Source organism: Mustela nivalis (assembly GCF_964662115.1).
Source record: "Mustela nivalis genome assembly, chromosome: 2".
NCBI lineage: Eukaryota > Metazoa > Chordata > Mammalia > Carnivora > Mustelidae > Mustela > Mustela nivalis.
In genome coordinates this window covers 130957656-131015510 of record NC_139021.1, presented here as the reverse complement: position 1 = coordinate 131015510, position 57855 = coordinate 130957656, and the positions used below count along the sequence as shown (strand labels likewise).

General features: G+C 41.3%; 2 protein-coding genes across 2 annotated transcripts; both read right to left on the bottom strand.

Moving 5' to 3' along the window:
• Positions 1–12649: 12649 nt before the first annotated feature.
• KIFBP (kinesin family binding protein) lies at positions 12650–18306 on the bottom strand. The gene is made up of 2 exons (XM_082719265.1): positions 17794–18306; positions 12650–12795 (listed from the first exon to the last, which is right to left on the bottom strand). The coding sequence occupies exons 1-2, from the start codon at positions 18217–18219 to the stop codon at positions 12658–12660; spliced, it is 564 nt and encodes a 187-aa protein (XP_082575391.1). The 5' UTR covers positions 18220–18306; the 3' UTR covers positions 12650–12657.
• A 6009-nt stretch (positions 18307–24315) lies between these two features.
• On the bottom strand, positions 24316–51138 carry DDX21 (DExD-box helicase 21). Its single transcript, XM_082714786.1, has 15 exons — positions 50955–51138; positions 47253–47702; positions 44356–44431; positions 42839–43017; positions 41316–41433; positions 39792–39977; positions 38561–38706; positions 37298–37447; positions 36743–36904; positions 35488–35607; positions 33865–33938; positions 31139–31298; positions 30233–30367; positions 27797–27841; positions 24316–26946 (listed from the first exon to the last, which is right to left on the bottom strand). Exons 1-15 carry the CDS (start codon positions 51030–51032, stop codon positions 26650–26652), a joined length of 2376 nt encoding a protein of 791 aa, XP_082570912.1. The 5' UTR covers positions 51033–51138; the 3' UTR covers positions 24316–26649.
• Between the last annotated feature and the right edge of the window lie 6717 nt (positions 51139–57855).

Genomic DNA, 57855 nt, shown 5'->3' with positions numbered 1-57855 from the left:
GGTTAATGTTTTTGAGACTCATGCTGTGTGGATAACCTTGAGAGCCTGGTTGATTGAAATATATTATCTGACCTCCAGATCAGAATTGGTCCTTCTGTTCTGTTTTGTTCTATAAATCTTGTCTTACATCCCCTCCTGCTCCAGGCTGGGCTGGCTCCCTGGAATAGAACCTGGGAGGGAGGCAGACATACAGAGCCCCAGCTCCTTGAAAATATAAAAACATGATAACACAGAAATGCAGCTCACTCCAAGCTGCATGTAAGCAAACAATGTTTAACTTTAAACCCCATCATTTACTCTATAAATATGGCCCTTATGGGGACAGTCAGTTCGAAGTCTCACCTAAGGGGAGGACACTCCACCCAGGCCTCTCCATCGGGACCCCACCTGGCTGTTTCCCCCAGGCTTCCCCAGCTAAGGAGGTTGGATGTTCTAAGCACCCAGTGTGATGTAATCTTCCTTTATTCTCACTTATTGCCTATTACCCTCATCTATGTTGAGATTCCTTTCCTCTTCTGTTTCTATTAGGTTTTTATAGTAATTAATAAAGCTCTCTTTACTTTTCAAAACCTAAACATGCCTGTTGTGAATCTTTTGTTCAGATTTGTGGTGCTCTGCTCCTCTTAGTTCATTAGGAGGAAAGTTAAAACACCAAGAAGAAGCACCATGACTTTTAAAATGTACAATCCAGGGACGCCTGGGTGGCTCAGATGGCTGAGGGTTTGCCTTAGCTCAGGTCGTGATTCCAGGCTCCTGGGATGGAGTCCCACATCAGGCTCCTTGCTCAGCAGGGCCTGCTTCTTCCTCTGCCTGCTGCTCCCCCTGCCTCTGTACTTTCTAACAAATAAATAAAACCTTTTTTTTTTTTTTTTTAATGTATATTCTAAAATTCCTTGACAGGGAGCGGGGGTGGCAGAGAGGGAGGGTGCCTGAGTGGCTCAGTCAGTTAAGTGTCTGCCTTTGACTCAGGTCATGATCTCAGGGTTCTGGGATGGAGCCCTGTGTTGGGCTTCCCGCTCAGGGGAGTGTGCTTCATCCTCTCCCTCTGCCCCTCCCACCCCACCCCACCCCCTCTCCTGTTCTCTATCTCAAATAAATAATTTTTATTAAAAAATTCCTTAATGGGCGCCTGGGTGGCTCAGTGGGTTAAGCCTCTGCCTTCGGCTCAGGTCATGATCTCAGGGTCCTGGGATCGAGTACTGCATCGGGCTCTCTGCTCAGCAAGGAGCCTGCTTCTCCCTCTCTCTCTCTCTGACTCTCTGCCTGCCTTTCTGCCTACTTGTGATCTCTCTGTGTCAAAAAAATAAATAAAATATTAAAAAAAAAATTCCTTGGGGGTATAATTAACATGCTGATTTGCTCCAATCTTTATCCTCTAGGGGTAGCTTGTTATTTTTAGGGAACACATTTTATTCCTTCCTATTTGATTCCCTAGCATTCTGCACAGTATCTGTCACATAATAAAAACAATACATGTCTAGTGAATTAAACTGATGAAGCAAACAGAAATGTTCCATCTGTGCATTCTGCTCACAGCACATTCCTTTTACTTGTTATCGTTTTGGTATAGATATAGAAGTCCTCTCTATACTACACAGTTTGGGTTGTTTTTTTTTTTTTTTTTAAGATTTTATTTAGTTATTTGTCAGAGAGAGAGAGAGAGCACAAGCATGGGAGAGTGGCAGGCAGAGGGAGAAGCAGACTCCCAATGAGCAAGTAGCATGATGTGGGACTTGATACCAGGACTCTGGATCATGGCCTGGGCTGAAGGCAGATGCTTAACTGACTGAGTCATCCACGCATCCCCTTCTTTTCTTTTCTTTTTTTTTTAACATTTAAAAAATTTATGTATTTGAGACAGAGAGATACAAGAGAAAGGGAGCACGAGCAGGGGGAGAGACAAATGGAGAGGGAGAAGAAGACTCCCTGCTGAGCAAGGAGCCAAATGCGGGGCTCGATCCCAGGACCCAGAGATCTGACCTGAGCCGAGGGCAGACACTTCACGAGAGCCACCCAGGTGCCCCTACCCTACACAGTTCTTCTTCTTCTTCTTTTTTTTTTTTTAATTTTTTATTTGACAGAGATAACAAGTAGGCAGAGAGGCAGGCAGAGAGAGGGGGGGAAGCAGGCTCCCTGCTGAGCAGAGAGCCTGATGTGGGGCTCGATCCCAGGACCCTGAGATCATGACCTGAGCTGAAGGCAGAGGCTTTAACCCACTGAGCCACTCAGGCACCCCACACTACACAGTTCTTAAAGGAGCACCTCAAACTTGTATTTGAGACTATGTCCAACTACTGAGACAATGGAGTACAGTGATTAAAAGTATGGATTCTGGAATCAGATCATGTGGGTCAGAACCCCAAGCTTCACCAATTACTAGTGTGTGGCCTTGGGTGAGTCACAATCTAGTGTGCTTCTTTTTCCTCATTTATATAATAGGAATAATAAAAGTATCTACCTTATGAGTTGTCATGAGGATTAAGTGAGTTAAAATTGGTAAATCATTTATAACAGTGCCTGAAGGTACTGTAAGTGTTATAAATGTTTGTTAAACAAGTAAAATATGAACAGTGGGAAAATAACAAATAAAAAGCTTCTAAACAACAAAGGAACCCAACAACAAAATGAAAAGGCAACCTACCAGATAGGAGAAAGTTTCTGCAAATCCTGTATTGAGAAGGGGTTAATATTCAAAATATATAAAGAATTCATGAAACTTAGCACCAAAAAAACCCAAACAACCCAATTCAAAAACGGGCAGAGGACCTAAACAGACAGTATTCAAAGGAAGACATTCAGATGGCCAACAAATACAAGAGAAGATGCTCAGCATCACCAATCATCAGGGAGATGCAAATGGAAACTATAATGAGAAACGACCTCACACCTGTCAGAATGGCTATTACCAAAAAAGACAAGAAATAACAAGTGTTGGCAAAGTTAGAGAAAAGGGAACCCCTGTGCACTGCTGGTAGAAATGTAAATTAGGCAGCCTCTATGGAAAACAGCATGGAGATTTCTCAAAAAATTAAAAATAAAACTACCATAAGACTAGCAATTCCACTTCTGGGTATTTAGCCAAAGGAAAAAAACCACTAACTCGAAAAGATAAAAGCACCCCCATGTTCACTGGAGAACTATTTACAACAGCCAAGACATGGAAACAACCTAGGTGTCCATCAGGGGATAAACGGATAAAAAAAAAAATACGCACACACACAGGAAATTACTTAGCCATTAAAAAAAAAAAAAAGAAAATCCTGCCACTTGTAATATGGATGGACTTTGAGGACATTATGGTAAATGAGGTAAGTCAGAGAAAGACAAATACCATATGGGATCACTTATATGTGGAATTGTAAAAAGAAAAAAAAAGGCAAAAACGCACAAGAAAAAAGAATGCCTAGAAGTAGAGAGCAAACTAGTTGTTTCCAGAGGTGGAGATAGTGGAGAAAAGGCTGAAGGTGGTCAAAAGACAAAAACTTCACATTACAAAACAAATAAATCCTGGGGATGTACTATATAGCATGGTGCCTTCAGTTACTACTATTGTACTGTAAATCTGAATTTTGCTAAAAGAATAGATCTTAAAAGATCTCACCACAAGAAAAAAACTGTAAATGTATGTGGTGACAGACATTAACTAGACTCGTGATGACCACTTCACAATATATACATATATTGAAACATTACATGGTATATCCTATACTAACATAATGTAATATTTCAATATCTCAGTTTAAAATAAAAATTTAATATAAATGAGCAAACAAATCAGCCAGAAAACACAAACTTAAATAAATATACGTAAAAAGGCATGAAGTAAATGCTTTCAAAAGAAAAGATAAAAATAGAATATAAACACTTAAAAATAATCAAAGAAATTCAAGTTAAAACGAGACCATTTTGCCTACAATAACAGTACAGATTTTTTTAAAAGCTATGAAAGATAAGTTCTGAAGGAGATAAGAACTCTCATATACTAGTGAAATAAGAGTACATTGCTAGTGGGGCGCCTGGGTGGCTCAGTGGGTTAAAGCCTCTGCCTTGGGCTCAGGTCATGATCTCAGGGTCCTGAGATTGAGCCCGAGCCCCCATGCCAGGCCCTCTGCTCAGCGGGGAGCCTGCTTCCCTTCCTCTCTCTCTGCCTGCCTCTCTGCCTACTTGTGATCTCTGTCAGATAAATAAAATCTTTAGGGCGCCTGGGTGGCTCAGTGGGTTAAGCCGCTGCCTTCGGCTCAGGTCATGATCTCAGGGTGCTGGGATCAAGTCCCGCATCGGGCTCTCTGCTCAGCAGGGAGCCTGCTTCCCTTCCTCTCTCTCTGCCTGCCTCTCTGCCTACTTGTGATCTCTCTCTGTCAAATAAATAAATAAAATCTTTATAAAAAAAAAATAAATAAATAAAATAAAATCTTAAAAAAAAAAAAAAAGAGAGTACATTGCTAGTGTTTTTATGAAAAGCAATTTTATAACATGTCAAATGCTTTAAAATGGCCATTATCCAAATAGTGAATGGTACAACTTATACGTAGCATCTTAAATTTAAAAAACAAAAAAACTTAACTCCTAAAAATAGAGTAGAACAGTGGGTGCCAGGGACTGAGAGAGGGAAAAATGAGAAGCTGGGCAACAGGCACAACTTCCAGTTAAAAGATAAGTTCTGAAGATCTAATAAGCAGCACAGTGACTATAGTTAACATACTGTACTATATACTTGAAAGTTGCTTAGAAAGTAAATTGTACATGATCTCATCACCCCCCTCCAAAAAAGGTAATTATGTAAGGTGATGGAGATATTAACTACTCCTACTGTGGTAATCATCTGCAATATATCCACCCATCAAATTATCACATTGCACACCCTAAATTTATACAATGTTATATGTTAATTATATCAATAAAGCTGGGGGGCGCCTGACTGGCTCAGTAGGTAGAGCAAGCAACTCTTGATCTTGGAGTTGTGAGTCCGAGCCCCATCCTAAGTGTAGAGACTACTTAAAAAATAAAATCTTAAAAAATAAGGGGGCACCTGGGTGGCTCAGTGGGTTAAAGCCTCTGCCTTGGGATCAGTTCATGATCCCAAGGTCCTGGGATCGAGGCCCACATCAGGCTCTCTGCTTGGCAGGGAGCCTGCTTCCCTTCCTCTCTGTCTGCCTCCCTTTCTGCCTACTTATGATCTCTTCTGTCAAATAAATAAAATAAAAATCTTTTAAAAACATAAAAAGCTGAGAAAATTTAAATAAGTAAGTTAAATATACCTCTGTCTGATTTTTTTTACTTTTTTTTTAAAGTAATCTCTACATCCAAAGTGGGGTTCAACTCATAACCCCAAGATCAAAAGTCACATGCCCCACCAAATGAGTTAGGTTCCCCAGTATTTGGTCTCTTAACCTCACACAAAACCTACTAATAAATATACTCTTTGTAAAAATAAAATATATTTTCTTTATTACTTATTCTATATCGGAACAATTTTATGGAGAAAAAGAATCCTTTTATCTTAATACAATAATTATTCAATAATATTACCTTGGAAGGCAGCATGGTACATGAGAAAGAACAAGAGTTTACCGTCTGAAAAACCATTTAAATCCTGACTCTGCCATACAGTCTATGCTAACCTCACTGAATCACACACTCACTATCTGTAAATGGGAGTAACAGTACTTCCTCCATAAAACAAGAACAACCACAAAACAGTACCTCCTTCAGAGTTGTTGTGAGAATAAAATACAATGTGCTTAAGCACACAATAAACATTAGTGCTTATTAGTTACAACTTTTTTTCCCCCTAAGATTTTATTTATTTGTCAGCAAGAGAGAGCACAAGCAGAGAAAATAGCAGGCAGAGCAGCCAGGGGGAGAAGCAAGTTCCCCAATGAGCAAAGAACCTGATTCGGGACTTGATCCCAGAACCCTGAGATCATGACCTGGGCTGGCAGCTGCCCAACTGATCGAGCAACCTAGGCATCTCTACAACTTCCAAAACTAAAATGATCATTTTTATTACTTATAACATCTAGCCCATCCTTACAGGGAAGATGAAAAGTATAATCAAGGTGCATGCATGTATTGTATACATTTTCCATGTATTCAAGATGCAGAGTTTATCATTTTAACAGTTGTATCATATTCTCTTTTATTAGTGTACCATCGTTTACTTAACCATTATGTGACTATTTCATAGAGTATGTTTCTGGAGACTCTGCATTAACTACTCTATTATCTGATCCCTACAACATTTCTGTATTGTTAAGATAGGAAAGTTATCTCCATCTTAGAGATGAGGAACAGGTGGCACAGAAAGTCTGAGTTCCTCCAGGTCAGTCAGTTACATCCACAAACCAAACTAGAATCCCCACTCTCCTACCTTCAAACTCAGTGATCTTCCCCTGCTGTGTTTAGATCTCTCCTTTACCTAGAACTCTTTCTAAATCTACAGATTTTTTAAAATGACATTCTAACATCTGCCACTGTTAGCTCAATAATTTATGAAATATTAAAAAATATTTTTATTCCGAATGACTATTGATACTAAGTAAGTACAAAATCATATAAGCAATTAAATTCTCCAACAAACTACTACTGTATATATATTTAAACTGAAACGTTCTGTTAAATTCATTCAAGCACTCACACAGTAGTAACATTCTGTTTTTGGTTGATGTGGATGGACAAAGTGGAATATCACTCATTAATTCAAGAAATAGGTACTGTTGGGAGCCTGGGTGGCTCAGTTTGTTGAGCAACTGCCTTCGGCTCAGGTCATAATCCTAGACTTCCAGGATCAAGTCCTGCATCAGGCTCCCAGCTCCTTGGGGAGTCTGCTTCTCCCCTCTGACCTTCTCCTCTCTCATACTCTCTTTCACTCATTCTCCCTCAAATAAATAAATGAAATCTTAAAAAAAAAAAAAGAAATAGATACTGTTCTAGATGCTGTGAAGACAGCAGTGAATACAATAAAAAAAAAATCCTTGTCATCAGGCAACTTACATTTTAGTACTGAAGATGGGTGATAAGTAAGATAAATCACTAAAATGGCCAATGGGTTAGACAATGTACATGTGAAGCAGGAAATAAAGCAGGCAAGGAGGACAGGAAGCATCAGAGGGTGGTCTGTAGTATTAGACGGAGTGGCCAGTGAGTGCTCACTGGATGGGAGACATCTGAGTCACAAGCGGGAGGGAATGAAGGAGTGAGCCAGGTCAGTGGCTAGGGGAAGAGCAGTCTCAGCAGCGGGAACAGTTAAGGGCAAAGACCCTGAGTCAGGAGCTTGTCTTGTATGTTTCAGGAGCAGCAAGAAGGTCAATGCAGCTACAGCACAATGAGACAGGAGAGAATAATAGCAGAAGATAAAATTAGAAAAGAGGCACCTCAGTGGTGCAGTCAGTTGAGCATCCAACTCCTGGTTTCCCCTCAGGTCACGATCTCAGAGTTGTGAGATTGAGCCCTGGGTCGGACTCTGTGCTCAACACTGAGTCTACTTAAGATTCTTACTGCCTCTCCCTCTGCCCCTCCCCACCTCAAATAAATAAAGAAGTCTTTTAAAAAATTACGGAAATAAGGATAGCCAAATAAGATACTGAACTTGTAGTCTTTATAAGGTCTTTGGGGTCTACTCTGAGTGCAGAGCCCCAGGGAAGCAGTGGCGTGACGTAATCTGCCTTTGAACAGGCTGTGAACAGGCCGAAGGGGGCATGAGAGCCAGAAGGCCAGCTCGGAGACTAAAGCACTAACCTCAGCAAGAGGGGGCGGCAGCCTGCACCAGGGGATAGCAGTGATCTGATTCTAGATATAAAGGTGAAGCCAACTGTAAGTAAGATACAGTGTGAGAAGCGGAGTCTCCAAGGCTTTAGGCCTCAGCAACTGAAGAAAGAAGTTGGTGTTTACCGTAAGGGAGGTGGGGAGAGGAAGGTTATCAGAAGCTCAGTGTTAGACAGTGGTTTTAGAGACACCTACTCCTTAAAAAGTGCAAATATCACATTTGCAGTGGGACAGACAGGTCTGGAATTTGAGAGCTACAGACCGGAGACATAGCTGGGAGCCATCACGAAGAGATGTTATTTAGAACAAGAGAATGAATGCAGATGGAAAAAGGAGACGCCCAGAGACCACTCTGGGTACTCCCGTGTTCAGAGGCTAGGGAACCACAGAAGGCACACCACAGAGAAGTGGGAGGTGGAAGCTAAGTTAAAGAAGTGTTTTAGGAAGAAAGACTAACAACTTGCCAAATGCTAATGAGAAGTCAAGTAAAATGAGGACTAAAAACTTACCAGTGATTTTAGCAACATATAAAACACTGGTGAACTTAGTAAGACATTGATTTTTTTCTTTTTCTTTTTTAAGATTTTTTTTCAGAAAACACACATTTATTTCTAGTTCCTAGGAGGTTAAAAAAAAATCAGATACCAATGCTTTATGCTCACTCAGGGCCAGCTTATAAATACTCCAAATTTGCATTGGTGAAAAGAAACTAGCAAAATCCACTTCTTGCCACTCAACTTGTCAGATGGTGAAGACCAAAACAGAATGTTCCATCAGTTTTAACTTTTTTTCCAAAGATTTTAGTTATTTATTTGAGAGAACAAGAACGAGCCTGCGCACATGGTGGGCGAGGGAGGGACAAAGAGAGAAGCAGACTTCCCACCTAGCAGGGAGCCCAACACGGCTGATCCCAGGACCCTGCGATCATGATCTAAACCAAAGGTAGATGCTTAACTGACTGAGCCACCCAGGCACCCTCAGTTTTAATTTTTAAATACTCCTGTCACATTGGAAAAATGAAATAAATACTGTACAAAGGCAAAATAGAGTAACAAAAAATACTTTACTAAGACATAAGATTACAGAAGTTTCCAGACAAGCCATACAAAATGGTCATTAGCTTTTCCTTTCTTTCTTTTTTTTTTTTTAAAGATTTTATTTATTTATTTGACAGAGAGAAATCACAAGTAGACGGAGAGGCAGGCAGAGAGAGAGAGAGGGAAACAGGCTCCCCACTGAGCACAGAGCCGGATGCGGGACTCGATCCCAACCCTGAGATCATGACCTGAGCCGAAGGCAGCGGCCCAACCCACTGAGCCACCCAGGCGCCCCTCATTAGCTTTTTCTTGAAGGAAGGATCCTACACTTGACAGCAAAGTCATAATGTTTATCAGTGAGGGCTGTGATGTTTGTTTAATGTTCCCACTTTGGTTCAATCAAGCTTGCCCATCCGTAACATCTAAATAAAGTTAGACTTGGCTAGAGAGCATATTCTAAAGAACTGGTGAGCTGCTGTTATCCAAGGCAATTAGGCCACCATAAAAGGGGGAAAGGAACCCATCAAATTAGAACTACTTCTCTGCCCCCTCCAAAAAGTGAAAACACCCATTTCCCTAGAGCTAATCCTGACAATTACCTTCATCCATAGTGCTTTACACTTAGACCATGATGGGGGAAATGAAAAAAAGCAGAGAGAGCTGCATTTAAACAATTCACAACAATTCAGATGGTATTTCTATCCTCTGTTCCTGCTTTACAACGGTGAATGAGGACAAGACATAGATCTGCTAATGTGCATTTAATCACCAAAGGACTGAAGATGTCCGGGCTTTTATTCTGTAAGGTCTCTAAGACTGTGTCCATTAAGTGCAAACAAAAAAGGAAGTCTTGGCAGAAAAGGAGAAGTGATGCACGCTTAACGATCAGATCGATTTGAAGAATTACTCATGGTATACAGCCTAGTGCATGCTCTAGCTGTTTCTACGGCGAGGGCTTCACTGGTCTTCTGCTGCTCCGCTTTGTCACCATGGGTCAAACTACACTCAGTAAAACCTGGATCGGTAGCAGAACTGTGCAGATCCACAGTGCTGGGGACCAACTGTCTTTCTAAACATCTAAACATATTCTTCCCAACATGTTTTGGGAAGAATATGTTTTCCCAAATATAATGATAAGTTTTGGCCTTGAAACATAGTTTAAGGGCTACCATCAAGTATTTTTCTGGAAGGAATAGTTCAAGCTTAAAAGTCCCTCCCTCAAAAAAAATATTAAAATCAAAATTAAGTAAAATAAAAAACTCCCTCCCTCAAGGGAATGACTACATGAAAATAATGCACACTGTTCTGATCTGGTTCTGCTTGGATGCCAGGAACTTCTGCCAGCAAATGCTGGGTTCACTTGATAATCCTGTGGGGCAGCCAAGCCATCATGTCTTGACTCTGGCTCTGCTTGGTTCACAAACGAGTGCTAAGATTTTGTTTTTAAGTAATCTCTTCACACAACGTGGGGCTTAAATACACAACCCTGAGATCAAGAGTCATGTATTCTACTGGCTGAGCTGGCCAGGTACCCCAGTAAGGCACTGCTTTTGAACTCTGCATGTAAGAAACCTCAAAATACCTGGTTATTTAAAGGAGTGCTACACATAGCCTCAGTACAGAATTAACTAAAATCCACTATAATTTTAGAAGACTGCCAACATTTAAAAGAAAGAAAAGTTAAGCTGACAATACAGAAATAGCTCTTATTCCCTCTTGCCTACACACATGGGTAATCTCCTATAAACTGCCAACTTTTAGTAAGTAAAATCTGTTAAGAAATGGATGGTGGGGCGCCTGGGTGGCTCAGTGGGTTAAAGTCTCTGCCTTTGGCGCAGGTCATGATCCCAGGATTCTAGGATCAAGCCCCATATCAGGCTCTCTGCTCAGCGGGGAGACTGTTTCCCTTTCTCTCTCCCTGCCTGCCTCTGCCTACTTGTGATCTCTCTCTGTCAAATAAATAAATAAAATCTTTAAAAAAAAATTTTTTTTTTAATTAAAAAAAAAATTAAGAAATGGATGGTAACACAGTGATTTGCCACCTTTGCAAGGTTGTGACCCTCTAAAGTACAAATTTTCGATCTAAGCTCCCTACAGCCCTAGAAAGATCTATGGCACCTCTTTTGTACTACCAAGGTGGGGTGGGAAGAAGGTGTCTAGAGGATTGGGCTGAGTGGATTCTGACCTGCTTAACCACAGTGGCTCAAACAGTTTTTTACAAACTATATTTCAAAGAGATTTCACAAGTGGAAAAAATAATCACTGAAAATCCTTTCTCTGAGGCAGTAGTTCCCAAAGTGTAGTACCTGGACAGGCAGCATCGACATCACCTGGAATCTTGTTAAAAAGGCAAATTCTCGGGCCCCAACCAAGACTTACTGAAAGGTCTGGGGTGAGCATTCTGTTGGTTTTTTGTTTTGTTTTTAAGATTTTATTTTATTTACTTATTTGACGGAGAGAAAGAAACAGCAAGAGAGGGAATACAAGCAGAGGGACTGGGAGAGGGAGAAGCAGGTTTCCCACTGAGCTCAATGTGCAGATCAACCCCAGCACCCTGGGATCACGACCTGAGCAAAAGGCAGAGGCTTAATGACTGAGCCACCCAGGTGCCCTGTGAGCATTCTGGGTTTATTTTTTTTTTAAGATTTTATTTATTTATTTGACAAAGAGAGACACAGCAAGAGAAGGAACACAAGCAGAGGGAGTTGGAGAGGGAGAAGCAGGCTTCCCGCTGAATAGGGAGCCCGATGCAGGACTCAATCCCAGGACCCTGGGACCAAGACCTGTTGCTTAACGACTGAGCCACCCAGGAGCCCTGAGCATTCTGTTTTAACAAGCTCCCCAGAGCCCTCCAGACTGATAATGCTGAAATATGAGAACCATGCCTCAAAGACATCAGATATTTTGCTAAAGCAGCTGTTTGCTTTCCTGTAAGCACTGCTATTCTCATGGAAATCAAAACAAAATTTTTATTTTTATTTATTTTTATAATAGAATTTTAATTTTAATTTTTTTAAAGATTTTATTTATTTACAAGAGAAAAAGAGAGAGCTCACACATGAGTAGGGGGGAGAGAGGGAGAGAGAGAAGGAGACTCCCCAAGGAGCAGAGAGCCCGATCCAGAGCTTGATCCCGGCACCCGGGAATCATCATCTGAGCCAAAGACAGATGCTTAACCAACTGAGGCACCCAGGCGTGCTCAAAATACAAATTTTAGAATATAAATGGAAATATGCCAATATCAGTATTTTAGGATAGTATCAGAATATTTCCTATACAATTATATTTGGACTAAGATTGCCCTTAGACCTCATCTGAGGATTATTTTTAAGAACCCTATTAGGTAAACACCTAGACAGCCCTATCGAGAGATTCCTTAGTATAACTAAAGAGTCATGTACTAACATTGTAAATGAGGAATAAGAGCCCTCATATCTTGACTTTTTTTTTTTAACATTTTATTTATTTTACAGAGAGAAGGAGAGTGCGCGTACATAAGCAGGGAAGGGGCAGAAGAAGGGAAGCAGGCTCCCCACTAAGCAGGGAGTCTGATGAGAGACTCAATTCCAGGACCCTGGGATTATGACCTGAGCCCAAGGCAGATGCTTAACCAACTGAGCTACCCAGGTACTTGACTCATTTCAATAAAAATTTAAAATCTGGGATGCCTGGGTGGCGCATCGAATAAGAATAAGCATCTGCCTTGGGCTCGGATCATGATCCCAGGGTCCTAGGATCAAGCCCTGTATCAGGCTCCTTGTTTAGTGGTGAGCCTGCTTTTCCCTCTCCCTCTGCCCTTCCCCCTGCTTGTGCACACACGCAGTCTCTCTCTTTCTCTGTAAAATAAATAAAATCTTCAAAAAAATTTTTTAAATGTATCTGACATCCAACATACCTCTTTCATATATTGGTTATACAGTGCTTCTGATGATTCTAGGTAAGCCTGTGCAGTTTCAATTTCTTCTCTTTCAGACCACAAGATGCCCAGGTTATTCTGGAAAATAAAGAAAAGAGAAATAAATAATGACAATATAAATCTTCCAGTGAAAGTAACTTTCAGGGGCGCCTCACTGGCTCGGTTGAGTATCCAACTCTTGATTTCATGATCTCAGGGTCATGGGATCAAACCCTGTTTCAGGCTCCAGGCCCAGCAGGGAGTCTGCTTGAGATTTCCTTTCCCTGTGCCACCCCTTAAATAAATAAATAAATCTTTTAAGCAAACATTTCGATAAACATCTACATTATTGGTTTCTTTTGTAATCCTTTACATTTTCTATTATACATTTAAAATAATCTTATTTTATAAAATACAGGCTGCAAAAAGGGGCACAGGCACAAAAATGTTTAGAAATCCTACAGTTTAAAGCTGACCAGATCATTCCTCTGGAACACAGACCTCTGGTCTTCCAGTTTCACATAATGTTTCTATCATTTTTTTTTTTTAAAGATTTCATTTATTTATTTGACAGAGATCACAAGTAGGCAGAGAGGCAGGCAGAGAGAGAGAGGAGGAAGCAGGCTCCCTGCTGAGCAGAGAGCCCGATTCGGGGCTCGATCCCAGGACCCTGAGATCATGACCTGAGCCGAAGGCAGAGACTGAACCCTCTGAGCCACCCAGGCGCCCCTCTATCTTTTTTTTAAGTTAAGTGATCAGTCCTCAGTAGGGACTGTAGGTCATAAGGATAATGTACAGAGATGGGACAGTTGTCTCCTTTTTAATTATGAGGGCTCTTTGCAGGACCCGGGGGAAACCCTGGGAAAATTTAAGGGGCTCTGGCCCATGACCAACTTACTGATTACTCTGCCCACCAGGCTCGAGGAATATAATCTCCTTTAATATTCATTTCCTGATCTTAGAAATGGATCCACAAGTCACCTCATCTCACTCTCTAGTTTAATTTATTTTTCCTGACAACAGTCCCTGAGAAGCTCCACTTAGCCATGACACCAATAAGCCCAACCCGAGAATACTGTATCTAGCCTACAGAGTCTAGAGATTTCCCTAGTACCAGGAACTGGTTGGCACATTTGCTCTACTTTGATGGTATGGTGATATATTTAACCTGCTAGATCCAGGGAAGCCTGTGCTACAGAAATCAACGACTGCAGTGCACGATAAATGTTAAACCAAGGAGAGAACCCTAAAGCATGTCTAGAAATGACTAACATTTTTCTTTTGAACCATAATCTATTGAGGTCTTAAAGGAAAGACTATGCAACAGATCTAGAATTCATTTGATTTTTAAAAATCAATGTTTTGTTTTTTAGTTTTGTAACTCTTTTTACTGAGATATAACTGACACATAATGTTACTGGTTTTTTAAAATGTTCACTCCACAAAGATAACTACTGATGACAATCTACATAAATTATGCTTAAATATAATATAAATCCTAAAATACACCAGAAACTATTATATCATTCACAGAGCATCATCACGTTCTTGTCCTCAGAAACCAGACTAGGTAGGGAAAAAATTAAATATAAAATAAAAACATCTGGGGCACCTGGGTGGCTCAGTCAGTTAAGCATCTGACTCTTGGTTTCAACTCAGGTCATGATTTCAGGGCCATGAGATCAAGCCCTGCATCAGGCTCCATGCTCAGCACAGAGTCTGCTTCAGATTCTCTATAATAAATAAATCTTTTTTTTTTTTAATTCATTTGACAGACAGAGATCACAAGTAGGCAGAGAGGCAGGCAGAGAAAGAGGGGAAGGAAGCTCCCCACTGAGCAGAGAGCCCAATGCGGGGCTCGATCCCAGGACCCTGGGATCATGACCTGAGCCGAAGGCAGAGGCTTTAACCCACTGAGCCACCCAGGCGCCCCAATAAATAAATCTTTTAAAAAGATTTTTTTAAATCTTTTTAAAAAGATTATTTATTTATTTAAGAGAGAGAGAACACAAGTGGAGGGGAAAGGCAGATGGAGAGGGAGAAGCAGGCTCCCCACCGAGCAGGGAGCCTGACACAGGGCTTGATCCCAAGACCCCAGGATCATGACCTGAGCCAAAGGCAGACGCTTAACCAACGAAGCTACCCAGGTGCCACAATAACTAAGTTTAAAAAAAAAAAATTAAAAAATAAAAAATAAAAACAGCAGGGCGCCTGGGTGGCTCAGTATGTTAAGCCTCTGACTTCAGCTCAGGTCATGATCTCAGGGTCCTAGAATCAAGCCCAGCACCGGGCTCTATGCTCAGCAGGGTGCCTGTGTCTCCCACCGCCCCCCACCGCTGCAGGCCTCTCTGCCTACTTGTGATCCCTTTCTCTCTGTCAAATAAATAAAATCTTTTGAAAAATAAAAAATAAAAACAGCTAAAAAGGTATTACTAGCAAATTCTACCAAATACATAAGAAATAATACCAACCCTGTATAACTTATTCCAGTAGAGGAAAGAAGGCTTTCCATCTCATTCTAAACCAAAGACAATAACAAGGAAATCATAGCCTAATACCCTTCATGAACACAGATATGAAAAAGATGTTAAAATTTTAGCAAGCTGAGTTCAACAATATATAGAAAAGGTAATACTTCACCCAAGTTTTTATGTGGTAAAAACACCAATTGTATTTTACCACAGGAAAGAAAGGTTGGTTTAACACTGGAAAAATCAATCAAGGTCATTCACTGTATTAACAGACTAAAAAAGAAAAAAAACATGAATGTCTCAAATGCAGCAATGAAATGATGATGCTGAGTGAAACAAGTCAGACCAAAATAAGAGATATACATTCCATTATACAATTCTAGAAAATGTGAAGGAGGGACTAAGAAGAAGGGAGAGAGAAAGGGAGGGAGCAAAGGACTACAGAGGAGCACAGGAAGCCTGTAGTGGTAATTAATGGATATGGTCAATACCTTGATTGGAGTGATTATTTCATGGGTATATAAATTCATCAAATCATGTACTTTAGACATACAGTTTATTGTATGCCAGTTATACCTCAATAAAGCTATAAAGACACACAAAAGCTACTCTTCATACATATATATCCCCCATACTGCTCATATCCAGCAATGGCCAGAACTTCTAATCAAGGTTTTGTTCCTGATTTTAGTAAGAATACCTAGAATAGGGGCGTCTGGGTGGCTCAGTGGGTTAAGCCGCTGCCTTCGGCTCAGGTCGTGACCTCAGGGTCCTGGGATCAAGTCCCGCATCGGGCTCTCTGCTTCCCTCTCTCTCTCTCTCTGCCTGCCTCTCCGTCTACTTGTCTTTTCTCTGTCAAATAAATAAATAAAATCTTTAAAAAAAAAAAAAATACCTAAAATAATTCACCGTTCAGAAAACGCTGGCTGCTTGAAATATTGTATTTCAAGATGTAAGATGTAAGATGTCCTATCTGTGAGTCAAAATTACTTTACCTATCACCAAGAAAACACTGCCAAGTAAATTATGACACAGCTATAAGATGCATCCTGATTTCAGAAATATTAAGATATGAAACAATAGGGGCGCCTGGGTGGCTCAGTGGGTTAATCCGCTGCCTTCGGCTCAGGTCATGATCTCAGGGTCCTGGGATCGAGTCCCGCATCGGGCTCTCTGCTCAGCAGGGAGCCTGCTTCCATCTCTCTCTCTCTCTCTGCCTGCCTCTCCACCTACTTGTGATCTCTTGCTATCAAATAAATAAATAAAATCTTAAAAAAAAAAAAAAGATATGAAACAATATGCACATTAAAATCAAAATACAGTAAATATTGGACATTCTATTTAGAGAGGTTTCTAACTCTATTCTTGAGATGTTGAAATTAAGATTTTAGGCAACCATATGGTTAAAGAAAATTTCAAGTAACTGAGGTTTTTTTTTTTTAAACTTCTTGCTTTTTTTAAAATATATTTTTTAATTTATTTGTCAGAGAGAGCGAGCGAGAGCAAGCACACGCAGACAGAGTGGCAGGCAGAGACAGAGAAAGAAGCAGGCTCCCCGCTGAGCAAGGAGCCCGATGTGGAACTCGATCCCAGGACGCTGGGATCATGACCTGTGCCGAAGACAGCCACTTAACCAACTGAGCCACCCAGGCGTCCCAAGTAACTGAGGTTTTGTTGGAGTTCAGCATCCTATGAATTTCATTAGACTATTCATCCACTGGACAAATATTTGGAATGGCCTAATATGCAGGAGGTATGGAGGTTATAAATAGTGTGCAAAAAGAGACATAGTTCCTGTTATTGTGTAGCTTTTAATTTTATTGGATCATGAGTTTAAAAAATGACCTATACAATTTTCTTTTTAGTTCTGAGGGGGTTTTTTTGAGGCCTACTTGTCATAGGATCAATTTTGATACTTGTTCCCTGGATCACATGTATTAAAAACTGGAACTACTGGATGTAAAGGTTTGTGAGCTTATGCCAAGTTCCTGGCCCATACAAGGAGTTCATACAAATCTGTATCTTGAAGTGTTATGTTCTGGAAGGGAATGTCAGATTTATTTCTTAATAAACCAAGGGCCCTATAAATGGGAAATAATAAGCACTATAAGAATTCAAAGATACAAGTTCGAAACAAAATGATCCAAAAAGAGTCACTAAAAGTATGAAGTTTGTTTTGAGACGAGTTTGAAGAATGAGCAGGAATTCCCCGGGGAGCAAACGGACACATACATATAGGGTAAAAACAGCAACTGAAGATTTGCAAACAACCTTGTTTTAAATTAAGCATGCACTCGGATCATCCTCCGTAATTTCCTCGAGACCTTAAATTTAGATTTAAATTACTGTGGGTTTCTTCTTAATGAAAGGAAAGGAGTTGGACTGGTGGAGAAGAGCTGGAAAAGGTATTTACGATGTTAACAGGGTGTCACGAACCCAACGCGTTGACCATGACCAAGAGAAACAGCAAGTGATGTTGTCGGAGTTGGCAAGCTGTTTCTTCCAAAGCTTCAAAAACACGGGGCCAAACTGTGCCTGACAACATCTGCCTTCGCCCTTGGCGAGAGTGGGGACCCTCTCCACCCCTCGCCTCTGGCCGACCCCCGTGGGCCGGGCTCGCTCTCACCTGCGCCTGGATGTAGAGGGAGACGCAGTCCTGCGACAGCCGGTACTTGCGCAGCAGCCTCAGGCATTTCACCAGATGCTCCTCCCCCGCCGACAGCTCCTCGGTGTCGATGTGGTTCACCCCGAGGTGGAACTCGATCACCGCCAGCCTCACTGCCCCCTGGGCGATGGGCCCCTCGGCCTCCACCACTTCGGCCGGGAGCCCCAGGGTGTGGTTCCCCGCGCCCAAGCCGTCCTCCGCCTGAGGCCGCTCATCCTCATCCTCAGGCGCGGGGCCCAGCAGCGCCTTGACCTCTTCCAGCAGTGCTCGGGCGCCATATTTGGACTTATAGGGTTCTTTCTCCGGGTTTTTATGCAATTCCACCCGTGACAGAGCCAGCGCGGCCTGGAATTTCTCACGAATCTCGGCCCACGGAGGATTCGCCATAACGGCGTCTACAGCCTGGGCGTCCTCAATGCTTGCAATCGGGACTCCCGCCTTCGTTCTGCTTTGCGACACTTCACTTACGGCCCCGGATAGATTTCCGACACGCAGAACCGTAACCAATGAGGTCCGCCAGAGGACCGGCACTGGGCTCGGCTGTAACCAATGGAAAGGCGTGGAAGGCGCCACAGCAACCGTTGTCGCGGAAACGAAGCTCTCCTTGAGGGTGGTCCCACCATCAGCCCCACCCTCTGCGGTGATTTATTGTTCTCTTGCGGGACCCGTAGAAGTTCTTTCTGCTTAGAAGTATCGGCTGCCTTTAACCGAGCACGTTAGGAACATACCTAACTACTCCGGTTAGTTGGTTTAACCGGAATGACAGAAGCCTGCTGATATCCGTATGTAACCTAGCACGTGACGGGATGAAAATGTAACAAGGATTCATTTATTATTAATATGTAGCTTCTTGAGTGAAAGCATTCACTACGTAAAAAGCACTGTGATCGACCGGTGTTTTCACTGAAATAGGTTGTAGGTATGCGTACAACTTCCCAAAGTAACACAGAAGTCCCAGGCCTGTGATAAGCCACTTCAGCCGTGGCTTTTTCCATTGCATAAGTTACGAAGTCAAATGCAAGTCAAATGTGGGTAGAAGGCGCGGGGCGGAGGTGTTAACCTTTAGGAGGTAGCGAGCTCGGGGTACGCTTGGAGATACACAGAAGAGCGCGGATTTTAGCAGTTCATACACATAGTTTGATTCTCAGCTCTGCTTCTAACTAACAAGATAACTTTTCTAACCTTCAGCTTTCTGACGGTAAAACTTAAGGGATACTATTACTCATCTCTACAGAATTAGCCTAAGGAAGAAGTGAAATCAAATATCTATCCTTTATGTTAATGTTCCACGGGAGTCCTTCCTAAACTTTGTCCCAGGGAGATCTTACGCATTTCCATGGCCTCTATTACAAAACTTGCATCTCCAGGCCTGATGATTCTCTGGAGCTCCAGACTGTAATGTCCATCTCCCTGCTGGAACCACCACACCTGAATGTTCCACTGTATATCAGTATGTTGAAACTGGAACTCATTCTCTTCCTCTTCACATGCCCCCTCTCCCTCCCACCCCACTTTAACTCTTATGTTCAGCATCTCTGAGAATGGCACTTCGGGTATCCAGCAGTTAAAAACAGACAAAAATCTCGCCCTCCTATAGGGAAAGACATTGAATATATTAAATAAACCATATAGCGAAGGCTCAAGGGTGGCTCAGTTGTTAGGTGTCTACCTTTGCTCAGGTCATGATCCCAGGGTCCTGGGATCCAGCCCCACATCTGGCTCCCTGCTCCCCAAGCCTGCTTCTCCCTCTCCCTCTGCCTGCTGCACCACCCCCCACCCCATGCTCGCTCTTTCTCTGTCAAATAAGTAAATACAATCTTAAAAAACAAAAACAAAACTTACACAGCAATGTCAGAAGATGAATGTCATGGAAACAAAAGAGAAAATAAGGAGTGTTAACAAGGTTGCTATTCTTAAACAGGAAAGGTCCTTTTGAGGAGTGTCTTCTGAGTAAAGGTCTGAAGGTAAGAGAGTGAGCCATGAAGACATTAAGGGAAGTATATCCCAGAAAGAGGAAGAGCAAACACAAAGGCTTTGACATAGGAATGTATCTGGTGTGTCCAAGGAACAGGAAGACTTCCAAAGAGCCTGGAGTAGAGAATGGAAAAGGCAGTAGGTGATGAAGTCAGAGAAGCAATGTGGGCCCAATCATGTAGGGCTCTTAAGGCCACTGTAGGGACTTTGGCTGTTCTGAGTGAGATGGGAGCCATTGGATGGTTTTGAAGGAGTGACAAAATCTGACATACAGGATTATTTTTAAAACAACTGGGGAATGGGGGACTGAGAAAGAGCAGGAAGACTGGTGAGGAAACCGCTGTAATAATCATAGTGTGCTTGGTATGTAGCTGTTCATGAATAGGAAAGCAACTGGCACAGTTTAATAATGGTCACTAATTACTTACCACGAGCCAAATAACATCCTATATATTAAAATCCTCTAATTCTCAAAACTAATATTCCACTCTACATTGACTAGCTAGAATGTAAATAAAAACTTGGGGAAAAAAAAATCATCTAATCCCCAGAACAACTTTGTGAGCAACTATTATTATTCCCCTTCTGCACATTGAGAAGTGAGGTCCATTGAGAGTAATAATTTACCAAGGTCATACGTAGGCAGTTTTGCTCTAGGGCCCACACTTTCGATCAGTATGTTATGCTGTCAGAGTAGGAGCTCAAAAAATAAACCTCCATGACCCATGGTGCTGACCTCCATGTATCTAACTGGAAGAACACCCAGATGAAAACTAAAATGAGGATTTTTGGAAAATCCTTACACAGACATAGTAAAAAACACAAAAACGTGAGAGTAGGAAATTTGCAATAGAACTCTGGCTGCCATAGAGAGAGTATGTTCCCTTTCCCGGTCTTCTTTGTACAGAGGTATTTTGAGAGCTGAGCATTCTTAGAGCCCCATGAAACATCTGAAAGCAATCTCTGTGAAAGGTGTGCAGTAGCTAGCAGAGCACAGCTCACCACAGAGCAGTGAGCTGAGCTCTGTCTCCCAGAAGATGACAACAGAGACAAAAAAGTGGAAGGCATCTGTAGTGAAAGGGACTTAACTTGCTTGGCCCAGCTGATGTCTACCAGTTACCTTCATTGTAGTAAAAGCTGCATACTAAAAGCACTAATTCTGGTGCACCTGGGGTACTCAGTCAGCTAAGCGTCCAGCTCTTGATTTCAGCTCAGGCTGTGATCTCAGGTTTGTAAGATCAAGCCCTGTGTCTGGCTCTGTGCTAGGCATGGAGTCTGCTTGAGATTCTCTCTCCCTCTCTCCCTGCCCCTCCACACTTCAGTAAACAAACAAAACAACAAAAACAAAAATCATGAATTCCTTTGTCTTTTACATCCGAAAGCCCGCTTAATGGAAAACTCCTTAATGAGACCAGTGTAACTATATCATCTTTAGTATATAACATTTATCTGAAAGTGTCAGAAAATACAGCAGACAAAAGAATGAAATAGGAGGTATAATGGCTGGGAAGGAGATGGGGAAATTATTATTTACAAATTAGGTATGATTGTCTTCCTGAAAAAGTGAAGTAAAACAGGTGAACACAGAAACTAAAGAAGTTCAGTAAGTAGGCCAGGCCACTCACCAATAAAAATCAACAACTTTTCATTGGGGGAAAGACAGTGAAGAAAAAGATCACTTGTAAAGGCTTATTTTGAGAGATAGAGTGCATGCACACACACATGCACACAGGGGGAAGGGGCAGGGGGAGACAGATATGTCAAGCTGACTGGCGCTGAGCTTGGAGCCTGAAGACTGACCCAGGGTTGGATCTCATGACCCCAAGATCAGGATGTGAGCCGAAACCAAGGGTCAGATGCTCAACCCACTGCAACACCCAGAAGCCCCCAGGATCACTTTTATAACAACAATGACAACAATAGGGAACAAACGTAAGCTATTTAATGAGTCAGATAAAAAAATAATAATATAGGACATAATGTAAGTCTCGGCTTCCAGATTGCAGGCCCTAAACTGAATTTCCTTTTTTTTTTTTTTTAAGATTATGTATGTATATATGTATGTATGTATGTTTTGAGAGACAGAGAGAGAAAGAGAGAGCACGGGAGTTTGGGGGGAGGTGAGGTGGGAGCAGAGAGGAACAAGCCGTCTTCCCTGAGCTCAGTGCTGAAGGCAGGGCTTAATCTCAAGACTCTGAGATTTTGACCTGCGCTAAAATCAAGAGTCCAACGTTTAACTGACTGAGCCACCCAGGGGCGCCAGTGTTTCCTATTACAAGGAAACACAATTCCTTGGAGGAAATGGTCATTCTGGTTCTGGGGCAGGATGCGTCCAGATATCTTGTCACACCAGAAATCAAGGAAACTACCAAAGACTACGAGGGTCAAGTCAAAAGGACTGAGAAGGTACCAGGTTAGAAAGAGGCTCTTGCTGGCCAAAAATTGGACAATTTGAACATCAGTAAAATATCTGCCATCAATTAAAGCATATCAAGTATGTTAAAATCCACCAAATTATCATAAATCAACACTAAAAATGCGGTATTTACTGGCCACCTTTGGAGAGAGCTAAGGAACCAATTATAATTTTTGAAAATTTGTATATAAATAAAGGGAAAGGGGGTGCCTGGGTGGCTTAGTCGGTTAAGTATCTGACTCTTTGATGTCAGCTCATGTCATCAAGCCCCGAGTCCAGTTCCTCACTCAGTGGGGAGTCTGCTTGAGGATTCTCTCTCTGCCCCTCACCCTGCTCTCTGCCTCATACATAAATAAATAAATAAATGGAAAGAAAAAAGCACTTAGCTGTCTTTTCTGTAGGAATAGTATTCCAGGTACCAAATGTTAAGATAAGTTTCCTTCTTTAGAGGTATTCCAGCTAATGAAAAAGAAATGAAAGTATAACCATTTGCAAGAATCCCAATGAAATTATACATGTAGGCAGAAATGATCTTTTGCAGCTAACATCAAAAAACAGAGCAACAAATAGACACTGTATACCCTTCTACAGCTGATTATCAGTTTACATTAAATACAGGGGCGGGAAAGGACCTTGTTAAATGATGGAGATGCATCAGCAAAATTCAGAATGTGGCAGAGCCTACAGAACAAATGGCCTGGCTTCTACACAAAATAAGTTGTAAGGTAGGAATCCCTCTAGAGGCAAATTTGCCAGTATATAATAAAACTACATATAAAATAAAAATTTAAAACTACATATGTACTTACCTTCTGGCCAGCCATCCCATTTCCAGGAATATACCTTGAAGATACATCTCCAACAGTATGAAAATACATATACGCAAGTTTCCCCACTGTAGCATTGTTTAACTGCAAAATACTGGAAACAATCTATGTGCCTGTATGTTAGTAAGAAGAAAAGGGTTGAATAAACTACAGTGTTCCACACAATGGAGTATGATGTGGTTATGAAACGAAAAGAGCTAAAATTTATATGAACTGACGTCATTTCCAGGATATGCCATTAAGGAAAAAACAGCAAGGTATGAAGAAGTGTCTATAGGATAACATCCTTCATGTTGATACCCTGGTTTTGATCCTTGTACTGTGTTTACATAAAATGTTACCATTGGGAAAACAGAATTATTCTAAGGAATCAATGAAATGAAAATGTCTGTCTTTCAAGTATTAATGTTCCTCAGGATTGCTTCCTAAGCTTTGTCCCAGGGAGGTCTTATGCATTTCCAGGTGATAGACAAGCAGGCAAAGATTTACACAAGGACATTCATTTTAGAGTTATTTATATATAATAGTGAGAAATTGTAAATAACTAACATGGTCATCTACAGTCCTATTTAAATAGTGGTGGGGCACCTGAGTGGCTCAGAGGGTTAAACCTCTGCCTTCAGCTCAGGTCACGATCTCAGGGTCCTGGGATCCAGCCCTGTCGGGCTCTCTGCTCAACAAGGAGCCTGCTTCCCCCACTCTCTCTGCCTTCCTCTATGCCTACTTGTGATTTCTGTCAAATAAATAAATAAAATCTTAAATAAATAGAAAGTGGCATACCCATACTATAGGATCCCATAGTAGCAGTCATCATAAATGTAATCAAAAATGTTTTAAGATCTGTACTTACTGAAAAGCATGCACATGTAGACAAGGAAAAAGCAATTCACAAAACTGAATGATTCAAATTTTTAAATGAATTCTTGGAAGAGATGCTCACAAAAAAGGTTAGATATGTAGTGACTATTAACTTTTTCTCCTGTTTGGATTTTTACACTCATAATTTAATTACCCTTAAGAATGTCAGGGGCACCTGGGTGGCTCAGTCATTAAGCATCTGCCTTCAGCTCATGTCATGTTCCCAGGGTCCTGGAATTGAGTCCTGTATCGGGCTCCCTGCTCAGTGGGAGGCCTGCTTCTCCCTTCCCCACTCCCAGTGCTTGTGTTCCCTCTCTGTCTCTTTGTCTGTCAAATAAATAAATAAAGTCATTAAAAAAATTTTCTTTCACAAAAGTCTCAATTTTAGGAAAAAAGCCACCAAAAGCATACTAGGAAATACTAATATCTTTATTCTGGCATAAAGCAGTATTTTATACATTAACTCAATTTTACAGAAAAAGCATTTTATGTACAATTGTAAAGAAACTGTTGCACAGATAGCTCCAATGTAAAAATGGATCGGATTTTAAAAGTTCATTGAGTTTGATACATTGGAAAATATTTTCTTTGTAGAAAATAGTAAAAACCGCACTTCCCAGGCTAGCCTAACAAGCCCATTAAAATCAAGTAATAGTGGGATTATAGATTTATAAGTATGGTGTGGATTCCAGGATCCAGGAGAAAGTTAAGCTTCACTTAATGAAACATCCATGTATTCTTTGTATGAAATGAAATTCTCATGAATCTTCCCCTTCCTCTCGATTTCTGCCTGAATATTTTTCTGTAGGCTAATCCATAATCTACATCAAGGTTTTAACTGCTCCTTCCTAAAAGACAGGTACCATACCTTATCTCCTTGATAAGGTATCCATTCCTATCCAAACTGAAATATTTTGGTTGTTATTAAAATATTCTCAGTACTTGAGCAAAACTGGAATCTAATAAATTATCATCTACAAAGCATGGGAGTGGTCAGTCATCAACTTCTCCTGAATCCTTGTGGCTTGATAGGAAGCCATGAGGAGTGGGAGGAAAAAGTGGTAAAATGGACAAGTTGATCAAGAAAATAAAGCCAAGAGAATTTCTGAAAACAGAGAAACATCCCAGGACCGAGGGACAAAACTGAAGTCCCGAGTAAGGACACGCCACCTCAAGCATCAGAGAGCTGAGCTGGCTATTGAATGCGTTACTGCAAAGGTCACATAGAGTTAGAGTTAGGTTTAAAAAAACCCGATCCAGGGAGAGAAACCAGGGCTTAAAAAGATTTCAATTGTTCAAATGTAATCAAATGAAAACAGGACCAGCCATGTATTTTAACTTCTCCTATCAGCTTATTCCCTGAGATTCTCAGTACAGAATTTCTAGGAATTAAGGCAAGAAAACAATGCCATTCTTGAGCTCCTGCACTGTGCAGAAGTTTGGAGGAAGTAGTATTTGAGAACTCGGAGTTACATGGCAAGTGGCTGTATTAAATTCTTCAGTTCCCTCAAAGCAACAACTTAAAATAACCATATAGAGATTGTCCTAAAAGGAAGTCTCCAAGCGGCTCAAACCTTTCAATGGAATAGCAGTCTTACAGAAACAGGTCCTATACAGTGGTTATAGGAACTAGGCCTCTGAGAAACCACACTGGGTCATTCTACCTAGAACCCTGTTTACCCATTAGAAGTTAATCTCTAGAAACGTTAATAACCTGCTATTTTTAACAGGAAAAGAATGCTTTATCATGTGTCTTCACTTGCTCCTCTCTTTGCTCTCAGAGATGTAGGTTTCCATCTCACAGGTGAAAAACATTTTCGGTGGTTTCCTGACTCTTGTCAGCGATACAAATCTCTGCCCCCCACTCCCTTAATTCCTTCTCGGTAAATAATGTTAAGCTTCCAATAGGAAGTGGAGTACCTTGTCATCTAGTGCCTATATTATTCAGCCTCTTTACTTACAAAGAAAGTTCTGGAGCCTTCTTAGTACAGTTGGAATTCCTTAAAGACACTTGCTTTTTATTAAAATATTTTATATATATATATATATATATATATATATATATATATATATATATGTAAATAGATAAAAGCTGTGAAGAATTCACCAAAGCATGAATCACACCTTACATTAAGTTAAAAATGTATCAAAACATACATAAGGATGGCTAACCTATATGTCTCCCATCAAATGTATCACCATCCTCCAAACTTAGAGCATGTGCTGCCATAAAATGCATTACTTACCAGCGAAGTTTGAAACCTTGCCTCTAAACATGGCTCAGGACTAATTTTCTGAAGACAGGCTACAGGAACACTGAGTCACTGGCAGGCAGAGGGCTGAGGAATGCCAATTACAGAGCCAAGGCTAGACTGCGAACAGCCCCTTTCCAGAGACTGCAGCCTTCCCCACAGGTATCCAGGGAAGGACACCATTTAAGTATAGGGAAGGTCAACTTAAAAATATGGGCCAACACATGCTTGATTTTTATCTTATAATCTAGAGACAATGTATCAGAATAAAAATGTAATGAATTCATACACGTTTTCAAAAAAGAAACCTGATACAGAAGTTGCAATCATTATAAGTGATTATCATCAGATGAAATAATTTCCACAAAGCTTGTCTCTCTGGGAGAGATGGGGACAAGGCAAGTGGTCAGGAAGGAAACCCATGTGCTTTTCACCCTGTAGGAAAATGAATGTTCAGTTCCATGTTGCTGCATAAATCCTCTACTTCAAATTACTGTCCGAATGCTTTACTGAAACTCCGCTTCTGGCCCTTGTTTTGGGATCTGTTACTTTTGTTGCCACCTCCTGATCGCTGTCCTCTGAAGCCTCGATTTCCTTCCCGCTGTCCCCTGAAGTTTCTGTTTCCTTCTCGCTGTCCTCTAAAGCGACTGCCTTCCCGCTGTCCCCGGAACCCTCGACTGCCTTCTCGCTGCCCTCGGAAGCTTCGATATCCTTCCCGTGGTCCTTCCAGCTCTGGCTGTTCTGTGGCCACTGAGAGCTGCCAGCGCCGTGAATCATGCCATTTTTCCTGCAGAGAGACGGTTGTCTTTTTACCTGCTTTTACTGAATTCAGTTATTAAAAAAAAAAAAAAAGAAAAAAGAAAAAAAAAAACCAGAAAACCCTTTTTTTTTTTTGCTTTTTCTCTAAAGAAAAACCTGACTGATAACCTAAGTATTTAAAAGGTCACTGGTTAGAAAAAATACCACCTTCATGGCCTGAAAGCCAGTCCTGGCAGTGTAAAAGAGTTTCCCTATGAGAGGTACCTTCATCACTGTATCATTTATTCAATTCAATTACTCCCGGGTATCCACAGCTATCAATAAGAGAGTAAAACATGCAAATAAACTACATATAAACCCATTTCTCACAGCAGTACTGAATGAAGATCTAGGAATTTAAAAAATGTCTATGTAAACCCCATACAACACAGGGAAAAAAAGCTAGATGTTGTGCACCAGAAAGGAAAGAAGGAAAATAGGCAGGCTGAATAAGAAAACTATCAGAGTACAAAGGCTAGGAGAAAAAATACTAAAATTCATGAATTTTAATTGTCTTTTAGAAAAGGGACTAGAGCTATTGTTTCTCTTTCCATTATTCTGTATTTTCAGCAATGAACACATTTTCTAAAAAAGATCTTCCTTCCCTCCCTCTCTCCCTCTTTTTCTTTCTCTCCCTCTTTTTCTTTTGAGAAAGAACATGACCAAGGGGAGGGGGGAAGGGAAAGAATCCCAAGCAGACTCTGAGCTCAGAGCCTTACACAGGCTCAAGCCCAGGACCCCAAGATCATGACCCAAGCCCAAGTCAAGAGAACCACCCAGGCACCCCAGTAATGAACATTTTACAATTTAAATATTCAAAATCCAAGAGATAAGAATACCTGTATTTCTGTTACTGCTGCAGTAGGGACATCAAAGCAAACACCCTAAAAATCAAACAAATGCAAGTTAACCCAGCCTTTCACCAGAACTGGATATGTACATTAAGTGATATTCCAAAAAACCAGGTATTAACATTAAAAATCAGAAACAAAGACTCGCAGTATTAATTTTTGATAAACTTTAGAATAAGACCAATAAATTATACCTCCCAAAGGCACAACAGCAAAAACCCAAGGATATCTGGGACTCAAATATCCTCAAAAAAGGACTCAAAATGACTCAGAACTGACCAGAAATCATTCTTGGCTATCACACTTTGCTAATTCCTCAAGCAGCTATTAGCTACGTTTTAGAGCTGAGGAAACAGAGGTTTGGAAAGGCTGACTTATCAAAGGTCCCCAGCTCATAAGCAGAGCGGGTTTTAAAAATCTGGTCAGTATGGCTCCAAAACCAATGGTCTACATTAAAATACTCTGCCTTCCATAAGAAAGTATCTTTAGGATGACCTACTAAAAGTAGAAAAATAAATGATTTTTTTTAAGAGAAAGGGAGGGAGGGGGGAATGGGTGAAGGAGAGAGAGAATCTTAAGCAGGCTCTACACCCAGCTCTGAGCCCAGTGTGGGGCTTGATCTCATGACCCTGAGATCATGATCAAAGCTGAAACCAAGAGCTGGATACTTAACCGACTAAGCTACCCAGGAGCCCCCAAATAATTATCTTCTATTGTTACTTTTCTAGTTTTTCACAATTCATCCTGCTATAAAAATTTTTTTTATTTTTTTTATTTTTTAAAGATTATTTATTTATTTATTTGAGAGACGGAGATCAGTAGGCAGAGAAGCAGGTAGAGAGAGAGGAGGAAGCAGGCTCCCCGCTGAGCAGAGAGCCCAATGCGGGGCTTGATCCCAGGACCCTGAAATCATGACCTGAGCTGAAGGCAGAGACTTTAACCCACTGAGCCACCCAGGCACCCCTAAAAAAGTTTTTTAAAAAAATTAGGGGCATCTGGGTGGCTCAGTCAGTCAGGTGTCTGCCTTTGGCTCAGCCCATGATCCTGCGGTCCCGAGATCAAGTCCCACATCTGGCTCCCTGCTCAGTGGGGAGTCTCCTTCTCCCTCTTCCTCTCCCCCAACTCATGCTCTCTCTCAAAAAATAAAAAATTTTATTTGAGAGAGAGACCATAAGCAGGGTGAAGGGCAGAGGGAGAAGTGACCCCCTACTGAGTAGGGAGCCTGACGTGGGTCTCAATCCTGGGACTCCAGGATCATGACCTGTGGCCAAATGCAGACTCTTAACTGACTTGAGCCACCCAGGTGCCACTTCTTCCCCCTCCCCCGCCAAAAAAATCTTAAAAAGAAAAGAAAAAAAAAAGTTAAAACACTTTATAGGACAGTAGCAGTACCATCCCCTCCAATTAAGGAGATCCTATTTCTTGGTTTTCACAAATGTAACTGAACTACCCTGCATGTCACAGGCACTCCTCCCAGCTGGTTGCCTTTAGTTAAAATATTTTGTGAGGAACACCTCATTTCTATCCAATTATAACCCCAGGTAACATGAGATACTGATAGATTTTGCAATTAGTGGGATTCTTCATTCATCTATTTTTTTAAGTTTATTTATTTATTATATCTACACCCAAAGTGGGGCTTGAACTAACGACCCTAAGATCAAGAATCGCATGCTTTACCAACTGAGCCAGCCAGGCACCCCTTCATATAGTTACTAAGTATTTAACACCAGGCACTCACTGGAGTACCACGATAACTAGAATATTGTTTTTGCCCATGAGTACATCAGAGTGTTCTTGAGGCTCTCAGTCAGAAAGCAAGCAAAGCAAGGTAAGATTTAGCTCAATAAAGGCATGCCCTACGGATTCAGGTTTAGGTTTTAGAGCTCCAGTTTTAATTTCTGATACTGTAAACATTAACAGATATAACCCACAAAAACAAAAGCTTTTTGGCATCCCCAACATTTATTAAGCACATAAAGGGGTCAGGATACCAAAATGTTTGGGAACTGCTGTGCTTATGCATACCACTAACTGAGAGCAGGACTCGAAAGAAAGAACATCAGGTTCGGAAAGCAAGATTTTAAATTTCAGCTTTGAATTAAAGATTCTGCATTGCATTCGATTTTGAATAACTTTCAGTTGCCCAATAACCCCTGCTGGGTAGAAATCATCACGGAAGCAGCTGGATATTCATGTCCGGCACGCCGTGCAGAGGTCAGGGTAGAGATACAGAAGGGGTAGCTGTCAGTGACTTAGTGGCAACTGAAGGTCATGGATGACATGCCCAGAGAAGACTATCTAGACAGCAGAAAGATGCAGCACCCTCACAGAACAGGGAGAAGCCTCCATTCAGTGCTTTATCAACCACATTAAGCTACTGAACCGAAGCAAAGTCACAACAGAGAACCCAACGTTCCTTACCTGCTTTCCTTTGAGAAAAACCATTCCTTTCACTTTGGAATCAATATCCTCACTCAGCTGCTCTTTAAGCTCTTTCCAAGCATAACTAATGTTTGGCATTTCAATTGAGCATCGTAAGATCATGGTCACAAAGCCCTTACAGAAGAAAGGAGAACAAAAATCAGTCTCAAAAAACAAACCTAACTGATAAAAAAAATTACCCTCATGTTTCTAAAATATTTCCAGATAAGTTATTCCTAAAAGCCTATACCTCCCCTCCACCGACACATACACACAAATTAGTACCAGTAAAACTGGGGAAATCACAATAAAATGGATGCATTGTGTCAATGTTAGTACCAACCCAGCTGTGATATTATAGCTTTGCAAGATGTTACTATGAGGGGGAAACTAGGCAAAGTGTAAAAGAGATCTCCTCTCTCTGTTATCTCTTAAAACTACACGTAAACTTAAAATTATCTCAAAAATTTCATTTAAGGAAAAAATCATTTATCTTTCTAAGTTTCTAGGGAGATTGACTAAATGTATCATATGCATTTATGTGTTTATACGGTTTTCTTTCAGGATTAAAAACACTGACATGTAATCCACATACCATAACATTCACCATTTTGAAGTATACAGTTCAGGGATTTTTAGTATATTCACAAGGTTTCAACCATTATCACTATCTAGAATTCCAAAATATTTCATTACCCCAAAAAGAAACCACATGCCCATCCACACTCAATGTCATTCCCTTTAACTGAGACACTGAAAACTACGAATCTACTTTCTATCTTTATGGGATTTGTTTACATACATCTATCTTCATACAAAAGCTAAAACTGAAATGTCTAACTGAACCCATTCAAACCCTGCTCACACTTAAAATACCAAGGGTCAGAGTTTGACAGGAAGTCTTACTGCGTCTGAGTTGATCAGAGAGCGCTGGTCTACCGATGTGGCTCCTGAAATATGGGCCAGAGCTGCTGCCAAGGCTTCCACAGCTCCCTTCTCCTCTATCAGTTTCTCTGCTGATTGCTTGAAGTGACTGATGGCAGTGGGAGGCACAGAATCCAAAAGCCTATGGTGTGATTGAGTGTATTTGTTAAGAGAAAGGACAGAAGTGGACAGATTGCATTTTCAAGGCAACAGCATTTCAAGATAAACCAGTAACTTTCAAATCTTTCAGCTCTCTAACACGTCATTTTGATGCGAGGTACAGACAGAATCATCACATTTCTGTACAAATAAATCCACTCCTTTGATTATGTCTAATCTGACTTTACTATCAAAAAACAAAGTTTCATCCCAAGAAAATAAGAGAATAGGATGTTCACCAGTGTTAATTGTAATACAGAGCATAAAATGTGCATCGATACGGACTGATTAAATAAACCATGGAACAGATACAACAGAAGTAAGTCCATGCTGCCACTAAGAGTGTTTTTAAATAAATGTTGAACATTTCTTACAATAAGCACGTATTCCTTTTAGAATCAGAAAACACTACAGCTATTTTCATTCTGAAATAAAAGGAAAAAAGACTTCCAAATCACATTAAAAATGATATGAACTTTTTATGAGAATACACATTTGTTAGAGAGTCACTATTATCTTGGTGATAATAAATGTCACATCTTCAAAGGAGGTCATCCAGGACAAGGATAAACAAGGCCACATGAGGCAGCCTCTTTTGGAAGGGCTGCCCCTCTACACGACATCTCTTGGCATTTGTCTCTTTTCTCCTTCCTGGCCACCTAACCCCAAATTTCCTTATCTAGTGTACAAGGAACCCTCTCTACAGAATTATTTAAATAGGCCATGTGAGGGACGCCTGGGTGGCTCAGTTATTAAGCATCTGCCTTCAGCTTGGGTCAAGATCCCAGAGTCCTGGGATCAAGTCCCACATTGGGCTTCCTGCTCAGTGGGGAGTCTGCTTCTACCTCTCCCACTCCCCCTGCTTGTGTTCCCTCTGTGGCTGTGTCTCCTCTCTCTGTCAAAATAAATAAATAAAATATTTTTAACTAAATAAATAAATAGGCCATGTGAAAATAAACTTGAAAATTACTGAGTTATATTATTCTCCTTTGGAGACCTTTCTTGAGCTATTAATTAATATGCCAATGTCTAGCATTTCCTTTAATCATAAACTCCCCCATTTCTATACCCAATGCAGAGCCCAATGCAGGGCCTGAACTCATGACCCTGAGATCAACACCCAAGCAGAGATTAAGAGAGGATATGGAGAAAGGGGAACCCTCTTACACTGTTGGTGGGATCTAAGTTGGTGCAGCCACCTTGAAAAACAGTGTGGAGATCCCTTAAGAAATTAAAAACAGAGCTACCCGATGACCCTGCAACTGCACCACTGGGCATTTACCCCAAAGATACAGATGTAGTGAAAAGAAGGGCCATCTGTATCCCAGTGTTCATAGCAGCAATGGCCACAAGTCGCCAAACTGTGGAAAGAGCCAAGGTGCCCTTCAACAGACAAATGGATAAAGAAGATACAGTCTGCATATACAATGGAATAGTACGCCTCCATCAGAAAGGATGAACACCCATCTTTTGCATCAACATGGACAGGACTGGAGGAAATTATGCTGAGTGAAATAAGTCAAGCAGAGAAAGTCAATTATCATACGGTTTCACTTACTTGTGGAGCATAAGGAGTAACTCGGAGGACATTAAGAGAAGGAAAGGAAAAGTGAAGGGGAATCAAAGGGGAAGATGAACCATGAGAGACTGCACGACTCTGAGAAAAAAACAGGGTTTTGGAAGGAATGTGGGGGATGGGTGAGCCTGGTGGTGGGTATTAAGGAGGGCATGAATTGCATGGAACACTGGGTGTGGTGCATAAACAATGAATCGTGGAAAACTGAAAAAATAAAATAAAAATTAAAAGAAGAGTGTGCTGCTTAACGGACCGAGCCACCCAGGTGCCCCTCCCCCTATTTTTTAAGATAAGCATTACACATATTTATAATAGTTATGGAAAATAGTTGAAAAGTGATGCTCAGACTCAGTGGTTCTTAAGCAGGGAATGTAGGTCACCAGTTGGAAACACTGGAATATAGTCAGCACCTTCTGGTTTTCATAATACCAAGCCCACACACCCCCTCCAGAATATACTATACAGCCAGAGATGCTAAACAACTATCCTTCAACTCGTAGCACAATCTCACCAAATAGTTCTCTTGCCCCCAATGCCAATGACAAACACTGCTAGTTAATCTAATCTTCACCAACCAGCGATACCTAAAAAAAATAATCGACTCGTTCCTACCATGGGGGACTAGAACAATGACGACGTGGAATATAATCTCTGGCCCTAAACTCTCCCTCCACATGGGAAGCACCCACGCCGTATCTAATGTACACTTCCTTAAAATGCCCAGACAAACCCAACTATCAGTAGTGGTTTCCTCTGGTGGACAGGACTGGGTAGGGATGAGTACAAGTTAGGATTTTTATTTTATAGAATTTTACTTCAGCACAGTGTGAGTATTTGTATAACAAGTAGATTGTAAATAATTTTGAGAAATAAATAAAATAAAATCCAAAAGACTGAATCTCATTACTGCACAAAGTCAGGCAATAAATAGAGTAAGTCCGACCATAGACCACGGCAGTAGTGGGAAACGTACCTGATGGCATCTTTGCTGGAAGCTTTTATTATCTCTGTTGCAGAAGGAACCCCTATTCGCTTAAATTTAATTCCCTACAAGAAAATGAGCCATAGTTTAATACACAATCTGGCCATCAACTGTTTCCATTGAGATTAAATCCCCCAATTTTTTAATATTACCAAACATACTTATTACACATTTAAAAGATAAACTTTAAAAAAACAAAAAGATAAACTTTTTTATCTTAGAACAGTTTTAGATTTATAGAAGAGTTGCAAAGGTATTACTCCACTGAGTTCCTGTACACTACGCACAGAGTCTCCCTATTATTACTACTACAGTACATTTGTCATAGCTAAGAAACCAACACGGCCACCTCGCTATTAACTGAATTCCAGAGTTCATTCATATATCACTAGCTTTCCTATTAATGTCCTTTTTCTGTTCCAGTGACACCACAACATCAGGTATCATGTGTGCTCAGTCTCCACTGATCTGTGGTAGTTTCGGCCTTTTCTTATTTTTCATGCCCTGTGACAGTTTTAAGGAGTGCTGATCTTAAGGACTGCTGGTCAGGTATTTTGAAAAATGTTGTCCCTCACTGTGAGGCTGTCTCTGGTTTTTTGCATGCTTAGACTGAGATTATGGGTTTGAGGGAAAAACACCAGAGGCAAATGCGATCTCATCACATCATTCTTAAGGCATATGCTTATCCCTGATGTTAATTTAACCACAATCACCCTGGCCGGGGAATGCTTGCCTGCCTTCTGCAAAGTTAAGTGACAGCCTCCTGCTCCTTTAGCAAGTCACCAAGTACAGTCAGCTCAAGGGGAAGAGGAGAGCTTAATCTGTCAGAAAAACCAGTCTCCTCTCTCCCATTTTAAATTTATCCTTTTGGGTTTTTTTGTTTTTGTTTTAAAGATTTATTTATTTATTTGATAGGAGGGCAAAGGGGTAAAGGGAGAGGGAGGGAGAATCCTGAAGCAGACTCACCACTGAGCCCAACACCAGACTTACTCCCAGGACCCAGAGATCGTGACCTGAGCCGAAATCCTGAGTCCAGGACTTAACAGAATGAGCCACTCAAGTGTCCCTATCCTTTTGGTTTTTAAGCAATTCCTATAACCCCTTAATCTGCATTTAAACTACCTGGGGTGTGTGCATGTTATCATTGTCTGAAAACTGCCTTCAAACATAAAAATAGCCCATGTAATTGTAAATATGAGAAAACAAAACCACTGTTTTCTAATGCAAACCTGTTTCAAAATGTGCTTTATATTGTAGGACAGTGTATAAAAAACAACATGCATGCGCTTGGGTGGCTCAGCTGGTTAAGTGACTGCCTTTGGCTCAGGTCCTGATCCTGGGGTCCTGGGATCGAGTCCTGCATGGGAGTCTGCCTCTCCCTCTGCCTGCCCCTCCTACCCTAGTGCAATTTCTCACTCTCTCTCAAATAAATAAATAAAATCTTTAAAAAGAAAAAAAACAACAACAACAATTGCACCTATAAGTTTTCAGTTATGACACATGCTAGAAATACATACAATTTAAAGTTAATGTAAACTGAATTAAAACAATTAAAGATTGACTTTAGAATTCAATTCGACATTTGCTGAAAGAAGGCTAAGAAAATAGTTTTACCGCTTTTTGCTCCACTTGTGCTAACTGATATTCTTCCTTGTGCTGATAAAAGCAGATGCAAATCCCTGTCCTTCCAGCTCTTCCTGTCCTCCCAGAACGATGAATGTAGGACTCCACGTCCTATTGAAGTAAAATACATGAGTGATACTGAACAAAAAAAGACAAAGACCTGAGTGGTCTATGAAGAGGCAAGTATGGTGGTTCCCCAGCATTGCTAAAGTAAAAATTGTCACAATTTTTAAAATCTCTGTAGCAGTGGTCCCTAACCTATGGGCAAATCTTCAAAAGGCATCTACATAGTACTGTGCTACAGAATCACACATGTCATTTCAATCTTCAATTTTCTAGTAACCCGCTAGAAGTTTCAATCAATAACTTAATGTATCTCCAAGTTGTATCACCTCAGCATGCTATCTAGAGGAAACAGCTTATCACTAAGATATTTTACATTTTTTTAAGTCCTCAAAATCCAGTGTACATAATAGAAAGTTTAAAACATAAAAAAAGCCCAACGTGTACTTTCTACCTCAAGCACACGTCAATTCCGACAATTCCCAGAGCCTGACCGCTAACGTGGCTGTGGCCATCGTACCGGACAGCACAGCTGGAGAGGCTCCTTTAAACAGCATGTGTGTCACAAACCCATTGCACTGCCTTTGTAAGAATTGGAGCCTCCAGAGTAATTAGGTTACTTTTCTTTATCATTGTAAACAACCTTTTAATCTTGAGGAATCTGCCAATTTATGGGGATCCTCATGTTGGAAGTGACAGGAACAGAACAGGCTCCTTCAGACCAACATTTATCAACACGAAGCACTGTCCTCACCACGTAACTCAAGCTTCAGGGCCTTCCCTCAGAGTTCCCATCACCCACAAAGCCAACCAGTTCTAACCACAGAGACTATTAACTACAGGCCTTTCTTTCCTTTCGCTATCCTCTAGCTCATGAGTTTATCCTATCCCCACCCTGCCTAAGCCCTACCCATCTTCAAAGTCCACTCAAACACTCACTACGTGAGCCTACCAAAACTCCCTCCAACCAGCAACCATCTTTCCAACCTGTAGCCACTGGCCATGCTTCCACTCAACAGTCAGTTCTGAGGGAAGGACCTCAGAAGAGACTGGTTCTGAAAATCACTGTAGCATCCCAGCACTCAAGAGACAGCTATCACTCACCACATGAAAGTAAGTGATACAGCCTCCTCTTTGTTTTAGTACCCCAAAACACAGTAAAATTGTAGTACAGAACACTTACCTTTGGTGGAGAACTCTGTACAACCAGATCAACCTCAGGGATGTCTAACCCGCGAGCGGCAACGTTGGTTGCAACCAGAACTCCAAAATCACCATTTCTAAAGCCTTTCAAAGTGATTTCTCTCTGCTTCTGAGGAATATCTCCATGTAATGACTGGGCATCCTGCCAAAGAAAGAAACTGGCCTAAGAACACCAGAAGCAACAATACAGGACCTATTAGCATCACACATCAGGCCTGTAAAGATATTTGATATTTGTATTTTGGTGATACTTCCACTGAAAATATAGCAAAGGGAAAAACATGTCCCTGACATGGACAAACCTCAAATTTTTTTCCCACTCCATGGTCATTAAATCAATGTGCAGCCATACTTACTAGATGAAGGACCCCAGACAAGAGTGATCAAACCTACTTTGCCCATGTAGCCTTGGGTGTGAGCCACCCTTTCCTCACCTGTGAGGAGACCGACTGATCAGGTGAGCTCTAACATGTAAACAGGGCCTATCAGTTGAAAGAGGCTTCCTCCCTAAAGGAAAGGGAGGGGAAGAACCAACCTGCTTTATGGCCACATTCTGTGACAACTCCTGGGCTTCTTTCTTGGTTTCACAGAAGATGATAGTGCGCCCCTGAAAACCACTATATACTCGGATCACGTCCCCAATAACTGCTGCCCTTTGAGTCCAGTGGCACTTAATAGCCAGATGCTTATGAGAGAGGGAAAAAAGATGTTATTTAGTGACGCCTACCTGGACCCTGAAATCACCCGCTCAATGCTACTGGGGCTAGAAGCAATTGTTTAAGCCTAACTAGAGCAGACCACTGCCACCACCATGCAGGGACAACACACACAAGCACACACAAACCACTGAAGCAGAGAGCCGTCTCTCTCTCTTTCTCTCTCTCTAAAGTCAGTCTTTTTAAAAGGGGGGGTGGGACTCAAAGCTTTAAGAGTCTCTCTCTTGGTTTTGGCTCAGTTCATGATCTCAGGGTTGTGAGATCGAACTCCACACTGGGCTCAGCCCACAGCATGAAGTCTCTCTCCTTCTCTTTCCCCCACTCTGCCCCCAAACTCACTCACTCTAACAAATAAATCTTAGAGAAAAGAAAAAGCAGAGAGTTTTTTCCCTTTCTCTGGTTTCTCTATTTCCTTTCTTTTCCCTCCCTCCTTCCCTTCCTTACTTCCTTCGTTTCTCTTTCTCTTTTAAGTAGGCTCCATGCCTAACACAGAGCCCAGCACAGGGCCTGAACCCATGACCCTAAGATCAAAGAGTTGGGTACTCAATGGACTGAGACACCAAGGAGCTCCTGGTTCCTCCATTTTCTGAACTAACTAGGAAAATGAAGAAAAAGAAACATCATTCCCTTGATTCCTACAGGAAACCAAGTAACTGGCAAGAGAAAAATTTCTGAATGTTTTTTCCTTTTCTCCACTTAAAAATGTGATTAGTCTGTTAGCCTGTAGGTCTGTCTTTTACTTGGATGAAAGGAATTCTATGCTATGGATCCTTTAACACAAAGTATTAGATTTCTCTGCTGCCCTCAGAGTGTTTAAGTTCTAGGTGTAATTTCTTTTTATTTACATAATTCAGACAGATACAGATTCCAAAAGATTCTTAAGGCAGACTATCAGATTATGAAATTTAGAAAACACACATACCACATACAACTCAAACAGAAACAGATCTTTACTTGGCTCTTCACGTGGATTTAGTATTTATCTGGAAACCAGTGTATATTTGCCAGTCCTAATACCATCACATAGGGAAAACATGACATACAGTTTATTACTAACTCTAGCAACTGAATGAATCACTCACCTCCACAGTTATTGCCGTTTTCTGGGTCTTTTTACCAATCAGGTCCACCTGTTCGTATGTAGATTTCATGTATTTCTTAGCAACATTATATACCCAATGAGGGCAAGTGGCAGAAAAAAGCAATGTTTGGGGATTGTCTTCTGAATCTTTGGAGGGAAAAAGTCAGTATGAATAACCCGAATCAGCCTACCCATATTCCACCTCACCCAGTTCTTCCAGAGTCCATCAACACGCTAGAGCGACCATGGGAGGCCACACCAAGCACTGAGGACATAAAAATGAAAGACACAGAGAGTCCTAATGGGCAAAGAAATACTGCCCAAGTCATTGATGTGAAGGAGACTTGAAACACCAAAGGTACTTTAGAGTAATTTTGCTTCCTGACCATTGGCCTTCATGCACAATGAGGGAAATCTGTCTATTATGAGATATAACTGGAAAACACCTGTTCATCAAACCCAGTAACCATCCAGTTTAGATCACTAAGCAAACATCCTACAATAAACACCAGAATAGATTCTATACTCATCTATACTCTCTAGCAGCTCCTCAGTCTTTAGAGTTTCGGCCTATTCATTCTTTAAGGTCAGGTACTAAAAAGCTCCTCTACACCCCCCCCTTTTTTTTAGTTTGCTCTTTGAATAATACTGCATTTTCATATATTTACAATGGTGGTTTAAGTAGATAAGAATCCTTTGGAGAGCAAATTAACCATGTACATTGAGAAGCACGAACTATTTATACCTTTAAACTCAGTAATTCCATTACTGGACACCTATCCTAAAGAACAAATTCCAAATACTGAGATGTGAAGGATGCTACATGCATAAAAACACCTGTAAGCAGAATTATCTGTATCCTCTCAAAATTAAAATATATACATGGAATTAAATCATGGCACAACCTCTTCATGAGAGTGTTAATGCCAAATTTTTATATGCACAGTAAGATTAAAATTAACATACACACATATGTACGATAGTACAAAGTCAGGAATAAAGAAACCAAAAGCAAAGCACACCAACTAGCAGATATGAAATTTTTCTTCTCTTACTTTCCCAAATTGTCCCCATTATAGATATGTCATAAATCATGATTTTTTAAAACTTTAAGTTTTCCTAAATAAAATAAGTCACTCCCCAACTTAAGGTTTCATTTAACATTTAGAAGCCTGCTTAATCACCGTTCTTCCTCTAAGCCCTTCCAGCAGCTCCCTGAATTTGGAGCTTACCTTTCTTGTATGCCACACTTAAAATCTCTTCCACTTGATCAGCAAACCCCATATCCAGCATCTGGTCAACTTCATCCAGGACAACATGCTTAAGTTTGGTGAGATCCAGCTTGCCATTCTGTAGGTGGTCTTTGATTCGACCTGGGGTCCCAACCAGGATATCAATCCCATTCCGCATGCGTTCAACTATAAAGAACATCAATGATAAAACATGCTGGGTTTTTAAGTCCTTTTATTAGTCCGGGGTACCAGTTAAATACATTTTTATTCTAAAATACTTATTAACCAAAAACACAAGGTAATATGCTAAGTATCAAAGATAAAGATACTCAAGGAGAAACTCAAGATAATCTAGGGGGAAGAGGTAAGAAGTGACAGTCCAGTGAATTGTGTGACATAATAGAAAAAGACGGGGTGCAGGATGGAAGCACCAGGAAAGAAATTACTTCCCTGGTGGTGGAAAGTGCCAAGGTTTCACAAACAAAGGGAGAACGAGGATCTTAAAGAACTTTATATAAGGTAAGCAGGTATGGAGAGAATGAGACCAGGCAGAAGGGCAAGTATTTCCAGAAGGTCTAGAGATGTTCAGGAAAATGGAGTCCAGTATCATTATATCATTATATATATGTGTGTGTGTATGTGTGTGTGTATTTATATTAATTATATATTAATATATTATAACATTACATATCATTATTATATATATCATTATATATATCATTATACTGTCATTATAGGTGAGAGGATAATGACGCAGCTTTTTGTTGAATTGTCCTTACAGTCCAGGGGGTACACTGGGTACTCTATATACATTAGCTAATTCAACCTCTCAACACCATTACCGGATGAGTTTAGTAACCTTGTTTTTTCACATGAGCAAGTGCAGAAAAATCAAGCACCTTGAACTTAAAATTACACTGTGAGCAGAGGCTAGATTCAAACATAGACTTTCCTGATGCCAAAGCCCAGTTCACTTAACCAAAGCTGAGAAGAAAAACCATGAGCTTTACGTGGCAACTGCAACATTTTTAATACCTTAAGTGCTTTCCTGAAATTATTTATCTGCTCTACATAATGAAGTTTCAAGGTCTTGAATTGGTTAAGTAATGGAGTCCTACAATAGAAGCCTGCATTGCAACATTTGGCCCCTGGGCCCAGAAGAAAGAAGGCCCACCTGCAGCAAGAAAGAAACAAAGACCCCCAGAAGAGGCAGATTCACCGTCCTTGACAGATAAAAAGAGTAACTCTGAATCGTGACTTTCTAGTGCCAAGGGCCCAAATGGACTCTATCCTCTTAGGTTCAGTAACAGATCTTTATGGCCTTTAGATAAACATAGGTAAGTAATACAAAAATCCAAGTATCTATATGTGGGATTTGACACATCATCGTGTATGACCGTGTTCTGGACCATCTTTAAACAATGACAAAGAAAAATGACTAAGCCACGGAAAGCCAGATGTCGAGGTCTGAGAAATCCAACCGAGGTTGGTATTTTTCCTTCCCTCACTTTTGGATTTACTTACTCTGACCTCCATAGGGAGTTCCACCATAAAAACAAGCCACTGCCAGCTTTCTTGTGATGTCACTGAAGTCTCTGCTTACTTGATTTGCCAACTCCCTCGTGGGTGCAAGAACCAGCACCTGGAAAGGAAAACCTAATTATTGAATTCAAAGTACTATGCAGTAGTTCTTCACAAATCTGGAACTGACCAGAAGGCTCAACTCATCCTACCAAGTATTTTAAAAAATCTATTATATGCTTTGCAATGTACTTTGTGTGGGGAAGGATCATAAATGTAATACAGTCCCTGACAAATCCACTCAGAAGAAAAGTCTGTGATCCTACCAACCTCAAGGGACATAGGGCCCCAGCATGCCATGCTCCAGAAGGGTTGCACAGAGCAGGCCCAAGGGACTGGGGAATTTTCTGGAGCTGCTACTACTTAAATAGCATTCCAGGAAAGAAAACACTTGAGCAAGGAGTAACACTGCTGATAACAACCTTAACTATTCTTTGAGCTTTTACCATCTCAGGCTCTATTAAATGCTTACTATGCATTATTCTCACTTAATTCTCACAAGTTACTGACCCACCTACAATTGTATTGTACAACTGTACCTACAATAAACACACAAAAGATTTTGAACCAAAAAGCTAAGAAGCAAAACCTAGACTTAAAATCAGACAGTTGGGCTCCAAAACCAACAGACTGAACCCTTACACTATAGTAAACTGAAAGTAGAACAAAGACGAGTTAAGGCAGGAGCAAAATGGTGAGGAGCTTTGAATCCCAGAGCAGTCTGAGTTTGACCCAACAGGACACACAATATGAAACTACTACAGATCTTTAAGTATGGTAGCAGCATGAAACAAGTATGATTTCAGAATATTCACAGATTCATCAGATAATTCATCCAACAGGTATTTACTGAATACCCACTATGTGCCAAGCTGTAATAATTCATTTGTTTAGAGAAATAAGCAATGAATGAATGAAGGGTGGCAGGCCAGTAAACAAGTGAGGCGGGACCTGAAAGTCAAGTGCACGAACCCATAACCAAGAGGAACACATAGGCATTTCAGTGAGGTTAAGGTTTGCCAAATGCCAGGTTCTCCAGAAATGAACCCAACAAGTACCATCCTGACAAGGAAGTTTGGCCTCTTCACCTCTTTGAGTATGCCTCCTTCTACTCATGCCTCTCTACTAAAACTGCTTTCACCATCTAGGTAAAAATGGTCAAAGACACCTGAGCAAACCCGTAAGCCCCAGGGACATCTAATAGTTTAAAGGGAACACAATGAGGATTAATAATACAGGTGATCACAACCATGGGGCAGATTATAGTATTTAAATATATAGGGTTTGTGGCCAACAATCTTAAAAGAACAATACTGCTTTAACTTCAAATAAAAATCTGTAACAGATAAAAATAAAGACTTTAAGGAGAACCCAATAAAAAACTATAATATATGATGAAAGCAATGCCTAAAAGGTTTTTCTCCTGTGCAGATATGGAGCCTGGGGTCTATGTTAAAAATAGTTACCTGAGGGGCACGGCCTCTTTTCCGGTCTTGCAGTTCTCCCTGAAGCTTCTCAACCAAAGGGATGGCAAAAGAGAATGTCTTCCCAGTTCCTGTCCGTGCCTGTGCAATTAAGTCTTTTCCACTATAGACATGGTGAAATGTCTTTGCTTGTATAGGAAACAGGAAGGTCACCCCACGGGCTGTGAACAAATTAACCATGTTATCTGACACTGCAGTTCTTAAAATCCCGGCCATGCTTCTGATCCTGCAGAATTAAGGAATTCTACCTTCTGCTCAATATCTACAAAGTCAGGGGCATCTCGGTGGCTCAGTCATGAAGTGTCTGCCTTCGGCCTGGGTCATGATGCCAGGGTCCTGGGATCGAGCCCCCCATCGGGCTCTCTGCTCAACGGGAAGCCTGCTTCTCCTTCTCCCTCTCACCCTGCTTGTGTTCCCTCTCTTGCTGTGTCTGTCTCTGTCAAAAAAATAAAATCTTTAAAGAAAAAAAATCAGGGATGCCTGTGTGGCTCAGTGGTTAAGCCGCTGCCTTCGGCTTGGGTCATGATCCCAGGGTCCTGGGATAGAGCCCCACATCGGGCTCTCTGCTCGGCGGGGAGCCTGCTTCCTCCTCTCTCTCTCTGCCTGCCTCTCTGCCTCTCTTGTGATCTCTGTCAAATAAGTAAATAAAATCTTAAAAAAAAAATCAATAAAATAAAATAAAAATCTACAAAGTCAGGTTCCAACGCATTCTGGTAGTGAAGAATCTGCTGGACTAAAGAGTATCAACAAACTTTAAAGCACCAAATTAGAGTAAATATTATTTTAAGAGTTTAGTTCACTTGTCATGAATCTCATCCGTAGGTCAAGAGAAACCCCCAGATCAGGTACTCTGCAGTCCAGACTATGCCACACCTGATTCAGGAAATACCTACTTAAGCGTCTGTGACTGACTAGCTCAGTCACGGGCACACTGCCAGGCTGAGTGCTGGGCAAGGCTGGTATCATGAAGAGATGTCTCACCAAGTGGGAGAGGATAAAAAGAAAATATGAACATGGCAGGAACCATATACTTGCACCAGTACAATCAGTCCTCACATCTCTGCAGTCAAATGCTCTACCCCTGAGCTATACCCCCTGTCCTCACATCTCTGAATACACAAACTGGTTTGAATAAAATTGAATCACCTATTTAAGAGGCGGTAAGGAGGGGAGCCTGGTGGCTTAGTTGGTTAAGCATCTGTCTTTGGCTCAGGTGATGATCCCAGAGTCCTGAAACTGAGTCTGCATCAGAGCCCCACATTATCGGGTTCCCTGCTCAGTGGGGAATCCGTTTCTCCCTCTCCCTCTATTCCTCCCCCTCCACTAGTGCTCTCCCAAATAAATAAAATCTCAAAACAAAAAGGGGGGGCAGCAAAGCCATCATTAGTACAGTCCTACACTGTATATACAGATCTACTGCATTGTACGATTGCATATATTGTCCTTTATCTCAACAAAAACAGTGGGGTACAATTATACAATATTCCCAAAAATATTACCTTTGAGAAGTTTAATAGTCTGTTCAGATATGGGAAAATTAGAGAAAGCTCCTTCTTTTTGTTCCACAGGTACTTCCTATCAAGGAAAGGGCCACAGAAAGAAATCAGTAACTTCACACCTACAGGTAATCACTGAGAAGCCTTCTGAGAAAGAAACAAAAGAACCAATTCTAAAACATCTGCTGCAAGTCAACCAAAATGCACAGAAACTCTGGTAGGTAAATCAAGATCCGAAAAGGAAATATAATCTGTAAAACCCTAAGGAAAAAAAATCTGTAGCAAATACATACTGTACATATACTACATGTGGCTAGTGAAGGCAGATTCAGTCTCAACCAAGAACTATTCTGTTGCCAACCCACAGCAACAATACAGAGTATCCCCCAACCCCTTATCCACAGGGGATTTGTTCTAAGACCCCTGAAAATGTCAGAGGAGTATGGAACCTTTATATATACTATGTTCTTTCCTATACATACCCATGATAAATGTATAAATTAGGCACAATAAGAGACTAACAACAATAGTAATAGAACAATTATGTATGTGGGGTCCTGGGGTGGAGCCCTGTGTTGGGCTCCCTGCTCCGCCAGGAGCATGTTTTTCCCCTTTCTCCCTCTCCCTCAGCAGCTCACCTGCTGGTGCTCACCCGGGCTCTCTCTCTTTTTCTCCCCCTCTATCTCTCTCAAATAAATAACTAAAAAATATTTTTAAAATCTCTGTATTTTTACATCCTTTAAAAAATATTTTTAAGGGGCACCTGGGTGGCTCAGTGGGTTAAAGCCTCTGCTTTCGGCTCAGGTCATGATCCCAGGGTCCTGGGATCGAGCCCTGCATCGGGCTTTCTGCTCAGTAGGGAGCCTGCTTCCTCCTTTCTCTCTGCCTGCCTCTCTGCATACTTGTGATCTCTGTCTGTCAAATGAATAAATAAAATCTTAAAAAAAAAATATATATATATACATATTTTTAAAATCTCTGTATTTTTACATCCTTTTTGACCCATAGATTATTTACAAATAAACAGCTTGCTTTACAAATGTTTCAGAGATTTTAGTCGTTTTTCTATTATGTCTAGTCTGATTACTATTTTCAGGAACAGATTGATTTCAGTTATTTTAAGCTTGGTCAGGGGCTCCTGGCTGGGTCAGTTGATAGAGCATGTGACTTTTGATCTCAGGGTCATGAATCTGAGCCCCACACTGGGGGCAGAGTTTTTTTCAAAATAGGGTAAATTTGCTTAGTTTTTTTTTTTTTTTTTTTAAAGATTTTATTTATTTATTTGACAGAGAGAAATTACAAGTACACTGAGAGGCAGGCAGAGAGAGAGAGAGAAGGAAGCAGGCTCCCTGCTGAGCAGAGAGCCCGATGTGGGACTCGATCCCAGGACCCTGAGATCATGACCTGAGCCGAAGGCAGCGGCTTAACCCACTGAGCCACCCAGGTGCCCAAATTTGCTTAGTTTTTAACAGGACAGCAAATATAAGCAACAAATAAGGATGAATTGGGACATCTTTTCCTTTGGCCATTCTTTAATAGAAAGATAGCCGATAACAAATTCTCATATGCTTCTTCATATGTCCTCGTATACATACCCATGATAAGTTTATAAATTAGGCACAGTAAGAGACTAGAAACATAATAATAGAACAATTATAACAATATACCATAATAAAAATTATGTGACTGTGGTCCCTCTTTCTCTCAAAGTATCTTCCTGTGCAACATTCACCCTTCTTGGGATGATGAGAGCTGATAAAATGCCTAAGTGATGAGATGAAGTGGGGTGGATGACACAGGCATCACCATGCCATGGCAGGCACTATTAACCTTTTCTGACAGTGTGTCAGGAAGAGAACCATCTGCTCCTGAACACAGTGACAGGAAGTAATGGAAATCCTGGAGAGCGGGCGCCTGGGTAGCTCAGTTGGTTGAGCATCTGTCCTTGATCTCAGCTCAGGTCATGATCTCAGGATGGATCGCAGGAGATGGAGCCCTGCCTCCGCTCTGTGCTCAGCACAGAGTTGGCTTGAGATTCTCTCTCTCCCTCTGCAACCCCCCAACCCCGCTCATGCTTTTTCTGTATCTCTCTCTCTCTAACAAATAAAATCTTCAAAAAGAAAAAAAAGGGAAAGGGAAAGGGAAGAAGAGAAAAGAAAAAAGAAAAGAAACTGAAACCCAGGAAAGCAAGACGTCAGATCAGGGGGGACTACCGTACTGCTGCACAGGTCATTAACTCTTTTCCACAGCCACATCTTTCACATCCATCCACAGAAAATAAGGAACAAACATTTATGACAAAGTGGTCACTGTGGCATAATTTGAAAGTAAAAAATCTAAATGCCCAATAGCGGAATTAAGTGATTTCTAAACATTTATATGATGGATTATGAAAGCGTAAAAATATTTAATATTTATAAATGGGTTAAAGTGGTTGAGATTCTCTCTCCCTCTCCTTCTGCTCCTCCCCACCGCTGCTAGCACACACTCGCTCTCTCTCCCTCAAAAATAAAAATAAGTAAAACCTTAAAAAACAAAAACCAAAAGGAGTGGAGATCAAGAGTTGCATGCCCCACTGACTAAGACAGCCAGGCACTCCTCACCCACTTTTTTTTTTTTTTTTAAGATATTATTTATTTATTTGACAGAGATCACAAGTAGGCAGAGATGCAGGCAGAGAGAGAGGGCGGAAGCAGGCTCCCTGCTGAGCAGAGAGCCGGAAGCCCATCCCAGGACCCTGGGATCATGACCTGAGCAGAAGGCAGAGGCTTTATTTAACCCACTGAGCCACCCAGGCGCCCCTCCCTCTCCCACTTTTAAATAAAACCAGTAGCAATTACCTACTTACTTATCTGAAACAATAATGAAAGATACATTCTACACACTAAAATACAACCTACCTGCTCTACTTCACTGTTACTTTCTTCCCCTGGGGTTTCACTGGAGTTGGAGACGGGTCCAGAATGAGGGAATCCATTCTTCAGTTTGGGGCTTTTCTCTCTAATTTCTCCATTCATTTCCTTTTCTTTCTTCATCTTCTTGGGCTTAGGAGCAACTATTTCTTCTTCAGAAGGTTCTTCATTTTTTACTGCCTTTTTGATTTTAGGAGAAACACCTTTCTTTTCGGTAGTCTCCTTTGGTTTTTTCACACTTTTGGTTTTAGGAGAAATCATGTTATCCTGAGATGGCTCCTCTTTCTTTTTTGCCTTTTTGGATTTAGGAGAACTCAAGTCAACCTCATTAGACTCGGCTTTCTTTTTAACTTTTTTAGCTTTGGGGGAAATAATTTCTTCCTTTACTTCTGTTGCCTCTTCAGTCTTATTAGATTTTGGCTTCTCTTTTTTACCTTTCTAAAAAAATTAATAAAGAAAATAAAATTACTGAGCAAAGCATGTATACATTTGTAGGATACATCAATTCTGTATTATTTCAAGATCACATAATTATGAAGAACACAATTTGGGGGCATTTTTCAACATCTGTACTTTCACCTTGAAATTAAGTCAAAACACTGCTTTTTAGTACCATTTCTTAGCTATCTGGAAATAAGTACCATGTATATCAATGATTTTATCAGCTTAGAAAAGAATGCCTCTTGTTAGCTATTCAATTCATGTTGGTTAAATAAGTTGCCAAGCTTTCATAGGGGATTTGGGGTGGCTCATGGGATCCTCAAGGCTCTAAACTACATATCTATGACTACAGAAAGTGATCAAGTACATTTTACTTCTAATAGAGTATTAAGGCCATATACATCCACAGATGGACAACACATTTCTTTCTCTGCTAGAATTCCTGTACAGGTAAACAGGGATCCATTAATACCTGTCTTGGTTATCTGACAAGTGCAAATGAATTTACAGAGACACTTTATGAACCAAAAATCTATAAAACTCCACAATACATGTGTAAAAGAGATGTATCTAATTTAAGTGGGGGGGGGGGGGAGGGCTTCACAGCAGCAATGGCCAGTCACCAAACTATGGAAAGAACCAAGATGCCCTTTAATGCACAAATGGATAAAGAAGATATGGTCCATAAATACAATGGAGTATTATGCCTCCATCAGAAAGGATGAACACCTAACTTTTGTTATCAACATGGACGGAAATGGAAGAGATTATGTGAGTGAAATAAGTCAAGCAGAGTCAATTATCATATGGTTTCAGTTACTTGTGGAGCATAAGGAATAATACGGAGGACCTTGGGAGATGGAGAGAAGTGAGTTGGGGGAAATTGGAGGCGGGGAGACAAACCATGAGAGACTATGGACTGAGAAACAAACTGAGGGTTTTGGAGGGGAGGTGGGTAAGCCTGGTGGAAGGTATTATGGAGGGCACATATTGCATGGAGCACTGGGTGTGGTGCATAAACAATGAATTTTGGAACACTGAAAAAAATTTTTTTTAAATATATCAAAAAGGACATAATTTCATAGTGATCCGAAGGGGCACATGCACCCCAATGTTTATAGCAGCAATGTCCATAATAGCCAAACTTTGGAAAGAGCCTAGATGCCCATCAATGGACAAATGGATATAAAGAAGATGTGAGATAGACAGACAGACAGACAGACAGACACACACACACACACACACACACACACACACACACAGAATGGAATACTATGCAGCCATCAAAAATGAAACCTTGCTATTTGCAATGATGTGGATGGAACTAGAGGCTATTATGCTAAGCAAAATCAGAGAAAGACAATTATCATATGCTCTCATTGATATGAGAAATTTGAGAAAGACAGAGAATTATAGGGGAAGGGAGGGAAAAATGAAACAAGATGAAACCAGAGAAGGAGACAACCATAAAAGACTCTTAATCTCAGGAAACAAACTGAGGGTTGCTGGAGGGGAGAGGGGTGAGAGGGAAGGGGTGGCTGGGTGCTGGACACTGGGGAGGGTATGTGCTATGGTAAGCACTGTGGATTGTGTAAGACTGAGGAACCACAGGCTTGTACCCCTGAAACAAACGATACATTATATGTCAATAAAAAAGAACATTTCAAAAAAAAAAAAAAAAAAAAAGAGGGGGGAAGGGTAAGCATTATTACAAGGAAATGGAATGGGTGAAACCTCCAAACTAAACCAAACCCAGGACGATAGCTCCTACCTGAAATGTCTTTTTCCGACTTTTCATAATTAACTTAACATAATTAACTTATTGAAAGTTAATTACTTAATACTACGGAAACTAAGTAGACAGGTGCTGTAGCCTCTGTTCAAATCTTGATGAAAGGCCAATCCCAGAAGTATGATGATTATTACATTTAGCTAAAATCTGCCCCCTAAAATTTCAGGCCCCACTTCTGCTCTCAAAACATTAATGAGGGTACTCTTTCCCACATCATCATCTTTCAATCATTTGAAAAATAATCTGGTCTCCCCACAAGACTTCAGTTTTTTCACCCCTAACCCAGGGGTCTCTTCTGGAATGTAATGGAGTTTGGCCAGGTGCCTCTTCACTTGAGCATTCCACAACTGAGTATCCTCACTGAAGAGGAGCAGGTAAACCAGGACCTCTCCACCTGTGGGGACAAGTCTGTGCTTCCCCGCTTCCTACAACGCCAAAATATTGCTGTTGTAAAAGCTCTCCATCAAAAAGACCCATGCAGGGACGCCTGGGTGGCTCAGTTGGTTAAGCAGCTGCCTTCGGTTCAGGTCATGATCCCAGCGTCTTGGGATCGAGTCCCACATCGGGCTCCTTGCTTGGGCAGGTAGCCTGCTTCTCCCTCTGCCTCTGCCTGCCACTCTGCCTGTGCTCACTCTCGCTCCTCTCTCTGACATATAAATAAAATCTTTAAAAAAAAAAAAAAAAGACCCATGCACAGCCAAGGAAAGGGAATTCTAAGTTATGCACCATAGGAGTTCAGGGACAATCTTTGCTCTCACTGACAGACCTTATCTCAGAACAGAATTGGTCACAAGTTGAATCACTAAGGAAGTAACAGTAAAGATGTAGACAGCGATCAAGGTAACTTAAGACCACTACACACCGCCGACCTCTATCAAAAATACGGTGTACACTCGGCATAGCAACACATCTTTATATTTCCACGGAAAACCTGGTCCGTAGACATTAAGGCGACTACTTCATGTTCTAAAGGCTGCTGGCCGGAAAACACTGTACTTCCCCTACTACTCAAGCGTCACTGCAGACGCCGCTCACGTGTGCAGGTGGAACTGAAGTGCGGCTATGTCTAGTCCAAAGCTTCAGTCCCTACCTTGACCCGCAATTCCCTCCGCACACGCTCACGCCCGGAATCAGGTGAGGGCCTCCTGAGCCAGCAACGTGGGGACCGAGGCTGCACAGAGCCTGCACATCTGAGTGCCCGACTTTTGGGCATTCAGACTCCCGGACCACGTGCGAGCGGCGCTCAGCGGAGCGCCAGACCGCCGGGGCCGCTCGCTCGGCCCCCGCCCGCGGAGGGCACGGCCCCCTGGCACTCCGGCGGTCGACGCCACGCTGGGCTCTGGACGCGCCAGGTCCGCGTGCGCGCCACGGGCTCCCAGGCCGGCACCCCACCCCGCTTCCGTACCCCGCTCCTCTCAGCGTCCCGGGTCCCGCGGCCCTCGGTGGCACCCTCTCACCTGCTTTCGCGGTACCTCCACTTTTTCCATGGCCGTGTCTGAGTCCAAGTCCGCGTCACTGAGGAGTTTGCCCGGCATCGCTCAGCGAAAGCAATTGAGGCTGATCGGTCAGGTCCACCGCGTGGAGAGGAAGAGACGGTACCACCCGTTTGGAGCGCCCACCTGCGTCACTTCCGGTAGCAAAGCAGTTCCTGCGGAAGCAGAAAGTCCCAGGGTGGCTGGAGCCCACGTGGTCCCCGAAGAGTAGTGGCTGCTCCGCCTGGTGAGGGATGGTGGTGAATTCCCCGCTCACCGCCCCCCGGACTTGAAAGCTCGGACTGGGAGGAACCACAAAGGCTGGCAACAGCGGATTCTCGCTAGCCCTGGCCTGTTAAATGACCTGTTGCTTTACGTGGTGGTCTTCAGTGCTTTATGTTAGATTGCTGGAGTTTGCAAGCTCTTGCACGCGCAGACGCGGCAAGTGTGTATTCTTGATCACCGTGTGGAAATGACACTGAGAGGAGACGCCCAGACTCACAAGCCTGGGTAAGAACTAGAATTCGGTCGGGCTTTGGTCACTCCTTTATTCGTGCACGTAGATATCCCCTGAGCATTGACTGTGAGGTCAGGTGAGAAACAAGGCTAGGACCCAGTAACGGACAACACACAAGAAGTGTCATCAAGAAACTCTATAACTGGTGGGAGATGGACGTATATAGCTGTTCTGAAGACACAGGGAGGCACCGGAACCGGCTTTGGGACCAGTAGAAAGGGCCCCCAAACCACACGGGACCTCTATAAGAAAATACAGGGCTCCAAATCTTGCATATGTGGGCAATACACTAATTCAAGGAGTTGAGGGAAAATTGTCCATTGAATGATCTGTGACAAAGTCGCTAAACTTCTCTGAAGAACTAGTGATCCAAAGAATTGGGAGCCACTTCCACACAAAATCATTTTTGAAAATCAGTTGAAATAGTGCCTGGCTTTGAAAACCTGCAAGTTTTCAGAAAAAAAAAAAAAAAAAAAAAAAAAAACAACCTGCTGGTTCTGTGATTTTGCACACATTACTTAATTTGAATCGGAGTTTCTTATGCATGAAATGAGGATAACAAACTTAACCTCATGGGCTGAGAACACTGAGATAATGAATGAAAAGGGTTTAGTAGTGCCTAGGACATAAAGCACGATAATTGAGAGCTATTAAAACTTGTGTGTATTTAGAAAGACAGCTTAAAATATAATCATTTTCATAAAATGAAATCAAAGGAAAATGCTATTAAGTTTTATTTCTGTATTTCATACTATTAATTTTTACTGCACATTTTTAAAGACAGTTTAAAGGAAAATTTCATGTTTCACATAAACTATTGATGTTTCACAGTCTCAGTTTTTTAAACAAATTATGTACTACAGCAATGCTTTAACTTATACTCTGATACCTTTAAGCTAGGAGCCTTGATTTATCCTAGTTTTGTATCCTGAAGATTTCAAACAGTGCCTGGTACATAGGCACACAGATTGACACTAAATGTTGATTGGCCTTTAAAATGGCAATGTTGGGGGCAGTGGTGAGGAAGGTACTACTTAAGATGAATTTTAGCTATATGCCCAGGCAGGAAAGCAATTCATTCATCCTGGTATTAGGTGTGGGATAAGGGGGAGCAAGCATGAATGCAATCAACCCACGGACAAAAAAGGCTTACATCTGGGACTTCAGCATTATACTTCAGACTTCAAAGTACCTAAGTGAAGGCCCAGTCCCTGCCTCAAGGAACCTCTGTGATACTGCCATGATACTGCTAAAAATAGTACAGGCGCATTTGTATTATCAATAAGAGGGTAAGCCTGGACCGCTACTTAATGGAAAATTGTTATTAAGGCTTACAAACTATGTAAATTCCTTTGTAATATACCTGTACACAGGCATAAGGCCAAAATCTAAGAGGAAGCATGCAAAGGCTCCCTCTGGCTTAAAGGCAGCCAAAGGACTGTATTAAATCTAGTTATCAGTATAAAATTCAGTAACAAGTGGGAAAAAAATGAGTCTCATATATACATCTGATTGGAATAATGTGAAGTTCTGTTTGGAATTGATTCTGCCAGACATCAGTTTCCTCTGATGTAGAAAATGTAGTATTTTCATAAAATTGGGGGAGAATTTCTATTTCAAAAAGTATGCATACATAACACGCACACATGGAGTGATTCAAAAATCTACACAATAATATGATAGCAGTAATTATCTGAGTGATGTGATTATGGATGGTTTTATTTTCTTCCATTTGCTTCTCTATTTTTCAAATTTTCAACAGTGGATGCAATTACTAATATGAAAAAAATATGGTTAAGAATACTTATTAAGCACTACCCACAAAACATATGAAACGAAAACAATGAGAGAAGAAGCTCTCAGACATTCACAGCTAAATGTGAACTCATTTAAATTTCTAATGCTGAAGGGAATAAAACAGATACTTACAGATTTAAAAACTGAAGATCAGGGTAACTGGTTTAATTGAATTCTAATAGCTGTTAAGTGACCACACTAGGGCACAGAATGCCAAACAGGAGGCTCTGAATTGCCAAAAGGAAGTATGAAGGTGCTGGGCTCTATGAGAAAGGAGCAAAATAAAGGGCTGAATGCAGCCCAAAGCTGAGAATTCTCCCCCCACCTTCTTCTGGAAGGTATGGAAAGCTATTTCTTAATCTTGTCAGGACCTGCCCCACTTCCCTTGCTCATAGGAAAACCAGCCTTTAGCAAGTAGACCCCTAAAATCTACCTCCACTCTGCTAGCAGTAACCTACATGCTTTTCTTTTTCACTCACTTCCCTGAAACTCTTCAATGTGTCTTAAACAAGGCCTACAAGGCCTTCCAAGATAGGACTCTTGTCTTGTTCTCATCACTGCTTTCCTCCGAACCAGCATCCCAGCAAGGAGAGCTACTTATGGTTCCCCATACTTAAGACCTTGTTTGGGGCGCCTGGGTGGCTCAGTGGGTTAAGCTGCTGCCTTCGGCTCAGGTCATGATCTCAGGGTCCTGGGATCGAGTCCCGTATCGGGCTCTCTGCTCAGCAGGTAGCCTGCTTCTCTCTCTCTCTCTCTGCCTGCCTCTCCATCTGCTTGTGATCTCTCTCTGTCAAATAAATAAATAAAATCTTAAAAAAAAAAAAAAAAAAGACCTTGTTTATTAGCTATTTTGTGCCTTGCCTGGATGTCCATTCCCACTTCCCACTTCTTTTACCTGACTGAATTCATGTTCAGTCATACACCCAAAAAGCTTTCTCTAAACTCCCACCCCCATTCCTGGACTGGGCTGGTTGCCCTTGTGTAGAGCTCTCAAATTATTGCACTTAGTCACTGCCATGGACCAAAGTTTATGTGTCCATCGATTTCACTAGATTCTAAGCTCCTGAGGCCAGAGACCAGACACACCTTACCTTTGTACCCCAAACACAGTGCCTGGGATACTGTAGGTATACGACTTACCCAGACTAAATTACCAGTACTCATGCACCCTTGTAGCAATGGAGCCCGTTTCACCTTTCATATAAATCCAGAGCTCACTACTACTCAAATGCAGAGGTGAGACTTTCTTCCCCCAAAGAAAGTTATCTGGAACCCCATTGCCCATAATCAAAATTTCGCCCTTTCTTAATCTTATCTAGAACTGAGTCCTCCTCACAACTCCCCGGCTTAACTGTGACCTGACCCTTCTTGAAAAATACTCCTCCTGCAACTTTCCCATGCATATGTTGCTCATTCCCTACATCCCATGTACCCTGGTATTACTGTCTTCTTCTCCTCCAAACCATTTCCAAACTAAAACTCCTTCAGTATCATGTAATCGCCCTTGTCCCTTTGAGGACATGTGGCAATATCACTCTATGAGGAAGGGTCCTCCTTCTGGTAACCTAACCTCCACCATTCATTGATAGTTTGGCACCTGGCTTAGTCTTCCCCTCCCTCCTCAGTCTGGAGACTTCACTGTCCATAAAACCACCCACACCAGCTTCTTTGTTCTTTGACCATCTCAACTGAAATGACCTACACCTGCATTGGCCTACTACCAAACCCCACACTTGTCTTGTCCCAAAGTGCTCCGCTCTTGAAATTTCAAATTCAGGCAGCTCTCAGTGACCTTCAGTCCCCTGTCCCTTCCACATTCTCCCTGTCTTCAGTTCCGAGGCAGTCTAGACTCCATAGCCCATTACTCCAGTAACTTTTGCCAAAGTCCTTAATATATCCACCTTGTCATCCTTTCATGTCCCAGAGCAAACCCCAATCCTAGATCAGTCATCTCCCATCTCCACCCCTACCACAGAATATTGAGTATCTCCACAGGAAATCCCTCAAGTGCTCTAATTGCTGCCACTATACAGTCAATCTCTAACATCACCCAGACCCTCAAAGCTGCCTGTTAACACCAGTTTGCTTAGTAAGCTCTCCATCTTGTTCTACAGCTGATGCCTCAGCATTTCTCCCATCTCCTCAGATCTCTGAGCCTGCTACTTTCCTCTTCACCCTCAGCAGATGACCATGAAAGAATACCACAGGGAAAAAAAAAAAAAAAAAAAAAAGACATCAGGCAGGAATCTGTCAACTTTTTACCTTAACACCTGCAAATTCCCCTACATGATAAACATTTCTTCCTGGCAAAATGTTAAGAGATGTGCTTCTACCACCTAAGATCAAAATCTCCAGTGTGTGCTTAAAGCTCATCCTTCCAAGTCTTCAGAGGGATCTTGCTCCATCATATATTCTTTCCCGTCATCCCTCCTTTCTAACTCCTTCCCATATTAGCAGTTCATCCTCTGATTTCCCTCATCCTCCCCCAACACACACATACAAAAAACTGTCATCTCATGTCCTTTCTTTTACATCCAGCTTTAGCTTATTCTTCCTTATTTCACAGCCAAATTTCTGGAAGACATGTTTGCTCTCCCTAGTGCTTTCTCTCATTTCTTGCCGAGCTCACTGATAAATGGTTTCTACTCTCCATACTTTATTAATATGGTTGCTCCCCATGTAACATGTCTTTTTGCCAAATCCAGTGGCCATCTCAGGTTCATCTTCTGGTTCCTTGGAAAGCCTCATACTCCTGGGCTTTCTGCTGCCTTCCCACCTCTTCTTGATGGTAATGGGATTCCCTTCCTCTGCTATGCAGTAAATACATTTTTCTGCCTCTGAGTTCCTCCCTAGTCCTCTTTTCTTCCTATATGTTCACTAGATAGTCTCTTCCACTGCCTTAACTACAATTAATCTTTTTAATTTTTAAAAATTTTCTTACAATTAACCTTTTTAAAAACTATGTCCAAATCTTTACACCTTGAGAACAGATGTCTCTCCTCCTTCAAATCTATAAATCCAACTGTCTACTCTTAATCTCCTCTTAAATCTTATTATCTCATGGGCTATTCAATATTAAAATATATCTGATATTGAACTAAAGATACCTCCCCCTCCCCTTGCTGTGTTCTAATTCTCCTACTACCTTATCTCAGTGACAAAAATCTTTCATTCTTTTGCACCTCTCTCATCTTCCAGTTCAATCAAGCACTAAGTCCTAACAATTTTATTTCCTACAACTTTGGAGGGGCCTGGCTGGCTTGGTTGGAGGAACATGTGACTCTTGATCTTGGGGTCACTGAGTTCAAGCCCTACATTAGGTGTAGGAATTACTAAAAAAAAAAAAAAAGAAAAGAAAAGAAAGAAAGAAAAGAAAAATAAGAAAACTTAAAAAAAAAAAGAAAGAAACCAAAATATTTGGAAATCTTGGGGCGCCTGGGTGGCTCAGTCATTGGGCATCTGCCTTCGGCTCAGGTCAGGATCACAGAATCTTGGGATTGAGCCCCGCATCGGGCTCCCTGCTCAGCGGGAAGCCTGCTTCTCCCTCTCCTACTTCCCCTGCTTGTGTTCCCTCTCTTGCTGTGTCTCTATCAAATAAATACATAAAATCGTTAAAACAAAACAAAACTTTGGAAATCTATCCATGTTTCTCAATGTCACCACTGCTATTTAGCACAGTGGTTAAGAATGCTGGTTCAGAAGCAAGACTTATCAGGGTTTAAATCCTCACTCCACTACATATTATCCAGCTCTGATTCTGGACAAGTAATAAGCTCTCAAATGCCTCAGTTCTTACCAGTCAAAATATGTTCCCTGACATTAGTGCAGACCGTCACCTCTACCTTGGATTACTCCAACAGCATCTTAAGAGGCCTCCTGACCGCCAGTCTGGCCCTTCTCCAATCCAGTCTCCTCAGTGCAGCGTCATCTTTTCTAAAACACAGATCTCATCATGTTACTCCTTACTTCAAATCTTTTTTCAAGAGAATGTTTAAACTTCTTAACAATGCACACAAGGCCTTTAAGATCTGGTCCCTGTTAAATACTAATCATTCTCTCTTATTCCCATCCTCTGTCTGCCATATGCAAACCACACTGAACTAACTGTAGGTCCTCAGACTTCCTGTGGTATTCTTTGGCTCTGGGTATCTGCATATGCTGTTCTCCCTGCTTGCAAACCTCTCTTCTAAACTCTTCTTCCCACCATACACATACTTGCTTAGATCAACAGATACTTTTAACAACTTCTTTTGGGTATCACCACTTCTAAGACCTTTTTTTTTTTAAACTTCTAAGCCCTTCTATCTCCAAGACTGGTCTGGTACTCTCCAAATAGGTCCTTAGCATTCCATACCTACCTACTTTACCCTTTAGATGTTAATCTCACTCATAATTGCTTGTCTTTAAACTGTAAGTTCCTTAATGATAGTGCTGTGCCTTGAGCACCACTATATCCCTTAAAATTAACATAGTGATAGGCACACAGTAGACTTCAGTCATTATCGGTGAATAAATTGAGTGTACAGTGCTTGCACACACTTTTAGTGAACTATATATAGAATTTAAACACTA

Excerpts from the sequence above, each read along its gene's own strand:
- DDX21 (XM_082714786.1), bottom strand. The coding sequence starts at position 51,032 with ATGCCGGGCAAACTCCTCAGTGACGCGGACTTGGACTCAGACACGGCC. Across the intron at positions 41,434-42,838 it reads AAAGAGGCCGTGCCCCTCAG|GTGCTGGTTCTTGCACCCAC; the intron begins GTAACTATTTTT and ends TTTCCTTTCCAG. Across the intron at positions 37,448-38,560 it reads AAACGGCAATAACTGTGGAG|CATCTGGCTATTAAGTGCCA; the intron begins GTGAGTGATTCA and ends CTCTCTCATAAG.
- KIFBP (XM_082719265.1), bottom strand. The coding sequence starts at position 18,219 with ATGGCGAATCCTCCGTGGGCCGAGATTCGTGAGAAATTCCAGGCCGCG. Across the intron at positions 12,796-17,793 it reads CCCTCTACATCCAGGCGCAG|AATAACCTGGGCATCTTGTG; the intron begins GTGAGAGCGAGC and ends TTTATTTTCCAG.